The sequence below is a fragment of the Glycine max genome, chromosome 9 (genome assembly GCF_000004515.6).
Source record: "Glycine max cultivar Williams 82 chromosome 9, Glycine_max_v4.0, whole genome shotgun sequence".
Classification (NCBI taxonomy): Eukaryota; Viridiplantae; Streptophyta; class Magnoliopsida; order Fabales; family Fabaceae; genus Glycine; species Glycine max.
In genome coordinates, this window is record NC_038245.2 from 34,885,635 (window position 1) to 34,957,723 (window position 72,089).

Genomic DNA, 72,089 nt, shown 5'->3' on the forward strand with positions numbered 1-72,089 from the left:
AATCTAGTTATATTAAGAAGGATAAATTTTATTTAGTCAAGACACGTTCATAATTAATTCAACCCCCCTTCTTAATTATTCCGAGGTCACTTGATCCAACAAAAATGATTGCCAACGTGGATTGCTAGCATATGGGCATATTTGTCATAATATTTTTTTGACTTTTCGTCTTTTCACTCCGCTAACAAATGCGTCCGCGAAAGATGAAAATGCAAAATTTAGTCCCTGAAAGTATAAAAAGTACGACAAATATATCTGAACGTTAATAATGAATTGTATAGGAGAGAAGTTAGGGAAAAAGGGATTAAAATCAGTAAAATACAGCTTAAGATTTGAACTTTTATACTTTGATTATCTATCTATTTATCCATCTATCAAATTGTTAATTAGTTTTTTAATTAATCAATATAACTACTTGTTTTCCAATATAAAATAAATTTCTTTAGTTTTATGATATAAAAAAATTGAGTTACCATTTGAAAAAATGAAAGCCTTTTATTTCTTGATTTTTTTGTTTCTTTAATTAATTATTAATTTTTATTACGTACTTTGTCTGTCAAATGGAATGCAAGGTCGCTGTAGCTCTTAAATCAGCGAAAGATACAACTCTACGTCCCAAAGGTAAAGAATAAACCTCTGTAATAATATTTTTTTTTGTTTGAAGTTAACTTTTGTATTAGTTTGAACATTATTGTATTTTTTATTTAAATTTATTTGAGTTCTTTATTTGTTAGTAACGATTTTCATTTAATTCATATTATGTATAATAAGTATTGTCTCGAGTGAAAACACCTAAGGTTTATCCAAGTGCTTCTTTCATATTTGAGGTATATATATATATATATATTATTGATTAAGGAAAAAGACTTATAATTCCACTTTAGCTTTATTTAGTTTAAATTTTGTGAGACTTTTTTTTATAAAATAGTTGATTAAATTATTTTTTTAAAATAAATAAATAAATAAATAAATTTGGTCCCACGCCCGATTGTGTTTTTTCTACTCAAGACTCTTGACATATTATTTTCAATTTAAATATAAGGATACTTAAATTGAAATTGAGATATGGAATAATTTTAAAGATTAAAGGTCAAAAATTTAGTAGAAATTTTGATAAAATTATAAGATATAAGATAAAGTTTTTTTTAATACCAAAGATTAAGGTTTGACAAGAAAATCAAAATAATAAAAATATATATTTTAAAAGGAAATTTAAAAAAGATATTGCATAAGTACTAAACAAACAAAGCATTAAATTACAAAACATAATAATAATAATAATAATAATAATAATAATAATAATAATAATAATAATAATAATAATAATAATAATAATAATAATTAGTCACAATCTATTATTAACGTCCGAATATATTTGTCGTACTTTTTATACTTTCAGGGATTAAATTTTGTATTTTTATTTTTCTGAAATTTGTTAACATAGTGGAAAGACAAAAGTAGGCTATTTTATTGTGATAAATATGTCTCTATATAAACAAGTGAAAGTACTACGACAAATATATTTCTATACTGTCAATTTAATTTGACAATCATTTCCGTAACAAATTTGTACTCCGTGCGTAGGTTATCTTATTAGCGACAACAATGAACTTTAATAATTGAATATATATTTGTCATATTACTAACTTTTGTATTTTAATCTTGAATGTATTTTAATCTTGAAGTTGAAGAAGAAAAGTGACTATTTATCTTATATTTCCTGAATAAGATCCTTGAGTTAGTATAAATTCTAGATCCAAAATGTCATTGCCACGTCGGCTCCTCCTCCCGAGATGACCAAAACACCCTCTTTTCACTCACCTCTACGCAGCATAACCAAAACCCGACAGGCAACTGCAACACTCACGTTCCCCTCTCCCATCACATCATCATTGTTTTCATCACTCCCAACCCAAGGGTCTCACACACGCAAAACAATTAAACAAAGAGCTTCCACCGTCGACTTGCATCTCTTCAAAACGCCACCGTACTGCTCACAAGCCAATGCCTTGCTCTTCCATCACTTCCACCGCCGATGACAGCAGCAGCAACAACAACAACAAGAAGAAGGATGGTTCTTCTCTCCATGACTTCAAGCTGAACGAATCGACCTTCTTAGCTTCGCTCATGCCTAAGAAAGAGATTGGCGTCAATCGCTTCTTCGACGCTCATCCCGAATACGACGGTCGCGGCGCTCTCATTGCTATCTTCGGTACTCCTAGCTATACCGTTGACTCTCCTACTTTCCCTTCAATTTCCTCTTTTTTTTTTCTTTATTTTTTAAGATTTTTAGGTTGTGGAAACGTTCTCAAGCGATAAATTGGAAATGATCTCGAGTTGAGGATTGTGTTCGAGTTAATTTGTTGTATGATTAAGCTGTATTATGTAATAGTAAGAATTTAAGAGTGGAAATGATCGAAATTAAGACGCGTTTATCTCTTTGTTTTTCAGGTTAATTGTGTGTTTGCTTTGCATGTGTTAAATCAGTGGACTGTGTGGAGTTTTGTGAGTGGAATTAATCAAAATTAAGATGCGTTTTATTGTCTCTTTGTTTTCGGATTAGTTGTGTGCTTGCTTTGCATGTGTGAATTTAGTGGAGTGAGTGGAGATAAATTGTGAATTTGATGAAAAGAAATTGAAGAAGTGCTGAAATTATTTGAGTTCATAGTTGTTGTAATGGAAAGTGATTTAGTGATGTCCATTTGTGTGGTTTGGATTTTGATGTGAACGAATGAGAGATGGAATTAACAAGAGAGAACCTGTTGTAGTGACATTGTTGGATTGGCAGCGCTAAAGAAGTGTTTTTTATTGCTTTAGGAAACATTTTGTAAGGAGTGTTGGCGATTAAGATTTCGTGTTGTGTCTGTATTCACATGTTACGGATTTATTGTTTTTTGAATTTTTAGATGTTTTTTTCTGTTTCAATTTAGTGATGAAGATACTTGTGTGCTGTGTTCGTTATTAGCTATGTTTGCATTTTTAGGCTTCTGTTTTTAATCCGAATCACTTTTACTAGTACGTTCTCACTAGAACCTAGAGTAATGATTGTAACCTTCACTCTTCTCTTGCATTGGCTATGTGCCAATTTAATTTGCTGCTACTAAAATGTCTTTTAATGATTATGTTGCTTGTATTCTTAAGTATGTTTTTGTTATACTGTCTGATTGTATTTGTTAATAGTTCATATGACAAATTTGTTAAATCGTTAGATCTGCATGTTTACAGATTCTGGTGTAGACCCAGCTGCTGATGGATTACAGATTACCTCAGATGGGAAACCAAAAGTTCTTGATGTCATTGATTGGTAAATAAATTGAAAGTACTTCATTTTGGATATTTAGTTTAGCTGATATTTCTTTTGAGTGTTTATTGGTTTCCCAATTAATATATGGCACTTTTTCTTTCCTCAGCACAGGGAGTGGTGATATTGATACCTCAAAGGTGGTGAAGGCCGATTCTGATGGTCGTATTTGTGGGGCATCAGGTTAGTGCTAGGAATGGTATATAGCCTGTTGATACAAATAATTATGTTTAGACGTTTTTCAGTATATTGTAGTAATTGCTTGTAACTCAGGAGGTATTTGCAAAAGAATACTACATGCAAATTATGGTGAGTTGGTGACCTCGTTTAGGGATGAAACTAGACAATTATTACAGTGAGTAGGGCAGTTTGTAAACAAATTGATACTCCTGATCACATATACATTAAAGACGTGATTTTTAATATACCCTAATTAAGTGAAAATTAAGAATACAAGGGACTGATTTGTTTTGATTTTATTTTGTTGTTGTAAAAATCAAATTTCTGTAAAATATAATTCAAAAACAGTTTTGAAGAACAAAAATAATAAAAATATGCTTAGATAATTTGTTCCCATAGTAGTTCCAAAATCAACTTGTTCTTTAAATTACAACCCTTCTGTTGATGAGGCAGTGTTTCAATTTTTTATTATTTACAGAATAATAAATTTAAAAGTATATTTGAACTGTTTTTGTTTTCTTGGTTTTAAAACTCCTACCTTGTTGTATTGTTTTGAAAAATTAAGATAAGGAAACACTCTTAAACAAGGTTTCATTAATTCTTTATTATTAAAAACCAAAAGCTCTTACTGAAAACAGAAACCAAACAGGCTCTTAAAATATTCTCCTCCAACAAGTCTGACAAAGTATTTATTTTTCTTATTTTTATTTATGTTTTCTGTCTATTAGAGTAATGTATAGGAAATGGAAATTGAATTATTAAGCTCTTGTTGTTGCCTTGGTCTTCCTGAAAAATATTGTACAGGGGCATCATTGGTTATCAATACTTCATGGAAAAATCCTTCTGGTGAATGGCGTGTGGGTTATAAATTAGTTTATGAGCTATTCACGGAAGATGTGATTTCTCGTTTGAAGGTGGTAATACAGTTTTTTGAAATATTTTAGCTTCTCTAGGCTTCATACCTCTGGCTATTAGATGTAATTTTTGTTTTCTCCTCTTGAAATGCTCATTGGCAGAAAGAAAGAAAGAAAAAGTGGGATGAGAAAAACCAGGAGGAAATTGCTAAGGCTGTAAAACAACTTGCTGACTTTGATCAGGTTCATTGGAAATTTTATTGATTCTTGCATATGCTAGAATGGTAGAACTGAAAATTACATATGATATAGTCAACACTTCAACATTTGGTTTAGTAGGAATGGCATATTGCAGGGGCAAACTGTTCACATGTTCTCTTTTTGTTATTACATTTTCCTATCTTGTGTCTGGTTGATACATTGATTGGTACTGTGTTTGAGACAAGATAAGAAATTTATCCTTTCATATCCCATCCTGCTTTTCCTGCTGTATTTTCTTAACATTCTTTCTGTAAGTACTCATCAGTAGTGCATTATGCTATTATGAACAGATGAATTTTTTTTTAAGGATTCAACATAGCCTATGAGTATGTGAGTGTGTTATGTGCTATTTTTTCCTTCTGGATGCTCATTTACCGATATGATTGCCTGTTGATTTTTTTAATTTAATTACCAGAGCAAATTGCAGATAGTACTCTTGATTTGATGAATAGCTATCATGCTTATCCAGATATGATTTGGTTGTTTTTATTTATGTTTTTATATTGTTCTTGTTCCATATAACTCAAACTATGATACATTTTCTAGAAACACATCAAGGTAGAAGACGTAAAACTTAAAATGTCCCGGGAAGATCTCCAGAATAGACTTGATATTCTGAGAAGGCAATCTGAGGTGAGTGCTGAGCATGTCATCTTCCTTTGTTGCTCTTCGGGTATTTGTGTCTTTTCCTGTCCTTGAAATAGGTAATGAACAATTGATTTGAATTTATATCATTATAGGACACTCATAAGTGGTGGAATGAGGATATTGATAGAATGATTGTCTCTGTATGAAATAATGTTGAATTTTTTTTTCCACCTGGCCACACATAAACAATGAATTTCTTGTTTTTTCTCCCTCTGACTCGTCTCAATGACTCAAACTAAAAGAGACATTTATACTTGTGTTTGTGCTCCCACTGAGAATTTTTTCAACTTGAATTCCTTACATTGAAAAGGAAATGCTGTTTTATGTTTTAGAGCTATGATGATAAAGGGCCTGTCATAGATGCTGTTGTCTGGCATGATGGAGAGGTTTGGAGGGTAGCCCTTGACACACAGAGTCTGGAGGATGATCCAAATTGTGGGAAGCTTGCTAGTTTTATGCCTTTAACTAATTATAGGTACATTTAATTCCTGGTGTTAATATTTATTATAACAGTTGATCTTAGTTGATAGCTTTTGTCTGGAGATGCATTGCGAAATTGGCAAATACTCGTGTTTGGGTTTGGGCTACATATTTCCTACTGCAATGAACCTTTTCTTTGATTGTCACTGCTTACAGCTTTGGTTTGAAAACCATGTTCTATTGAGTATTTGACTCCCACCTTGTTTTCTGGAGTTATTTATATTATGACAAAATGCTACTGTAAATGTTGTATATATGAAAATATATGTCATATCTTTTAAATATAAAGTAAAATGTGAAATGATTTGAATCGGATTGAATCTTCAGTGTGTTGTTCTTATGTTTTTGAAAATTTCTTTTGAAACAATTTGACACTTGATTTTTATGTCATCATATTGTTCAGTTTTTTTGGTACAACAAAACTGTTTAGATGACATTCTGCAAACAGTACTTCTGAATGTATTTGGTTTCTCCACTCAGGGTTATGGGTTTCTATCTGGTTTTTGTATTACAGAAAAAAATCAAATTGATAACTTTTTTTCCTAGAAAAGGAGCAACTTAACGATTGAGTTGGGAAGAGCTTGGTTCCCAGCTTTACTATAGTTTGATGTTTCTGAATTAATTTACTTTGCCATCAAAGAAACTAATTTATGTGGTTTAGCTATTGAAGCAATTGTTGTCATTTTTGTTTCTATCAAGTTGCATTAAAATCGTTAAGTGATTTCAATACTAACTGTGACTGCCTATTCTTTCAGGATTGAGAGAAAGTATGGCGTCTTCAGCAAATTAGATGCTTGTACATTTGTTGTTAATGTCTATAGTGATGGGAATGTCTTAAGTATTGTAACAGACTGTTCGGCACATGCCACCCATGTTGCCGGTATAGCTACTGCTTTCCACCCAAAGGTACCAATATATAATTTTATCTATATAGTGCAATATTCTTGCAAGGAATAGTATACCTTTTGATATACAATTTTGTTGTTAGGAGCCCTTGTTGAATGGAGTTGCACCTGGTGCACAAATAATATCTTGTAAAATTGGGGATTCTCGCTTAGGTTCAATGGAAACAGGAACTGGTTTGATTCGGGCACTGATAGCAGCTGTGGAGGTGCTTCAAAATTTTCTTCTTTTTACTCCTCTTTAACTGATTATCCTGGATATTTTGACAAGTGAAATATAATTTGCCTTTGATTTTTGTGTGTCTGATGAACTGAGTTTGTTTTAGGATCTTATAACATCCTGCATAAGACTTTTATTGATGGGCATGCAGTATTTCTTTTTCAGCATAAGTGTGACCTTATCAATATGAGTTATGGTGAAGCAACATTACTGCCAGACTATGGACGCTTTGTTGATCTTGTGAATGAGGTATTTTCTTAGACTTTCATTTTAGCTGAGCACTGATATCATTTATTATCTATTCTCTTAGTTGTTGTTTTGGTTGGTTTACTTATAGGTGGTGAACAAGTATCGTCTGATATTTATTAGCAGTGCTGGTAATAGCGGGCCAGGATTGAGCACTGTTGGTGCACCTGGTGGTACATCTTCAAGTATCATAGGTGTTGGCGCATATGTGTCTCCTGCTATGGCTGCCGGTGCTCATTGTGTTGTTGAACCTCCATCTGATGGGCTTGAATACACTTGGTATATTCACTTCTCTGAAACTTCCTAATTGGATGACTTTTTATATCCTCGTGTCTTAATTTCATTACCTTTTTTTGCATCATTATCATTGCATGATTGATGCAAATAACTTTGCAGGTCTAGCCGAGGACCAACAGCTGATGGAGACCTTGGTGTTTGTGTGAGTGCTCCCGGTGGTGCTGTTGCTCCTGTCCCCACATGGACTCTTCAACGGCGTATGCTCATGAATGGGACATCAATGGCATCACCATCAGCCTGTGGAGGAACTGCGTTGCTCATAAGTGCAATGAAGGTTCTTGCATGTGGTTCTTTTGTAGCTTATCTTATTTAGTGGTCTTTACTTGCACACATATCTCTAGTTTTCTGATGTGTTGCATGTGTATGATCTGCATTCAGGCCGAGGGAATCCCTGTGAGTCCATACAGTGTGAGGAAGGCACTTGAAAATACTGCAATTCCCATAGGTGATTTACCTGAGGATAAATTATCCACTGGACAAGGGCTTATGCAAGTTGACAAGTTAAATAATCTGCCCAGTTTTTACTTCTATGAAAATTTTAGTAAATCCTAGTTTTGTGACGTTTATTGACTTAAATCATATACTCCTTGACAGGGCTTTTGAATATATACAGAAGTGCCAAAATGTTCCATGTGTTTGGTATCAAATAAAAATCCAGCAATGTGGAAAAACAAGTGAGTTTACATTCTACAATGTACTTTTTACCTTCCCCTTATGTGAACAAAGAAGACGGGAAATATATTATCTTTTGGCTTTCCCTTATATTTCTAACAGTAGAAAGTGTAGCATGTTATTGCTATATGTGAGATTAAAATCATTCTCGAGCCTTTACCTAATGGCTTAAGATTTTGGGATAGTTGGCATTTGGCACATTAAATGATATCAAAGCCCAATAATTTAACCTCCATTGTTCTAACAAGAGTGCAGGCAATGCAATAGCCCACCCTACCTGGTGCTACTAAGGGCTTTTGCATGAGGGGTGTGTTAGATATAAAATCTTTCATGTGACTTCACCTAAAAGATAGTTGGTTCATGACAATATATACAATTAAGTTACTCGGGGAAAATAGGTTGGCAGACATTCTTTTGTATATAGTGAACATTTCGTCTAATATTGTGAATTTGTATGAATTTTTTTTTTCTTGCCTAGGATTGTCTCTCAACTTCCTTGCTCCTGTCTAAAGTTGATGATAGAGTTACATTAGCATACAAAACATGACAACCTATATGAGAAAGAAAATTCTAATGTTTGGAAAGAGAATTACAGTTAGAGATTGAGATTTTTGGTAAATTGCTGGAGTGAAAAAGCACTCAGCGGCATCTATATTTATACTCATTTCAGAATAAATTGCATTTAAGAGTAATAAATAAAAATGCAACTCCCTAAGAATAATGATTAGCGCTATACGCAAATGTGACTATTCATCTATCCTAGACAGCAATTCCTAATATATAGAGAGTTTTTCCAACGATTACTATATAAGTTTTAACATGAACATAGAATGTTTCATGGCTGAAAAATAGAGAAGCATTGATTTCTAAGGAGGTCAATATTGTTTTCATCTTTGAAATATTGTTGCATTGCCCATTGATAAATAATCCAATTAATTAGATGACTTGGTGCACAAATGTTGTTATACATTAAAATTGAAATCAGGAAAGTGTATGTGTAACTTGTCTAGGAGGAAAAGCTAGATTGTAGAGTAATATCTGATGCTTTTGTATGATTTCTAATAACAGGTCCTTCATCAAGGGGCATCTACCTTAGGGAGGCTAGTGCTTGCCAACAATCTACGGAGGTGAGATCATTGATAAATTTGTTGTGCATTGTTGATCACAATGATTGAATCAGGTCTTTTGAAACTTGTAGAATGAATTTAAGATGGGAAAAACAATTACTGATGACTTGTAATCTTATACAAATGATGAGAAATTGATGAGTTAACTATGCTACACTAGCTTACATCCTTAAGGAAAGAACATAAAATAGAGTCCGTAATTCTGTTGGTAAAAAATTGGTGAGGAATTGTGGGTCTGTTTGATTCCTGTTTTACTTTTTTGTTTTGAAAACAATTTTCTAAAACAATTCTACAATATGTTGCAATCAATTTCTTATTCAAAATCTATTAGAAGTTTTGAAAGTTGTTTCGAAAAGAAGTGTTTTAAAATAAATAAAAAACAGAAAGAGCAGGGAGATGTCTTGTCATTCTCTTTTTCTATTTTCTTCAAATGCTTTGTTCTAGTGCTCAGGGTAAAATTTTTTAGGAAATGTTCTCAAGGGACAAACACTTCACACGTAGTAAAGGGACTAACAAATTTTAGAAAATATTTTTGAAAACAATAATAATGACTTATTAGTATAATGACTTATTTTTGAAAACATACAGTTGTTAATGACGGAATAATTCTAATTTCTAATTTGTACAACCTACATTAATTAGGAAGTCTAATTATTTATAATGAGTGGCCTGATTCCTAATATATTCAAGTGTTCAACATATTATTAGGAAACAATGAAACAATGATAATTAGCCTTACTCCCATCATGTGCCCTCTTGAAGATATCAGCTACTTGTTGATTTTGTTTTCCAGTTCTAACATGCAGTAGGCATAAGTCTTAGCTAAATCTTTTTCTCAATTTGTATTGCTTTGGTGTATTTGGTTGGTAAAATAAATGCTACAATCTTTACTGGTTGTTGGTTGTCTTGAGGTCATTTAGGATGAAGTATTTTTTTCTATTCATTGTGGTATTCTTCTCACGGTCTTTTTGGGGATTGAGTTCTGGTCTTATGGAGAGATTGACATGCTGTGTTGTATGTTTCTTGTTCTCAGTTTTCCTTCCCCCCCTTTTATTTTGGTTTTGATTTTGTCAGGTCTTAGGGATTTCTTATCCTCTTGTGCTTGTACTTTTCTATCATAATAAATTCTTCATTTTTTTCTAACTCTTCTTGAATAAAGTGGCAATTGACTTTTATGTGTTCTATTCTTTTTTTACAATACACTGGGTTTGAGGCAATGTGAATGTTAACTTGATTATCGCACCAAAGTTTCATACATAGTTGGCCCATGAATCCAATCTCATCAAGTAGTTAGTTATCAATCTGTGATAGTGGTGCATGGTGGTTTACTCCAAAACATTATAGTGGTATAATGCGTAGCTGGATGGAAAATTATACAATAGTGAATTGTTTTATTGAATTTCAAATTAACAGCCATATGTCAATTATAATCAATCACCCAATTAATTTGGTTGACTTATCATGGAATAAGTTTTGACCCATATTCTCTGGTTGCTTGTACTTTTCAAAATTCTAATCTTTTCATTAGCTACTTGTAAATTTTATTGCGGTTGGGTCCATTATGATTTCAGTTAGTAATTCTTTTCAAACTTTTGCTCACACATATTCACAGTGGACAGTGCAACTTAATCCAAAATTTCATGAAGATGCTGACAACTTCAAGGATTTGGTTCCATTTGAGGAGTGCATTGAATTACATTCTACAGAAGAGACAGTTATCAAGGCCCCTGACTATCTATTGCTCACTTATAATGGTCGCACCTTCAAGTTAGTGTGCTTTACTTCACCATTATTTTCATTGTTTGCATATATTGCCATAAGTTTACCTTGAATGTGTTGCCAAAATAGTCTTTGCTGTTATCTATTTTATTTTTTGTGATAACCTGAAATTATTACGCACCTGATTTTTGTTAATTCAATATTAATTTGTTAGACATATAGAGATGTTCCTGTTAATCTAATTATTTTAGTTCTGTGTCTTTAGCCTTATGGGTTTATATTTTAATTTTGTACAGCTGTAAAACTTGTAAAACTAGCTTTCTGAATAAAATTCATAGCAAAGTTTTCTGAACAAGATACTAATTTTGTACACCTTTTTTATTCCTTCTCTCCTTTTGATAATAATTAGATGTATGGCTTCTGTGGGGAATTGAAATGATTGTGTTTGCCTTGCCTGCGTAATGTCAATTCTTCCTGCTTGAGTCAAAACACTTCCATTGCATATTTGCATTTGTAAAGCAATTGGTTTTCTGTTATCACAATTTTGTGTCGTGGTCTGTTGCATAATCAATATCAGATCTAACCTTTTCATGGTACACTGTTACTTATATAATAATTTTGAAGTAGACACATTGCAATCTTGCATGAACCAAATTGCAACTGTCACCTAACTGAGATGACCTCAGGCTCAATGCAAGCCTCAAACTTATCAATAAATAATACCTAGCTATCCTGAGAGCAAAAACAGGGGCTAACTTACAATACAGCCCAATTGAAATTTCCTAGAATTTCAACAAGAAGATTGCTAGTAAACACGCTAACACAGACATTACCATTGGTTAAAATTTATAAGAAATTACAAAACTATGAGTGGGGACTCGTTTAATATTGATGAGATGTACACACTTATGTGATTCTCGATAATAGTGTGTTGCTAGATTTCCCTTTCAACTTAAGCTTCATTGATTTTTCACCTTTTCTAAAATAATGGTTTACTTCTAAAAGTACTAGCTTATCAGACTTCTAAATATTAACAAAACAGAAGTATTGAAATTTCCCATATGAGCATTATATTGGGCTCACCAATAAAACAATATCAGAATTGCTGGAGTAGAATACTAAGACAACTCTTTGCCGTCATTAAGAAACATATATCCACAATTTTGATGAGCTTGTGACTGAGCATTTACGAGTTTCTACCTACTATAATTGACACAGGACAAGTGATGCACAAGCATTATTGGAAAATAATTAATTCTTCAAGTAACAGTCTAAACCTAACCAATAGAAATCCAATTAAACTATAAAATAAACAGTCTAGCAAAAGTAGTTTACAACAACTCCAACAAGACAATGTCATGATTACAACTTCATTGTGATGAGGAAAATAGATCCGAATAAGGAAATCTCAATTCATTAAACAAAACATCCTTAGAAATATAAATTCTACCAGTTGAAGATAGACATTTATAGCCTCTATGTGATGAGGAGTACCCTAAAAATATACACTCTTGAGACCTAAAGTTGAGTTTATGAGTATGATAAGGTTTCAACAAAGGAAAACAAGCACAACCAAATGTTTTAAGAAAATGAAAATCAGCTTCTTTGTTGAAAAGAGTAACAAAGGGAATAACAAATTGAGGGATGCAGTGGGTAGTCTATTAATCAAATAAACTGCAGTGACAAAAGCATAATCCCAAAACTGTAGAGATAAAATTCACTGGTACTGCTATGATTCATATCAATAATATATATTTTTGCCTTCCAAAAAAAAAAAAAAGTTGCATGATGGAGCAATGTGAGTCGTAGGTCTACTATGTGTCTAAGTTTTCTCTCAACTACATCATTTTGATGATGAGTGTGTGGGCAAATTAATCTGTGTGAAATACAATAGGAGGCTAATAGAGCAGAAAAGGGTCTGTATTCATCCACCCAGTCAGATTGAACACTTTTTATTTTAGTCTTAAGTTGAAGTTCAACAGATGACTTGAAATTTTGAAATACAGATGTAGTTTCAGCTTTGGTTTTAATAGGAAATATCCAACTGTATCTTGAAAAAGCATAAACAAATGACACATAATATTTGAATCTAGAGTAGGAGGTTAAATGAGAAGGTCTCCATAAATCTGTAAAGATAAGTTCTAAAGGGGAATAAACTGAAGTAGATGAATGAGAAGACAACCTATGACATTTTCCCATATAACAAGAGGCACAAAAATCTGAAATCATTTTATTAGATAACAAAATATTACACTGATCAAAAACTAGTTTCAGTACATGACTATTGGGGTGTCCTAACCTAGCATGCCAAAGATTAACAGTGCTAGGAGGTGAAACAACAGAATCTTTATTAGCAGTAGAAGATGATGTTGATAACAATTGAGGTTTGTGGTCCTGAAGTCTGATGCTATGAAATGAATAGAGGCCGTCAACACCTACAGCACCCTGAAGGAGCACTTTATTGGTCCCCTGTGATTTCACAAGACATGAACATGAGTGAGGATGAAACTCAAAGAAAACAGCATTATCTTTAGCAAATTGACTGACACTTAACAAATTTTTTGAAATTGAAGGAACATGTAATAGCTTATTAAGTTTGAAAGTAATATGAAAGTCATTAGGAGACACAAAAGATGAAGAACCAGTACTTGAATAACCTTGAGTGTAATTCAGGGATGGAGGTGCAAGCATCTGAGTGTCTCGATTGTACCGAACAAGGCGAGTTTCGTGGCCATAAAGCAGAGTCTCAATCTCTGCAATGGATGGCGTATGTTTCTTGCTTTCAATCACGGAAACTACTGGCGCATAATCCGAAGGTAGACCTTCAAGAATAGCATCGACATGCTCCTCATGGCGAATTGGAACTCCAACACCAGCAAGCTCGTCGACGTAGCTTTTGATTTTGTGAAGGTACTCATCCATCTTTTTCCCTTCGAGTGAGACAGCACGCATCGCAGTCCGTAATTGACGTGCCCAAGACTTGGTGTGAAGGCTGAAATGCTCGTGAATCTTCTCCCACACCTGATAGGAGTGATTCGAGCCTAACACGCATGAAAGAACGGATTTTGAGAGCGTCGGTTGAAGCCAAACAAGGAGTGTTTGGTCCTGTACTTCCCATGCTTCATATTCAGGATTAACGTGATCCATGATTCGATCATCTTCTGTGAGAAATTGAGGCGGAACGATTGGATTAACCACAAACCTCTGCAGCTTATGCGATTTGATGACTGGTTCGACGTGTTGTTGCTAGTGTAGATAGTTGGAATCATCCAATTTCTCAGCTATCGTCATTGGAAATGAATGCGAACTGAAACCTTGAGATGCAGAAGCCATGGATGTGAAGGTGAAGCTCGATAAACTGAAGAGAAGAGCTTTTGCGAAGAAACAAGCTCTGATACCATATCAGAATTAGAGAATTGAGAGAACAGAGAGAATAAGCAAAAACATTGAGAACAGGAGAAGGAAAAACTGATATTATTGATTCTGAAAAGTTGATTTGAGTTAGTTACAACTGAGAAACTAGCCATAACTAACTCTAACTAATCGTAACTAACTTCTAACAAAATGTAACTGCCTGGATGTTGTTAGGGAAAAACTAACAACCCTTACAATTATGAAACAAAACTGTTTTCACAGTTATGTATTTACATACTCTAATACTAAAGGAAAATTCACTAGGTAGAACTAAAATAGACTTAGCATACAGCTTTTTTTTTATTTGTTATTTTGATTGAGTTTCTGTTAAATAATTTTAATTTGTAGTTTTGTTTTATTACTTACTCAACTTGTTTTCTTCCACTTTTAGTGTAGTGGTGGATCCTTCCAATCTTTCTGATGGTCTTCATTATTTTGAGGTCTATGGTGTTGACTGCAAAGCTCCATGGCGTGGTCCTCTCTTCAGAATTCCAATCACCATAACAAAGCCCAAGGCTGTAACTAATCAGCCTCCACAAATTTCATTTTCAAAGATGTTATTCCAGCCAGGTGTGCATTAGTTGATTAAGTTTATCTTCATGCTTCTTTTTACTGGTGTCCTACTAAGGTTTTAAATCTGGCATCTACATGTAACACATAGCAACCAAAACTTAAGCTATTGCCCAGTAGCCTTGTTCTTTTTTGCCTAATACACCAAGTATTGGATTTGTCTTAAATTATTTATCCCATATTCTCATTGCATTCACAGTTCTTTTGTATTTACGTGTATGTAGCTCTAAAAGTATGCTTACAGTGAGACTTATGATGGGGATGCTCCAACTTATTTAGTTAGGATATCTTTATACAGATCTCATTCATGTTTGTGAGTGCTAGTGTAGCACAAGGGTCATACACATTGGCCCAGTCCACATACTAATCCTAGCCCCAAAAGTCAAGTAGATATACTTATTGAGTTTAACACTTTCAGTTATTTTCTTTTTATTTGTTGATTCACTAGGCCATATAGAAAGGAGATACATAGAAGTGCCGCATGGTGCATCTTGGGCCGAAGTAACGATGAAAACATCAGGTTTTGACACAGCACGAAGATTTTATGTGGATGCTGTTCAGGTATGACTTGAGGCTTGAAATTTTTTCAGATTATGGCCAGTCTTGTTGACATTTTTCTATGCCCAGCTGTGCCCACTGCGAAGACCTTTGAAATGGGAGACTTCTGTAAATTTTCCTTCTCCTGCTGCCAAAAGCTTTGCCTTTAGGGTAGTAAGCGGTCAGACATTGGAACTAGTCATTTCTCAGTTTTGGTCAAGTGGCATGGGGAGTCATGAGACCGCGAGTGTGGATTTTGAGGTACTAGAATTCTTATTTAGATGCATTTCCCTCCTCCCAGATATTTGGGAAGATCTTGCCTTTTCTTTTTGACAAACTGAAAAATCTTTTAGTTTTTGAATTGCATGGTGCATAGTGATTATTCCTGTTACTTTTAGCAGTTGATGTTGATGATGTTAAATGCATCTCAATTCCTTTTTATCACCTTGCTTGTATTGTGTGATAATGGTTGACAATTTGCCATTTTTATATCTATATAACAGATCAGGAACTTAAATAACAAATGTTAAAAGACAAAGGCTGTAGATAAATCTTATGAAGAATAAACATATGATTTTTTTCTTCCACTTGATCCAGTAATTTTGTGGTTGTCCTTTCATATATTGCAGCCTCTGAAGCTATAATTGGATCTTTTTCTCTGAATATTTTTTGGCTTCATGTATGATCACTTTTATAATGTGGGATATGATGTGTTATTTCATTCTACATTGAATATACAATCCTGCTGTCTACATAAAATTTCAGGTTGTCTTTCACGGGATAAAGGTCAATCAAGAAGAAGTTATACTTGATGGTAGTGATGCACCAGTCAGGATTGATGCTGAAACACTAGTGGTATCTGAGGAACTTGCACCTGTGGCAATTCTAAACAAGGTTATCTTTTTGAAGCTCCTATTTTCCCCCTTCTATTTATGCTATTCTGTCATGCTGTTAATTTTGAAACCAATGAGATTTACCCGTTCTAATGTAATATTAAACTTGCAGATTAGGGTCCCATATCGGCCAATAGATTCTAAGATTATTGCACTTTCAACAGATCGTGACAAACTTCCTTCTGGAAAGCAGATACTAGCACTGACTCTGACGTGAGTTATAAATTTTATTGTCATTTTTCGTTCGATAATTTGGATGACCTTTTCTCAGTACTCCGATTTTGCAGCTACAACATCAAATTGGAAGATGGAGCTCAAATAAAACCTCACATACCTTTGCTAAATGACAGGATATATGACACTAAATTTGAGTCTCAATTTTATATGATTTCGGACTCAAATAAGGTATATTAATATTTACTTTCCTTCTACTAAAAATGAATTAAATAGTTTACATTAGAGATTATTTTGCTCAATCCTATGAATAATAAGTTGCATGTAAGTTTTGCTCATATATAGAAATGCTGAGTTTTACATTTGTTTTTTTTTTTTTGCAAGTTTTCACCTGACTGATTGTAATGCACTAGTGGTCACTGAGTAGTGGAATTTATAACCTATTGGGTGAGAATGCATGTGTTAATGGGCATTTGCCAGATGATATCTGTTTCTTTGGTGTATTCCAACATCTTTTCTATTTTTGTAGCTCTTTGCACCTGTTTGGAAATGCTTTTTGTCAAGGAAATAATCCCATATTTTTAAAGCTCTTGTGGGAAGTTGTGAAAAAAACAAAACAATTATTTCTCTAAAATAAACATGTACTTCGTTTGCTTCATATATTTTATCTCATGCCTTTTCTGTTCTGATTATAGCGCGTATATTCAAGTGGAGATGTCTATCCAAGCTCTTCTAATCTTCCCAAAGGAGAATATATTTTACAGTTATATTTGAGGTACATGTCTCTTTCTGAGCATAAACCCTGGATGAGAGTGCACATGCTTGTTTGTTCCCATTGGAGCTTAGTGTTGTTAAATAGCGGCCATGTCGCCGCCATGGTGGAATGGCGTGGCAGATTTTTTGTCAACCACCATAGGCAATTTGTGAAGGGAGGCCCACCATGGTGGCACTATAAGGCACAATGGCGTGTTTATATGGTGGAATTTTGGCATTCTGCCATGTCCCACCATCTGCCATTAATAACACTGGAGCTTTCTATAGATCTGATGACATTCTGGCGACTTTGTAAATTTTGAAATATATTTCAATTCATAGGTAGTGGTTGAATGCTTCTTGTGAACTAATATTGTTAAGAGGACTTGGAAGCTTGATTTAGTTATCTATACTTGTAATAAAAAAGCCTGCGTATCACAAGTGGAATATTTCTAGGTTCATAAAATATTTATACATAAAAGTGCATTCATCTTAGTCCTTCACTGATAGAACGCCAATTGAGCAGAATTATTAAATCACACAAAATACATAGAATACAGCAGTATTTGTTGTCCCAGAGTCATAGACTCTTACAGATATCAGTCTCTGTCCAAAGTACAAGGAGACAAGCCATCATATTCCCCTGTTTACACTCATTTAATAATATATGTCATTATGTCTGCCCTAAATTGTCAACATGACAGTTGTTATTGAACATATTCTAATAATACATAACTGCTAATGACATTTATTATTAAAGAATTTCTGATAATAAATTAGCTCCTACTCTACCAAAAACTACCAACACGATAGTTATTATTACAGTTATATCTAATAATACACGACTGCTCAAGACAGTTGTTATTGGTTCCAATAACTTTTTGTTTTTTTTTTTTTGGTTTCAGGCATGACAATGTGCAGATTTTGGAAAAGATGAGGCATTTGGTGTTATTCATTGAGCGAAATTTGGAAGAGAAGGTAGTTTATCATATCGATTTATGTATTCACAATGGTCAATTGGTGCTGAAATCTAGAAGAGCTTTTCCACTATGATTGAAGTTTTTTGAATTAGCATTGATTATGTGACTTACGATAAAGATGGGGTCATGAGTCACCACAAATCTTATCAAGGGGAGAATTTTGAAAATATGATTAAATGGTATTTTTACTAGTGTACTAGTATAATCACATGGCAGCTACAAAGATCAGATAATGCTGTTGGGTTAGACATGCCCAAATTGCAAAACCTTTTGCCTGGAATTTTCAAATGTATTTGTAATTCTCCCGATAATTAATCCTCGTGTTCGAAAATAATTTGTTATTGAGTTATACATGCCTCCATCCGACGGTGCTCCTGCTGTCTAGCTATAATAATTCTATACACACTACTAAAATTTAGATGATAATATTCTATTCATTTTCTTATTTATGTTTTTGTTGGTTTCCAGGATGTCATTCGGTTAAGCTTTTTCTCTCAACCCGATGGCCCACTTATGGGAAATGGTTCCTTCAAATCCTTATCTCTAGTTCCAGGGTATGTGAGTATGTTTGTAGTCCTAAAATGGTTTAAATTTCTTCTTGTGTATTTGTGTTGACTTTTACTTATTGGTAGTATAAAAGAAGGAATATATCTTGGTCCACCACCAAAAGAAAAGCTTCCCAAGGTACATTGCTATCCATTTCAACCTTTCAGATATTGCCACTGACAGTTGTAACGGCAATTGTAAAATTTCTGCAGAATTCTCCACAAGGATCTGTTTTGCTTGGGGCAATTTCATATGGGAAGCTGTCCTTTGCTGGTCAGGGAGAGAATAAAAATCCCGAAAAGCACCCTGCATCATATCATATTTCTTATATAGTTCCCCCAAATAAGGTTACTCTCTGCCTCATAAAGTTACCTGCCTTCATTTCTTCTTGTATGATTTATAAAGTTAATTGCACATCCCATACTCCTAAGTGGCTGCTTTGAGCTAGCACTGGGCTGTGCTGTAGTTGAATCAACTATCATGTAATATATGACTTATGTTAATGTCTAATTATGTATCTTTTGAAAGATTGATGAGGACAAGGGAAAAGGTTCTTCCTTATCTTCCAAGAAGAATGTTTCAGAACGTTTAAAAGAAGAGGTACTATGCTAGTCATAAATCAGTGAAAGAGCTTCCTTTTGGTTTTTATCCTATTTCCTGTTTTACTTATGGTTCAATATATGCTCTTTTTGCATCTTTTTACTTCTTGAGGCAATTGCATTACTATCCATGTTCCCATTGTTATACTCCATAAATTGCATTATTTGAAACATTGGTAAATGACTGTGAACGAGGATGCCTGAAATAAGGTTAATTAGGTAGAGGTGAAGTTTGCTAGTATACCTTATACTGAATTTATTTTATCATTGAAGTTAATTACCTTTCTTGATTCAAATCAATGGCATTTTATGGAACATTTTCTATCTATTGATTCTGTATTTGAAAACATGTCTTCTAGAATATTCCTTTATCTTGAATATTAAATTATAAATTGGTTATTCACCCAATTTATTTTAATAATTATAAAAAAGGACGGGTCTTTGCTGATATGAGTGAATGATGTATGCTTTTTTTCTTTTTCTTTTTTGGTAAAGTGATTCATGTGGGTTTTAATGCCTTTAACATTTTAGCAGAGCATGTGTGTATATTGTAAATATCTGATGTACTGTAATTATGCCTCAAATTTCTTATCATAATGTAGATTCTATTGTTCAAAAACTTCATTATGGTTGACCTCTGGAGTTTTGATGTTTCATTATTCTTTTGGATTCTCATTTTTTTTTTGTCTTATCAATTTTGTTTTTTTTACCCCAACAGAGTGATCACAATTACAGGTTCGTCACTCTATAAAACTAGAAAACAAAAAGATAGAAATATTGCAGATCTTCCAGGGTCTGCTTCCTCCCTTCCCTAATAATACCCCAATTCGTTATTGAATAATTGGTTAAACTTTTTCTCACACTCCCACGGTCCCACCTTTTTATCATTTTCCCTAGCAGATTGCACGCCTCAGTTCCAACCTTACTCCTACGTGCCACATGCGGATTGGTTTCAGATTGAATTTCCATCTCAACTCTTGGTCTCCTCATAATCCCATCCTTGCTTCCTTAGTTATCTTAGTAATTGTTTTGAGTCCTAACAGGTTTATATGAAAAGTTTATCCTATAGAAGTTTGTACTGGTTTCGTGTCGTAAAACTATGAATATCATGATTTCAATTTGCAGGTGGTTGGTGCAGCCAATGAGGTGATTAACAGTATTGACAGAGAAGAGCTAGCAAAATTTTTTGCACTAAAAAATGATCCAGAAGATGAGGAAGCAGAGGTACTCAATCTTGTCTTCAATACTATTATTTATTTCCATCGCCCATTCTGAAATGGTTACTAAAGAAACAGAAGATATATAGAAATCCTGTATGCTACTGTATGCATGTAATCTATTAATACTGTTGGTACAGTAAATTAGGGGAGCAACTACAGATATTAGTGAACTAATTGTAGCCTATCAACTAATCACAGCTTATGTCTTGAGGACAGTTGTCCTACAACTACTTATTTAGCATGTTCTGAAACTAACAGTTAATGCTAAATCTAACAGTTACACTTTGGTTCTATTTGTGAGATCTGCAAAAATACTCATGTATACGTTATCATACACATTACCGTGTTGTCTGTTTAATCAAGTATGGATATATAAACCATAGGGATATTTAAACATTATGAATTATGTGGACCCACTTGGAAGTTCTCAAATAGTATAGGGGCTTTGTTGAAAAGTCTCAAATAGTTACAATGCTATAGATTAATTAACCTTTTAACAGTTATTTAAGTGTAAACATTGTAAAAAGGGTTATGGAGTAAATACTTCTATACACTAACTGTCTCAAATGTTAACTTTGTTCTTGGCTAAATTTATTATAGAAGTTGATTCTATCTATTTGTTGATAAGTTCCGTACTACTTTCACACTGCATTGTGGTACTCAAGAATAAATTTCAAGAGATTTCAGTGAATTGCCCGAGTGCACTCAGCATGCTGATATTTGCATGTGTGCAAAAATAAGACAGCTTATATTTATAAGAATAAAAAGAATTGGACTATTTTTTATTAGTCTTGTGTTCCCAATGCTTCAAAAATTACTATGTTTTCCTAGCTATATATTGTTATCATTTCCATCAGTGGTTATTCGTAATTGGTTGGCATTTAATGATCTGTCATTTCCACTGTAGAATATCAGGAAAAAGATGGAGTTAACCCGAGACCAATTGGCAGATGCTTTGTACCAAAAGGGGCTTGCGCTGGCAGAGATTGAGTCTTTAAAGGTTTGAGCTTTTGTTCTTTTTCTGATCAGGCTCTTTAAAGCAATTATTTTACATTTTCATCAATTATTTAAATAGTTTAATGACTATATGCACTGACAGTGTAAAAACATTGTCATCCATTTACAAATCATGGTTTGTATGACTTTTAAGATAATTATTATAAAAGTCAACAAACTTGCCATACATGGTAGTTTGCGATTGGATGGATGGTTGAGTAAAACTATTTTACATTGTTGGTGCATGACTCTTTTTCTCTTATTTAGGTACATGCTAAACAAAGTGAAAAATAAAATAGATGATATTACCAAAGTCTGTTTCCTTTGTTGTGTTAGGTTAATAGAGAACTTGTTTTATCCTAGTAGCTGTTTGAAGCAGTAGTGTTTGATCTTGTAAAATTATTAAAAATATATCCAAGAATAGGAAATATCCCTGTAAAGTGAGGTGACAATTTAAGTATTTTTCTCGTGCACAAACCACAGGTATCATGCTGTAAATATTCTTGAGTTTAATTTATATGTACTGTTAATGTAAAATATTGAGAGACGTCCAATAGGAATTTCCCTGTGTTGCCACTTCATATTAATGAATAGGGTGGTGTGGTAAAATGACTAAATCTCATTGAATGTCTATGTAAATTTTTTCACTAACAGTGCATATAATAAATTAAATTCGTAATCTTTTGTGAAACTACAATTCTCATCAGCATGATATTTATGGATTTTGTTACCCGCATTTCACTTACAGTCTCCTTTGGTTAGTTGAGTTGAGTCATCGGCATTATTTTTCTGAAGAAAATGCAGAGACCCTCCTTAGATGTGTCACATTTCCATTATGATAGTGGTAACATTTAATTATTTTTTTATCAATAAAAGTTGGCAGACTTGACTTGGTGTATATTGTCAAAGGACGAAGATAAGTCCCCGACTTTGGCTGCTACAAAAGGGACAAAAGAAGACATTGAAAATAAAAAATCTACGGATGGTCGCAGTCAAGGAGATTTGTTTGAAGAGAACTTTAAAGAACTGAAGAAATGGGTCAATGTGAAGTCATCTAAATATGGAATCCTCTTAGTAACACGTGAGAGGCGATCTCAAAGGCTTGGGACAGCGTTGAAGGTATTTTCTTATGAGTCTTGCATTGGTTGCTGCATGTAACTCATCTATTTATCAATTACTAATTTACTAACAAATAATCATATCATATAACATTGGTTTTGTGCATTATATGAATTGGACACTCAGCTGATTGGTTTTGGGTCAAATTGACCAGCCTGGTCAGTTTTTTTCATTGTTGCATATTGTAACATGTGTGATTAATGGATAAAAGTCATAAAACTTGTGAGGTAGATCATTAAAATTTATAATGAGATCAATCTACATGCGTGTCCTCAATGCAAGTGTATATATATTTATATTTTGATGATGATAGGTGATTGGGGAAAGGGACTTTGGGTAGATAAACCACCAAATTACTTACTTCTGAACCTCTACTCCCTTGATTCAGGTACTGTGTGACATAATTCAAGATGATGCTGAGGCTGCCAAGAAGAAGTTCTATGAACTAAAGCTCTCTTTGCTTGATGAGATTGGATGGACACATTTAGCTGCATATGAGAGACAGTGGATGCATGTGCGTTTCCCTCCAAGCTTGCCTCTTTTCTAGGATGCTGGACAGCAATGCTAGGACTTTGGAATCATGTCCTTTTCCTCAATATTTTTCATTTGTGGATGATTTATGTATCATTAGACCTATCATTTCTTTTTATGGACATCTTGGCCTAGGTATTTCAAACATGGCATGTGAACTTTGCCATGCCTTCAGTGTGGCTGCCACATTAATGGCTTTGTCAATCTCATTTACATTAATTTAATAATAATAATGAAGACTTTGCACTTATCACAAATTGGTACTTTGATATTCTGTCATTTGTTCATTTAATGATTTATGTCCTTTGGGGTTACTGAAGTTAAGAAAAAAAAAACTAAATAGGGATGAACTCCTTACACTATCATTGCCCAAATTTGGGCACTGCTACACCAAATAGGGATTAACTTGTGACTTTCACATTATTAGTACAACGCTCTAACCAACTAAGCTAATAGGTCAATTATGTTATAAAATAAATAATGTTACTATATATAACAGTAAAATTTCTAATGTATATTTAATACTAATCGTATGAGTTATATCAAATTAATTCACATACGGATTACACTCATATGGATCAGATGATCTGTATAACTCATACGGATTAGATGATCTATATGAGTATGAAGGACATTTTGGAAAATTTGTTTTTTATGTCGGGTGCACAAGCAATATGCCTGGTGCACCTAGCAACACCCCCCAAATTTTTCCCCTTTTAGGCTATTCGGTCCCTTATAACTACTAGATCATAATTGTTTTATTTGTTCTTCCTCTTAGAATCCTATCCACTAGCTAGTTGCAACATGTGTAGTTTGTTAATGACACTACTCTTTTTTCTTTCCCCTCAAAGATAATAACTTTAAACATAGAGAAAAATATAATTATAATTCAGGTAATAACTTTAAATACAAAGAAAAATATAATTAATTATGATTCACAAAGATTATCTGAATTATATTAAATACTGAAGAAAAGTGTGCATTATTATTGATTAAAAATAGAATAGAGCCTCTAGGATTGTTGAAACCAATGTTTTAAGAATCGAACCGGTCAAGACATTGGATTATTGGGGTCACTTGTTTGATTGGAGGGTCACTGGTTGAATCGATTTAACTCGGTATATATTAAAATATTAAAAAGTATATAATGTAGCTAACATAATTTGATCATTCCATGCTCCAATTAATTTAGCATATTAGATATGTTTTACATATTGTAAAACAAAATTGTACATGCTATATTATATGTATAAATAATATATTTCTTCTGGTCTTAAATATGAAAAAAAAAAACATATTTTTTTTCTTAAATATAAATTTTTTATACTAATTTTACCTTATTTAATGTTAGAAAAATGTTAGACAAACCACTCAATAGTGCCCAACCTCAACTAGACACCTCGACATGGATTAAAAATAAGTATTTTATTATATAATAATTTTTAATAAAAGAAATAGTAAATATCACAAAAAACATTTAAATGAAATAAAAAATAAAGAGGAAAATGAAATCCAATCAAATGTAATCACATAAGTTACTAATGTAACCTAAACTTTGTACATAACTAACTAGTAAATATAGCTTGTGTGATTTCCTTTGTACATGTAAAATTATTCCCTCAGATGACTTGACACAAACTTTGCTTATACAACTTTAGTCTTTCAGACATGAACCAAAGAAAATCTTATTCACATGTGACTTTTGAGTAATAATATTAGAAGGGTTATAGTTAACTACTAGAGTAACCTTTGTTTATTATAGACTTAACCACTTTATTCATAACATCTATACAAATTTTCATCAAATAGAGTGCCTAAATTTAAAACAATAGTAAGAGCTAGCATGTGCATTATATACTTATCAAATCATTTATGATCATTTTTTGTAGTTTATAATGAAAGCTTGACTTTAAAATGAAATCTAATCCAATGTAACTACTTAACTTACTAATGTAATCTTAACTTTGTGCATAACTAATAAGGAAATATAGCTTGTGTGTTTCTCTTGGTAAAGTAGAATTATTTCTTCAAATAACCTGATAACCTCACACAAGTTTTAATTTGCTCATACAAGTTCAATCTTTCAAGTATGAACCAAAAATAATCTTGTTCACATGAGACACTTGAATAATAATATTAGAAAGGTTAGAGTCAACCACAAATGATAAAGGATAACATTTGTTTGTTATACACTCACTTACCAAATAATTTAGGATCGTCTTTTTTTTTTAGTTTCTAATGAAAGTTTGGATGTAAAATGAAATCCAATCAAATGTAATCACTTAAGTTATTAAAGTAATCTTAACTTTGTGCATTACTAACCAATAAATGTAGTTTGCGTGATCCCCATATGATAGAGGACACAACACAAGTTTTTCTCATACAAGTTCAGTCTTTCATGCATAAGATAAACAAATTTATGTTCATATATGGCTTTTGAGTAATAATATTAGAAGAATTAGAGTTAACCATTAATGACAAAATGATAACTTTTATTTATTATAGACTTAACCACCTTATTCATAGTATGAATAAAAATTTTCATTATATGGTGTGTCTAAATTTAAAAAATTTGTAAGAGTTAACATGTGTATTATACACTTACCAAATAATTTAAGATTATCATTTTTTGTAGTTTCTAATGAAAGTTTAGTTATAATCTAAATTCAATTAAATGTAACTATTTAAGTTACTAAAATAATCTTGCGTATAATTAACTAATAAATGTAACTTGGGTGATCCTTGTGTGATAAAAGACATAACACAAGTTTTACTCATAAATATAGTTTATCATTCACAAACAAATTGTTCAGATGTGACTTTTGATTTTCAGTCCCAAAATTTGTCATTAGCTAAATCTATGTCCTTAATATAATCTTAATAAAACATAAACAAGAAAACAATTACTAATAATAAATAACATTTACCATAATTAATTTACCTAGAATTTGTGAATTTTTTTATATCTTTCTCTCCAGTCATGCATAATACGTACCTACCATCTGTCCAATTAATAGTGCTTGGCTTTTGTTTTCACAAATTTAGAATTTTATGTAATACATTCCAAACTATAATAAGCATATGACTACTTATTACTTTTTCTTATTTTCGAAAGTGTGTGTCTGTCTTGAGTATCTATCACCCATGCCATGATGAATCCTTGTCCTGCATGTCCTTGGTCATGCGTAAGAAAAAGCAACTAGCTAGCTAGGCCACACTCACCCCTTCTCTTTGATATTATTTACCGCATTCGGTGCTTTAATCAGCACTAGCTTATTCCCCTCCCACACCCACCTTTAATTACCTTCACCTCCACCTCCAAGCCCTTTCAAGACTTTTTTACAGAACTTGTATAAATAAAAGTTACCCAAGTAATCCACATAAAAAAATAAAATTAAAAATGGGACATGGGCTACTTGGGTAATTTTTGTAACGTTTTAATTCTTGCAGTAGTTAAATGGACGTACAAAGCTTATTATATAGTGAAAATTTACTGGTTGGTTTACAGGGAGGGTCCATTTTAGTGTATATTGGACTTCTTGGTATAGTCAGCGCATGGGGTGGTTTGTTTTGTAAAGAACACTGATTACTTCTTGGTATACTCATTAAATATTAATTTCAGGACTAAAATATTAAGTTGAAAAACTAAAATAATAATACACATATTAATTAAATTTAAAGACTAAATTAAAAAGTTAATTCTTATACGTGATAATCATAAATTATCATGTCATAGACACCACGTTTGTTGCATTTTTACCATATTCAGAATCAAAATAATTAATTTTTAAAGTGGATATATATCCGTTACTTTATTATATATATGATAAAAGAGGTCGTTAAACCCGTCACGATGGTTGCATGCATAGCCAAACTCCAAACTCCAAACAAAAGCCACCGCTTCCACCTTCGACTTGCATCTCATCAAAACGATACCGTATTGCTCACAAGCCGATGCCTTGCTCTTCCTTCACTTCCACTACCACCACCGGCAATAGCAGCAACATGAAGAAGAAAGATGGTTCTTCTCTCCGTGAATTCAAGCTGAACGAATCAACCTTCTTAGCTTCGCTCATGCCTAAGAAAGAGATTGGCGTGGATCGCTTCCTTGATGCTCATCCCAAATACGACGGTCGTGGCGCTCTCATCGCTATCTTCGGTACTCCTACACCGTTCACTCTCTCCCTTCAATTTTCTCTTTTCTCTTTGTTTTATTTTTAATTTTAGGTTGTGGAGTAATAAATTGCAAATAACCTCTAGTTGAGGATTGTGTTCGAGTTAATTTGTTATGTGATTAAGATGTATTTTATTATAAGGTTTTGAGGGTGGAATTAATCGACATTAAGACGCTTTTATCTCTTTGTTTTCAGATTAATTGTTGTTTGTTTTGCTTGTGTTAAACTTAAATCAGTGGAGTATGTGCAGATTTATTGTGAATTTGATGAAAAGAAAGTGAAGAAGTGCTGAAATTATTGGAGTTCGTAGTTGTTGGAATGGAGAGTGATTTGGTTATGTCCATTTGTGTGGTTTGGAGTTATGAAGAGAGAACCTGTTGTAATGAACTTGTTTGATTGGCTGCGCTAATAAAGTGTTTTTTGTATTGCTTTAGAAACCTTTGTTTGTAAGGAGTGTTGGTGATTAAGATTTTGTGTTGGGTCTTTATTCACATGTTAGGTATTTATTGTTTTTTGAATTTTTAGTTTTTTTTTTTTTTTTGGTTTCAATTTAGTGATGAAGATACGTGTGTGCTGTGTTTGTTACTAGTTATGGCCTGCATTTTTACGCATCTGTTTTTAATTTGGATCACTTTTTCTTGTAGAAAAGTTTGCTTGTTTGTTGTTCTCACTAGAACGTAGAGTAATGATTGTAACCTTCACTCTTTTCTTCCATTGGCTACGTGCCAATTTAATTTGCTGCGACTAAAATGTCTTTTAATGATTATGTTGCTTGTATTCTTATGTATGTTTTTGTTATACTGTGATTGCATTTAATAATGGTTCATACGACAAATTTGTTAAATCATTAGATCTGCATGTTTACAGATTCTGGTGTAGACCCAGCAGCTGATGGATTACAGGTTACCTCAGATGGGAAACCAAAAGTTCTCGATGTCATTGATTGGTAAATAAATTGAAAGTACTTCATTTTGGATATTTAGTTTAGCTGATATTTCTTTTGAGCGTGTACTGGTTTCCCAATTAATATATAGTACTTTTTCTTTCCTCAGCACAGGGAGTGGTGATATTGATACCTCAAAGGTGGTGAAGGCCGATTCTGATGGTCGTATTTGTGGGGCATCAGGTTAGTGCTAGACTGCTAGGAATGTTAAATTTGAACTGTGATACGTGTTGTAAGAAGGGTGCCTGCAGAAAAAGGGAAATAACAGTAAAAGGAAGAAGAGAAAAGGTTTCCAGAGAGCTATAGCCCTCCCTAGTGAGAGAAATTTCTCTGCACTCCCATATTCATTAGTGATCTCCACAATGTGGTTACAATCCCCACCCTTATAACAAAATTCTCCCTCTCCACTATTCTCTAACTAACTCAGCAATGTCCATTCTACCCCCTTCTAGAATAACTAAGTAAATGATAATAACAAAGCATCAGCTCATTAACTTGGTCTTGGGCCTATGACTATACACCTTAAAGGGCTTCTCCCATTTTGAGGTGCATTTCCTGACAATACCCCCATCTGTCAAATCAGCCTTGTTCTCAAGGCTAAATGTTGGAAATTTGGCATGGATGGAGTCTGCTGCTTCCCAGGTAGCTTCTTCCACAGGTTGGGATCGCCACAGAACCAACCATTCTGTTTGTCCAGCAGTCTTACCCTCACGAGAAGCTAGAACAGCTTCTGGAACAGGTGCATCAGGATCATCAGAGAGCAGCCCCGGAGGCAGAGCTGAGGCACTGGAAGCTGGGGCCAAGGACTTCTTAAGCTGTGACACATGGAAGACAGAATGAACCTTAGCAGAATCAGGAAGTTGCAGCTTGTAGGCAACCTCGCCAACGTGGGACAGGATATGAAAAGGACCAAAATAGCGTGGAGAGAGTTTTGGATTGATGCGACACATGATGTAGCGTAGTTTTACTTACGCCAATCACCAACATCAAACTGCAGAGCCCGACAATGTTTGTCGGCCACCTTCTTCATGGATTGCTGAGTGCGGGTCAAATGAAACTTAAGCTGGTGAAAAGGTTCATCGCGGTCAAATAGAACAGAAGTGACAGAGTCCACTTGCATCTCGCTGGGAAGGAAACGCAAGATGGATGGTGGGGGTCACCCATAAAAAACCTCAAAGGGTGTTTTAGTTGTGGCCGAATGAGATGAAGGGTGCATGATAGCCATAAGTGCCACTTGGAAGGCTGCTCGGATGTGAAGCATCGCAGATATGTCTCCAAACAACGATTGACGACCTCGGTTTGGCTGTCGGTTTGGGGATGATATGTGGTGCTCATTCGCAGCTTGGTACCTTGGAGACGGAACAACTCGCCCCAAAACTTGCTAAGTAACAAAGGATCATGATCGTTGATGATGGAACAAATGAAGCTTGGCCTCCTCTTGTAATATCCCTCATATGTGCGAAAAACATCTTTTGGGATGTCGGACTCTACTATTCTGATTTGATGAAATCGGGATTTCAAATCGAGCTTGAAAAAGTAGTGTGAGCCATGAAACTCGTCATTAAGCTCGCCGATGGTAGGGATTGGATACTTATCCAAAATGGTAATCTTGCTGAGGACTCTGAAGTCAACACACATGCGCCAAGAGTAATCTTTTTTCTTGACCAATATAACGGGACCGGAGAAGGGACTAATTGAGTGATGAATCACACCGTTGTCAAGAAGCTCTCGAACTTGTTTCTCAATCTCGTCCTTATGATGGTAAGCATAGAAGTATGGCCTTACGTTGATAGGGATGGTTCCTGGTTGTAGGTTGATAGAGTGATTGCAGGCACAAGTGGGGGAAGCCCCTTGTGTGACACTCTTTACCCCGACATACATATACTTAAGAAAAACATATAAAAATTTGGAATTTAATTAAATAAATTTTATTCAAATCACTGAAACAAATTCACATGGGTAAAAGAGTCGCAATTACTTCAATGTTACCAAATAAAACTTATTAAAAACATCTTCGACTCAAAATAAGACCTGTCAAAACTCCAAAGAATGAAATAAAAACTCAGCATGTGAAACAAAATGATAAAAACTACATGTCCAGAACTTCATGCAATTAATATGGAATCCCATGTCTGAATGTCACATCCTTTCAGAGCATTGTGTTCCAGCGTTCTCTAGTATCAGGTTCTCCATAACCATCCACCTAACCATCTATCCCATGAACACAAAGTTTGAGATCATCAAACAACACACAAGAAGTGAGTTATCACATTCCTAACTAACAGAGAGGGGGCAACATAGATATACATATCATATAAATGAAATACAATTTACTTTAACACAACTTATGTCATTTCATCACTTATCGCATAACATCACATCTCAACACTACACGTCTCACAAATTTTCACATCATTCACGTATTCAAGGATCAAAATACAATATCACTCAACCAATCAATATCGATCAATATACAAACGTCATGCAACAAATATACCAAGACTCAATCCTATATGCAATGTGATACCATGTCAGTGAAAAATCTCATCAGACACAGGAGTACATGACAAGGCAGACTACACACTGGTAAATAGGTCACTCTCACTAGGTAAAATCATAAGGAGACTAGTCAGGGTTATGTTGTTTTGCGAGAATGCTCCAACCATGTGGGGTCAACACATGCTTAAAGGAGTTCTCAAACCGGGTGTATTTACCCTTAAGGTCTAGACTCCGAAGAGTTTGTCATGGCCTCTCAATCCTGATTTAGGTCCAACCAAGAAAATATTTTAGCACACAGACTGTATCTATGAACTGTACAAAGCACACAAATCCTTAATTGTTCTTAAAATAATTTTAACTCGTCGCGCATTGAAGTGATTAAACTCGTCGGGTTCCCATAGTGGATCCCATCATAATACTTATCATGCATTAACTCGTCATCCTTAAAGGATCTTACAGTTGTGTGATTGTACGGTTTATAACTCACAACTCAATGCACACAAAATTTTAATACACATGTATCTTACAATTCAACACACTCAATTTATCACTTAAACACAATTTCAATCACAACTTCACAATCCCAATATAACAATTTATCATGCTAATCTAGTAAATCTTTTCTAACACAAAAAAATTATACAAAAATACTTCTCATAACATGGGGAGTAAAATCCCCCAAACAATTTCACATAATCATATCAAAATTATAGGTCAAAAACACCAAGAACACTCAATTTTATCTACTAATTCACATTAGGGCATCAATTGACCTATCAAACACAACAATCTCGTAATTTTAATCATTAAGGAATAATCACAATACATTAAACATCCCAAAATAAATCTCAATTTGATTCTTGATCTCTATACATGTTCATTCTAACCCCAATTGTGATAAACTCATCTCTTACCTCTAAGTGGGCTCACGTGTATAGTTTGGTAGTGATAGCAGCGTCTCTAAGATTTCTCAAGCTTTTCACTAGTTGTTCTGTTAGAATTTTCAAGCATTAGAGCAAAGGAGAAGGGATTGGAGCCTCTATCCCATTGTCTCCGTGTGGGACATTTCTATCACCACATATATTATTTTGCAAATTCCAATGGTGAGGATGTGCGAAGATGAGTTCCAAACCTAATGTTTAAATTTCACAACGATCCGAGGTTAACGAGTCCAAGATCGTAGTTTTACGGAGACAGGTATGAAAAAAGAGAGTTACGTGCGAGGGATATTTCTTTCACCACAGCGATTATTTCGCAAATCCAAACGGTGGGGATGTGCAACAATGAGTTCGGAACTAGTATTTAAATTTCACGACAATCCAATAGTTAACGTGTCCAGGATCATAGTTTTAACGGGACAGATGTGAGTGTATGCGGGAAAAAGAAAGGATGTCGGGAGAGCCGAAAGAGAAAATAAATTTGAGAGGAAGAGAGAGCGTAGAGATCTATCGTAAATGTAAAATTATCTCTATTTATAGTTAGGGTACTCTTAGCCTATTATTTACTTTATTTTTTATTTTATTATTTTATAAAAAGAAACTTTATTTTACTCCCTATTAAATATAAATAAATTTTATCTCCTTTTTATTTTCCATAAACATATATTTATTTTATTCACCTTAAAATTATTATTTTAATTAATAAAATTATTTTTTATTATTTATTTAATTACAAAAACTTTATTATTTTTTTAAAATTTTATTTATTTTAAATAAAATTATTTTAAATTTATTTTATGAAAAATGAGATGATACACTTTGTGAGGATGAAAAACTGGACTATGGAGCTCTAAAACCTGTTGCAATTCAGAAGGCAGCAAGGGTTCAATGGTGGTAATTCGCGCGTCTCTTGCGGCCAAGTTATGAAGCACACCTTATAATGCGATTGTTCTGTAACGGTCGTGAAGGTGATGCCCTTACAGATTGATCATAGTGCCCTACACACTTTGAAACTCATTGACTTCTTGTGCCAATCAATTATAGTGCTTCCTAATGACTCTAACCACAACATACCTGGAATTAAATCAACACAACCCAGGTCCAACACGAATGCATCTACAATCAGAGTATAACCCCCAACCTTTACCTGCGCTGCTTGCACCCCGAAATGGGAAGAACACTTCGACCTATTGCCCAATCCAACATTAAACATTTGTGCAGGGAAATTTTCAGATTGCAAAGTTACCAACTTGCGGGCAATGAAGTTATGGGTAGTTCCATTGTCCATGAGGAGAAGGATGTGGGGAGCCTCTCAATTCGCCTTCCAACTTGATGGTTTGAGACTGAGCAAGCTCGCCTAGGTCCAATGCACCATAGTCTAGTGTTTGACACAACATTTCTTCATCATTGCTGGTGGGAACATTGTCAGTTACTGGTGAGTCCGTAGCTTCGGTGATGATGGATCCTTTCCTTCCCAAATAAGGAGATGCAAATGGCGGCCCAGATAGACATGGGTTGGAACCCAGTTGCCACCACATTTGAAACATAAATCTGCTTCGTCGGTCCATCAGTTTCGAGTAAGAGAGATTTCGGTACCTGTCCGAGAATTGGGAGGATGGGTCTTGGAATGGGTCTCGACCCATTAGTTGACCCGACAGAAGCAGTTGGGCTCATCGGCTCACTTTGCAATGGGCGCTCCATTCCCATCATCGAGCCTTAAGGTAGAGTTGCTTGAGCAAAGGTGGTGGTCGACCATTATAGCTACTGTGGAGTGATAGTGCGCCAGCTTGTGTTCCAGCAAGCGCATAATGGAGATCATGCGATGGTGGTTTGGGGGTTCAAACACAAGAGCCTCAGTACGAATGTCGTCTCGGAGCCCCCCAAGGAAGAAACCCCACGTACTGATCCTCTGATAATGGCGACACTTGAGCCATGAGGACTTTGAATGCTTCTACATACTCATCCACGAATCTAGATTGCTGCAAAAACTTCAATTGGGCAAATGAATTACCAAACTGATGGTCTCCATAATGATCTAGGAGCACACGCTTGAACGTTTCCCATTGAAGGTGAAGTTCAGTGTTGGTGAGGACCTTGAACCAGTGCCAAGTCATCCCCTCCATGCATATTTGGGCAAGGGAAATCCGTAAATCTAGCGGTGTATTTTGCATAGTGAAGTACGATTCTGCCTTCACGAGCCACCCTACCAGATCATCGTCGGTGAAAGGAGGAAGGTCAATGATAGGGAAAACACAGATCACAGAGCAGGGGTACAAAGAGAACATTCAGCAGAGGTGCAGAATATGGAAAAGCCCAAAAGGAGAGTAATGAGGCCAGCTTACCTTCAAGATTATGCGTAAGGGTAGAAAAGGGATTAGTGGGATAGTGCCGTTAGAGCAGGGGACAAGCTTAACGGTATTGATTCTGTGATATTCCTCTTGCACCAAAAAGATAAGAATTCTGTTAGCAGAGGATAGTATAAATAAGTATGTAAATAAAATCAGAATCATAAATGAGAATATATTTCCTTGCCTTATTCCTTCTCCCCTTCCTTCTATGGAGGCCCTGGTCCTCGAAACCAGCTAATTAGATCTCCCCCCTAACATTGGTGCTCTCGTTCCTTCACCATGACCGAACCACCTCCTTCTTCCGCCGACAAATTGGAAGAGCTTCTCGTCCGCCTCACCCACCAACAATTATCCCTCACCAGCAAAATTGACGATCTCATACATCACGTTTCCCCTTTGATACCACCCGCCCCGTCCTTCTCCTCACCTTTACCTCGTCAATTCCCCGTTCCTGTAACCCACCATAGAATGAAATTAGACGTACCACGGTTCGATGGTACAGATCCTTTGGGCTGGATTTTTAAAATAAACCAATTCTTCGAGTACCACGGCACCCCCGAGTACGAGCGTTTAACGATTGCATCGTTCTATATGGAGGGCCGCGCACTCTCTTGGTTTCAGTGGATGACCAGCAATGGTCACCTCACATCTTGGCCTGTGTTTCTCCAGGCTTTGCAATCCCGGTTTGCCCCTTCGCAGTACGAAGACCCCACAAGGGCGCTGTGCAAACTCATGCAGAAAGGGACAGTAGCTGCTTACCAGGCGGAGTTCGAGGATCTTTCGAATCGTGTTTCCGGCATTCCTCCAGCGGTACTCCTCAGCTGCTTCATCTCCGGCCTCCTCCCGGATATCCGCCGCGAGGTGCAAGCGCACCAGCCCCTGACCCTCTCTCAGGCCGCCGGCCTCGCCCGCCTGCAGGAGGAAAAACTCATCGACCACAGACCCCCACCGCCACCCCCTCCCCACCGCCCTCGCCCTCCGCCACCTTCTCCCTCGAACCCCATTTCACTTCGCCCTAACCCTCTTCCCCCTCTTCTCACGCCTTCCCCTCGACCCCCACCCCCACCGCCACCCTTCAAGCGCCTCACCTTCGACGAGATAGCCTCTCGCCGTGAGCGAGGGCTCTGCTTCAGCTGCGACGAGAAGTACCACCGGGGGCACCGCTGCGCCTCTCAGGTATTCCTGTTGCTAGCTGAAGAGGAGGATAACCCTAACCCACCTCTTATAGAGCCATTGGACCACATACCCGAACCCGCTCCTGACCCGCCCGATACCCATGACCCGTACCCGGCCCAACTCAGTTTAAACTCCTTAGCGGGCCACTTAGCCCCTGAAACGCTCCGTTTCGTAGCCACCATTTCCGACCGTGACGTCGTGCTCCTGGTGGACGGAGGAAGCACGCATAACTTCATCCAACTGCAATTGGTCTCCCAATTGGGCCTGCGTCCCATGTCTACGTCACCCCTCCGTGTCATGGTTGGCAATGGCCAACAATTAGAATGCAATTTGTTGTGCTCTGCTGTCCCTATTACTATTCAGACCACCACATTTCACGTTGACCTTTATGTACTACCAATCTCGGGTGCAAATGTTGTCCTTGGAGTGCACTGGCTCAAATCTTTGGGCCCAGTGCTCACCGATTACAATCACCTGACAATGCAATTCTTCTATGAAGGCAACTTGATTCACTTACAGGGGGACATGGATGCTGCCCTGAGTTCACTTTCTTCGTTACAATTTCGCAGACTGAGTCGTAAGAACAGGGATGGGCTCTATTACCATATCACCCTCTTACCCAATGTTGACACCTCCACGCAGGACTTGCCTCCAAGTATCCTTACTTTATTGACCAAATACGATACCCTGTTCCACCCTCCGAACACACTACCCCCAACCCGTGACACCGACCACCACATCCATCTCCTTCCCCAAGCACCTCCGGTCAATGTCCGCCCATACCGTTATCCCCATTACCAAAAACAGGAGATTGAGTCTCAGGTGGATTCAATGTTGCAAAAGGGCCTTATTCAGCCCAGCTCTAGCCCTTTTTCCTCTCCTGTTTTGTTGGTTAAGAAGCAGGATGGTTCATGGAGGTTCTGCGTCGATTACAGGGCACTGAATGCGTTGACCGTGAGAGACCGGTTCCCAATTCCGACGATCGATGAGTTACTCGATGAATTGGGTGGCGCAAGGTATTTCTCTAAGCTTGATTTGCTCCAGGGCTACCATCAGATATGCATGCACCCTCCCGATATCCCTAAGACTGCTTTCCGCACCCATCATGGCCATTACGAATTCAAGGTAATGCCATTCGGGTTGTGCAACGCCCCCTCATCATTTCAGGCCACCATGAATGCTATTTTCCGACCATACCTCCGCCAATTCCTCATTGTCTTCTTCGATGACATTTTGATATACAGTAACTCCTTGGATGTCCATGTGCACCACCTCGAGCTCACCTTTCAGGTACTCCTTCATCATCAATTCACACTAAAACTTTCGAAGTGCTCTTTTGCCCAGGAACAGGTCGAATACCTAGGTCACCTGGTTTCCCACCGGGGAGTTGAACCATTGCCGTCAAAGGTCGATGCTATCCAGCAGTGGCCGACTCCAAGAACGGTAAAGACCTTGAAGAGTTTCTTAGGCCTTGCCGGCTTCTACCGCCGGTTCATCAAAGGCTACGCAACCATTGCGGCCCCTTTGGTTAAGGCAACCACTAGTGATGCACTCCGATGGACGGCGGATACTCAGACTGCTTTTGATCGTCTCAAACACGCGTTATCATCGGCTCCGGTCTTGGCCCTGCCGGACTTTACCCTGCCCTTCACGGTGGAGACAGACGCCTCCGGGGTTGGCATGGGCGCCGTCCTTTCGCAGCAGGGACACCCCATTGCCTACTTCAGTAAACCATTTAGCGCCAAGCTCCTCCGGTCATCAACATATGTCCGTGAATTGTTTGCTATCACGGCAGCCATTAAGAAATGGCGTCAATATCTCCTCGGACATCACTTCATCATCGTCACTGACCACAGAAGTCTGAAGGAATTGCTCACACAGGTAATCCAGTCCCCGGAGCAGCATACCTACTTGGCTCAGTTGCTTGGGTATGATTATGAAATCCAATACTGGACCGGTGCTCATAATCAGGCCGCCGATGCTCTCTCCCGATTGCCGGAAACCACTGCTTCTCTTTGGGTGTTATCCGTTCCTTGTCTGACATTCTTCGAGGAACTTCAGCAGCAATTACAGACCCAGCCTGATTATGTCCGAAAGCGCCAAGATATCATGGAGCAACCCTCCAATCACCCTGCATTCTCTATCTCGAGTAATTTGATTCTCCATAAGGGGCGTATCTGGCTCCCAGAGGGATTTCACTTGATCCCCACTTTAATTGCCGAATACCATTCCACACCCACAGGGGGTCACGCCAGAATCGCGAGAACAGTTGCTCGGGTCTTGGAGAATTTTTCTTGGCCTAAGCTCCAGGAGGATGTCGCACACTTCGTGACCAATTGTGCAGAATGTCAGTGCACCAAATACGAGACTAAGCGCTTGGCCGGATTGTTGTGTCCTCTTCCGGTTCCTTTCCGGCCATGGGAGGACCTTTCTCTCGATTTCATTACGGGTTTGCCGGCATACCATGGACACACCGTCATTCTTGTCGTCGTGGATAGGTTCTCGAAGGGAGTTCATCTGGGTACGCTTCCCACAGCTCACACAGCATTGACGGTGGCCTCGTTATTTGTCGACATCGTGGTCAAGCTTCACGGTGTTCCTCGAAGCCTTGTATCGGATCGAGACCCTCTCTTTATCAGTAGATTCTGGAAGGAGCTCTTCCGGCGCAGTGGTACCCAACTCCGCATGAGCACCGCCTATCACCCCCAAAGTGATGGCCAAACCGAGGTACTCAATAGGATTATTGAACAATATTTGCGAAGCTTTGTTCACCGGCGACCCCACACTTGGGGTAAATACCTTCCTTGGGCGGAATGGTCACATAATACGTCTTGGAACTCAGCCACCGGGACAACTCCTTATGAGCTCACCTTCGGAAGGAAACCATTCAATTTCCCTGAGTACATTGCTGGGACCTCTGCTGTGGATGCTGTGGATTCCTTGTTACAAGATCGTGATGAAACTTTCCAATTGGTCCGCCGGAAGCTTTTGAAAGCCCAAAGTCGCATGAAGGAACAGGCTGACCGTCATCGGCGCGAAGTATGCTACAATTTGGGTGACTGGGTTTGGCTTAAATTGCGACCCCACAGACAAACATCAGCTAAAGGTCCTCAGAGCTCTGCAGGGAAACTAGCAAGAAGGTACTATGGCCCATTCAAGATTACTGAAGCCATCGGCAAAGTGGCTTATCGACTGCAGCTTCCCCCGGATACGAAGATTCATGATGTCTTCCATTGCTCTCTACTCAAACCGTTTCATGGTCATTTGGACATCACTTCCTTCGCGCCTCTACCTGCTCAATTTCATAATGATCAACCCCTTCTCACTCCGGCAGCAATTGTGGATTATCGCAGAACCCCTTCAGAAGCTTGGGAAGTCTTGGTTCAATGGCATGGCTTATCCCCAGATGATACGTCTTGGGAGGATTGGTCTGCTTTGCTTAATGACTATCACCTTGAGGACAAGGTGATTTCCCAAGGGCCGCGGGATGATAGGGAAAACACAGATCACAGAGTAGGGGTACAAAGAGAACATTCAGCAGAGGTGCAGAATATGGAAAAGCCCAAAAGGAGAGTAATGAGGCCAGCTTACCTTCAAGATTATGCGTAAGGGTAGAAAAGGGATTAGTGGGATAGTGCCGTTAGAGCAGGGGACAAGCTTAACGGTATTGATTCTGTGATATTCCTCTTGCACCAAAAAGATAAGAATTCTGTTAGCAGAGGATAGTATAAATAAGTATGTAAATAAAATCAGAATCATAAATGAGAATATATTTCCTTGCCTTATTCCTTCTCCCCTTCCTTCTATGGAGGCCCTGGTCCTCGAAACCAGCTAATTAGATCTCCCCCCCTAACAGTCAATGTGTTTGATTGCGAGAAGGACATCAACGTGCCAGTTACCGTTGTTTTCGTGGTTGAAAATCGAGCCCGAGGAGCCAGAGTGGATCGTTTCCTTCATCTTGTCACAGAGTGTGACGACAGATTTAGACAAATCCGTGATGGTGGCTGCGATCAAATCCAACTTTGAGGAGTGGGTGTCCAGTTTCGTGGTCTGTGCTGCCATGGTGGTCGCGTGAGACTGAAGCGTGGACTTAATGGCCTCAAGCTCTACTTCCAAAGCGTCAAGTCTCTGAGAAGCCATCCTTGTACACGTACACGATTGAGGTGAAACTCTCAACGAAAGCACCAATGATACATATTGTATCAAGGGTATCTGCAGAAAAAGGGAAATAACAGTAAAAGGAAGAAGAGAAAAAGGTTTCCAGACAGCTATAACCCTCCCTAGTGAGAGAAATTTCTCTGCACTCCCATATTCATTAGTGATCTCCACGATGCCCCCAATGATAACAATCCCCACCCTAACAGAATTCTCCCTCACCACTATTCTCTAACTAACTCAGCAATGCCCATTCTACCCCCTTCTAGAATAACTAAGTAAATGATAATAACAAAGCATAAGCTCATTAACTTGGTCTTGGGCCTACGACTATACACCTTAAAGGGCTTTCCCCATTTTGAGGCGCATTTCCTAACAAACTATTTTTGTTTTCTTGGTTTTAAAACTCCTACCTTGTATTGTTTTGAAAAATTTTAAATAAGGAAACACTATCACATAAGGTTTCATTAACTCTTTATTATTAAAAACCAAAAGCTTTTATTAAAAACAGAAACCAAACAGGCCCTTAAAATTTCCTCCTCCAACAAATCTAACAAAGTATTTTTTTTCTATCTAGCTGTTGTTTTTGTTTTAATGCACGTATCTCTTAACTCTGGTGTTTGTTTCTTCCCTTTTTAATTTATTCATTCTTGTTAGTCAAGGGAAATGAAAATTGAATTATTAAGCTCGTCCATGCTTTGGTCTTCCTGAAAAATTTGTACAGGGACATTATTGGTTATCAATACTTCATGGAAAAATCCTTCTGGTGAATGGCATGTGGGTTATAAATTAGTTTATGAGCTATTCACAGAAGATGTGATTTCTCGTTTGAAGGTGGTATTACAGTTTTATGAAATATTTTAGTTTCTCTTTAGCCTTCATATTCTGGCTATTAGATCTAATATCTTTTTTCTCCTTTTGAAATGTTCATTGGCAGAAAGAAAGAAAGAAAAAGTGGGATGAGAAAAACCAGGAGGAAATTGTTAGGGCTGTAAAACAACTTGCTGACTTTGATCAGGTTCACGAAAATTTTATTGATTCTTACATATACTAGAATGGTAGAAACTTAAATTACATATGATATATTCAACCCTTCAACATTTTGTTTAGTATAACCCATATACCATGTTAGATTTCAACTTAAAATCAATTGACACTAAGTGAAGTTGTCTAATAAATATATAAGCTGTACCTCAAGAATTGAGGCAAACGATGTGAGACTTTCTAACACAGTTGATACATTAATTAGTACTGTATTTGAGACAAGATAAATAAATTTATCTTTTCATATTCCAGCCTCCTTTCTTGCTGTATTTTCTTAACGTTTTATCTGGAAGTACTCATCAGTACTGCATTATGCTATTATGTTCCTGATTCTCAACATTATGAACAAATGAATATTTTTTCTTTAAAAGATTCAACGTAGTCAATGAATATTAAACGGTAACAAAAGTACCAAAGGTCATAGCACAACCATTTGATAAAGCATCAACAGACACAACCCACCAATCACAAGGTTACACCTTATTAATGATAAGTCAATCCATAATATGGGGTAACCAAGTGCATATAGCCAGTCACTAAAGCTTTTCAATACAATACACCAATCATTAACACCCTCCCCAAACAAAACCTCTAGACAAACCTTGCAGAGCATTGAATAGCAGAAAACAACAATCAATCCTACAAATACAAATTCAATGAGACCCAACAAGCTCATCACCACCCAATACCCAGCACATTTAATTTTCACTAACACCATGAACAACACCGCACTTAGTACTTCAAAATGCTCGACACCTTCCAACAACTTAACTTGACACCAATACCAAGCAGAATAATATAACCAAAGGGATCAAACTTCATACCCCAAAGATGCTCCAGGACTGACGCATCATTGGTTGAAGGATTAGCTAAAGTCTTTGGATCTGCCATGACCACGCTGTGAAGCTGATATTTTGCGGCAAGAACAGAACTGTAATTAAGCCAACCAAAGCAATATTTCCATATGAAATCTACTTCTCTGCATGTCAAAAATAAATGGCTACATGATTCCTCATGCTCTTTGCAAAATGTACACAAATAGTCAGCAACTGAACATTTTTACTTCTCAAATTATCTATAGTAGGTAACTTATTCAAAATTACCCTCCATAGCATATGTGAGACTTTTTGTGGAATATTAAAGTTCCACATCAAAGAGACCAATTCATTGGTCTGATGACCAATTCTTATATCATGAAGGGAGTTGTAAGCCACTTTTATTGAGAAAGCACCTGACCCATATGGATTCTAAAATGAACTATCTGTTAGGAAGAAGGAATTGCAGAAGGAAGAAACAGGCCTGCTAAGGCCCAAAAGGAAAATAGATTCGTGGCTGAGCTGGCAGAGGGTAGGATAATGATCTTGCTGTGTAGTGCTGTTAGAGGATAGACATAATTGCATTCCATTAATTGTAATATTCCCTAGCACGTTTTGTGCAATTCTGTTAGCAAGAATTGCTATATGTATAGCTATGTAATAACCAACAAGGGATATGAATGAAAAAACTTAGACTTATCTTCCTTCTTTCTCTAGAGGTATTGGACCCTTGAAACCAGCTTATCATACTCTACTCCTAACATTTGGTGCTCTCATTGAGAGCTCCAATGGCTGCCATTCCAGCCCAAACCATTGCAACCCGCACCACCCGCCAAACCACCTCTCCTCATTGCATCCTCTCCATACTGCCTTCCATGACTGCCATGCCAGTGTCAACCATCTATTCCCACGCCATCCTCTCCACACTACCCTCCATCAGCAACCACCTCTGTTCCTTCCATTTCAGCATACACCTCGAATGGCGGATGCCGAATCTTTTCCCATTGGCGTGGACCGCCTCGAGACCTCTTTGGCCAAACTTACCCTCAGTCAACTCAACCTCGTCGCTGCCGTTGACACCTTGGCCACCACCATCGACGACCTTCTTCAGCGACTGAGCCTTCGCAATCCCACTCCACATTTTTCATCTTTCGTCCCTGCACAGGCACCGATACTAGCCGCCATCATATTGACTCCGCTTATGTCGACTCCGTTGCCCATGCCACCTCCGCCGTCTATGCCACCTCCGCTTTCCATGTCGGCTGCGCCTTCATTGTCAGGTCTGCTTCCTATGCTTGCTCTTCATCTGCCCAATCTCGGCCTTGTTCGCACCACCATTTCTTTCAACAAGCTCATCAACACCATTTTTCTTTATGACCATGCAGTTGTTCCTCATGAAAAACCTTGGAAAAATAAAGACATGGCGCTGTTTGAGATGGGACATGTGTCCTGTGGGACTGCCATGGCCGCATACAAGCTCCAACCAGTTGCCTTTGCACTATGCACAATTGCTAAACCAGGTGCAATTCGTCGAAATAGACCTTGGGATCCGATATTACTTTTGGAAGCCATGCGTTGAAGCCCCAACACCTTGAGGACTAGGTGTTTTTGATGGGGCTGGAAGCGATAGGAAGAAGGAATTGCAGAAGGAAGAAACAGGCCTGCTAAGGCCCAAAAGGAAAACAAATTCGTGGCTAATTTGGCAGAGGGAGGATAATGATCTTGCTGTGTAGTGTTATTAGGGGATAGGGATAACCACATTCCTTTAATTGTAATATTTCCTAGCACGTTTTGTGCAATTCTGTTAGCAAGAATTGTTATATATATAACTATGTAATAACTAGCAAGGGATATGAATGAAAAAGCTTAGACTTGTCTTCCTTCTTTCTCTAGAGGTACTGGACCCTCGAAACCAGCTTCTTATACTCTGCTCCTAAGAACTATCTACCTCTTCATTTTTTATTTCCACCCTTGATAAGAATGACTCCAGTTGCTGCATTTGAATTGCTTCTCTTAGATTTTTTAGAATGTGAGTTTAGGCCTAACTCAACCTCAAAAGCTAGCTTAAGGGGTGAGGGTTGTCCCTCACTTATATACTCAACTTTATTTTTTGCTGATGTGAGACTGAGTTTAGGCCTAACTTAACCCCAAAAGCTAGTTCAAGGGGTGAGGGTTGTTCCTCACTTATATACTTTAACTTGGCTTTATTTTTAGCTGATGTGGGACTTGGGGTTTTTCCAATAGCTTCCCAATGAAAACACCTTCGCTATTTAAGCGTCCAAACCCAAATATCCCCCTCCCAACATCCTTAGTGCATCATGAATATGGATTAAATTAGCATTGTGTGATGTGCTATTTTTTTCCCTTATGGATGGTCATTTATAGATATGAAATTTGTGTTAATTAGAAAGAGATAATAAAAAATAGAAAGAGTGAGAGAAAATTTGTGAGACTTATGGATTCTAATATTATTCCCAATTTTTTTCAGTTACACTGTGGTTTATATAGACCTGTGAGACTTGCCGAGCAAGCTACACAAACTTGCAGAAGGAAGCTTACTCTCTCTAACTTTTGTGAACCGAGTACAATACTCACACAGTGTTTGATAGCATGTTGATTTTTTTAATTTATTTACCAGATCAAATTTCAGATAATACTCTTAAGTCTTAATTTTCTTAGAATGTGGATTCTAGCTTTGCCTTATCTTTAGCCAATGTAGGACTTGGGTTTTTCACCATACACTCCCTCACGTCCGACACTTTTGGACTTGGTGCGTGGATAATAAGGTGGGTGATCCATTTTAATGGATCTAGGATACAGTCTGATATCATCATAGAATGTGGATTTAAGCTTAACTCAATCTCAAAAGCTAGCTTATAGGGTGAGGGTTTTCCCTCACTTATATATTTTTTCTTTTCCTTATCTCTAGCCAATGTGGGATTTGAGTTTTCCCAAATAAATTTTATGAATAACTATCATGCATATCTAGATATGATGTGGATGTTTATTTATTTATTTTTTACATCATTCTTGTTGCATATAACTCGAACCATGATACATTTTCTAGAAACACATCAAGGTAGAGGATGTAAAACTTAAAATGGCTCGAGAAGATCTCCAGAATAGACATGATATTCTAAGAAGGCAATCTGAGGTGAGTGCCGAGAATGCCATCCTACTTTATTCCTCATAGGGTATTTGTTCCTTTTCCTGCCCTTGAAATAGGGAATGAATAATTGATTTGAATTTATAACGTTATAGGACACCTATAAGTGGTGGAATGAGGATACTGATAGAATGATTGTCTCTGCATGAAATAATGTTGATTTCTTTTTCACCTGGCCACACAGAAATAATGAAATTCTTGTTTTTTTTTGCCTCTGACTTGTCTCAAAGACTTAAACTGAAAGAGACATTTATACTTGTGTATGTGCTCCCATTGAAAATATTTTCAACAGAAATTCATTACGTCGAAAAGGAAATGCTGTTTTATGTTTCAGAGCTATGATGATAAAGGACCTGCCATAGATGCTGTTGTCTAGCATGATGGAGAGGTTTGGAGGGTTGCCCTTGACACACAGAGTCTAGAGGATGATCCAAATTGCAGGAAGCTTGCTAATTTTATGCCTTTAACTAATTATAGGTACATTTAGTTCATGGTATTAATATTTATTATAATTGTTAATCTTAGTTGATAGCTTTTGTCTGGACACATATCGTGAAATTGGCAGGTACTTGCGTGTTCTGGCAACAGATTTGCTATCGCAAGGAACCTTTTCTTTGACTGTCACTGCTTAATAGCCCTTGGTTTGAAAACCTTGTTCTATTGATTCCCTCCTTGTTTTCCTGAGTTATTTCTACTACAACAAAATGCTACTGTAAATGTTGTTTATATGAAAATATGTCATATATTTTAAATATAAAGTAAAATGTTAAATGAGCTGAATGGGATTTGATAGAGTTTGAGAGAGAGAAAAAGAACAAAGGCTGAAGATATTATTATTGATTCAGAATGAATAGAAAATTAAAGTTGATTATGTTTCTCTATTTATAGAAAAAAATAAATGTTGTTACACTTAACCTAACTAAGGCCGTTAGCTAACCATAGTTAGTAACTGATCTAACAGAAATAACAACTCTAACAGAATGACAAAATAACAGAATCACTGCTGTTCTAATTGAACCATAGCTCTAACAGAATAATAGCTGCTCTAACTGAATCATAAAGTAAAACTTACTTAATACACTAATACCCCTGTCAAACTCAATTTGGTGAGAATCAAATATGGACTCAACTATGTTGAGTTTGGACCTAAGAAAGAGATACCAGATTGGTGATAGAGGCTTAGTGAGGGCATCAACCCACTGATCTATAGCATGAATATTGTTGGTTCTAGTTATAAATTCTGCTACTCTTAATCTGCACAAGATCAAAAACAAGAAAAACACAGTAGAGCAAGAACCCAAAGATTTACGTGGTTCGGCAATGTGCCTACATCCACGGGAAAACGCAGCTCATCATCATCACATTGATCATGAAATTACAAGTTCAATACAAGCAGCAGCTAGCTTTGATCTCTCTTGGTTTCTCTTTCAACAAAACCTCTCTCAATCACCTAGCTCACTACCTCCCTTTTGAACTCTCTGATTTCTGCAGTTTTTTTCCAGCTTCTCTGTTTTTTAGCCACTCTCATAAAAAACCACCCACTGCATTACATGATCAAGAATATATATGTACACTCTAGCTATGCTTTGGTGCCAAAACCAATTCAGTTATAATAACTGAAAACAATTATGACAACACCAATTTAAAGTCTTCTCACTTGTGCTATTTGTGATTTTAAGTCACACCCCACAAATCTCTACCTTGACTCTAAATCAGTAAGTGTCTACCTTGTGATTCAGGGATGCACTTCTACCAATATGCTTTAGGCATCTTCAAAATTTATCAAATCCAAGCAGTGCTTGAACTTGACACTAGAAAGGGACTTTGTGAACATATCAGCCAGGTTTTCTTTTGTTGAAACCTTCTCCACCTTCACCTTCTCAGATTCAATCACATCTCTGATGAAGTGTAGTTTCACATCTATGTGCTTTGCCCTCTTATGGTACATTTGGTGATTTGCTAAGTGAATGGCACTTTGACTGTCATAATGAATTGTGACACAAGTTTGTGCTATTCCAAGTTCATTAATCATACCTTTAAGCCAGATTGCTTCCTTCACTCCTTTAGCTAGAGCCATGTATTCTACTTCAGTTGTTGAAAGAGCAACAACTGATTGCTGATTTGCTTTCCAACTGATTGTTGTCCCAAACAAAGTAAACACATATCTTGTTAAGGACTTCCTTGTGTCTACATTTCTTGCAAAATCTGCATCTACATAGCCTGTGACTGCTGCCTCGTGTGCTGTCTTCTTGTACCTTAAACCAGCTTTCAAAGATCCATTTAGATACCTTAGTGTCCACTTCATAGCTTCCCAATGTGCACTGCCAGGATCTCCCATGAATCTGCTTATAATACTTACAGCATGAGCTAAGTCAGGTCTGCTACAAACCATTCCATACATTATGCTTCCAACACCACTGGCATACGGTGTTTGATCCATTTTAGACCTTTCTTCAGCTGTTTCTGGTGCTTGAATAATAGATAGCTTTGTATGATGACCAAGTGGTGTGCTAATAGGTTTGCTTTGATGCATCCTAAACCTTTCCACCACTTTCTTGAGGTAGTTTCTTTGGGACAAGAATAGTTCACCCTTTGCCCTGTCCCTATGAATATCAATTCCAAGTATCCTTCTAGCTGACCCTAGATCTTTCATCTCAAATTCTGTGTTCAAGCTTTCTTTGAGTATCCTAATCTCTTCCTTATCCGCACTTGCAATGAGGATGTCATCCACATACAAGAGAAGATAAAGAACACACACTTTCCCCTTTTTCAGGATATATACATAGCTGTCATATCTGTTTCTAATGAAGCCATATCTGATCAAGAACTCATCAAATTTGAGATACCACATTCGAGGGCTTTGCTTCAGTCCATACAAAGATTTTTTCAGCAAGCACACCTTGTTATCCCTTTCTTCAAAACCTTCCGGATGGTTCATGTAAATGGTTTCCTTCAGATTTCCATGGAGAAAAGCTGTTTTAACATCCAGTTGTTCAAGTTCCAAATCATACTGATTTACCAGACCAAGTATGATTCTAATTGAGCAATGCTTCACAACTGGTGAAAAAATCTCATTGTAATCAATTCCTTCAATCTGTCTAAAGCCTTTTGCTACCAATCTTGCCTTGAATCTAGGCCTTTCTACTCCTGGAATGCCTTCTTTCTTCTTGAAAATCCACCTACATCCAACAACCTTCTGCTTCTTGGGTTGATCCACAAGTATCCATGTATTGTTCTTTCTCAAAGATTCCATTTCTTCACTCATTGCCTGAAGCCACAGCTGGCTGTCTTCACTTTCAATTGCTTCCCTCCAGGTCTTAGGTTCTGAATTTTGAATCTCCTCAGCAACACTCAAGGCATAGCAAATAATATCAGCATGACCATACCTCCTTGGAGGCTTTATCACCCTTTTTTTCTCTATCTCTAGTCAATTGATAATTGGACAAGTCATGCTGAGTAATCAGCTCTTCATTATCTCCAGCTTCTCCTTGATCACTGTGATCAATAATATTTCCACTGTCATGATCTGAAATCTCAGAATGCTCCACCTCAAAATTGGTATTCTTACTACTTGAGATGTTATCCTTCTTCTCCTTACTCAGCATTGCCATTCTGCTCTCATCAAAGGTTACATCCCTGCTGATGATGCATCTTATCTCACCCGGTTTCAATTTCCACAGCTTGTACCCTTTAACTCCTTCAGGATAGCTAATGAACACACACTTTACAACCCTTGCATCCAGCTTTCCTTGTTTAACATAAGCAAAGGCCAGCGATCCAAACACCTTTAATTTTGAATAATTAGGTGGTTCACCACTCCAAGCTTCCATTGGTGTCTTGAAACCTAAGGCTGATGAAGGACATCTATTAATCAAATATGCTGCTGTGTTTGCAGCTTCTCCCCAAAAGGCCTTTGGCAGTCCTACACTTATAAGCATGCACCTCACTCTTTCCAAAATGGTCCTATTCATTCTTTCTGCCAAACCATTTTGCTGTGGAGTGTGAGGGACTATTTTGTGCCTTTTGATGCCTATTTTTCTGCAAAACTCATTGAACTGCTCTGAAACAAACTCCAGGCCATTGTCAGTTCTTAAAACTTTTAATTTTGTACCAAGTTGATTTCCAACAAGAGTATGCCATTCTCTGAATTTTTGAAAAGCTTCCGACTTATTTTTCAAAACATACAGCCATACTCTTCTTGAGAAATCATTTATGATGGTGAGAAAGTATGAGCTTCCACCATGAGTTTTCACTCTAGATGGTCCCCATAAATCTGAATGCACATACTCAAAAGGCCTAGATGAAACATGAATACCCGTGCCAAATCTTATTCTATGGGATTTACCAAGCACACAATGATAACAAAAATCAAGTTTATCACCACTTAATGGATTTTGTTTCTCAAGTTCATGTAATCCTCTTTCACTAACATGATCTAATCTCAAATGCGAAAGTTTTGTTTTTATCAATCAATGTATTACTAGCTACCGATGCATGTCCTACAATAGTGGAACCTTCAAGAATAAACAAGCCATTACTTTTATTCTTGTTACCCTTAGCTATGATTAAAGATCCATTTGAAATCTTAAGAACACCATTTAAAATTCTAGTTGAATATCCTAGATCATCAAACATGTTTATGGAAATAAGATTTCTTTTGAGTTCTGGAATGTACCTTACATTTTTCAGTAGATACTCTTTATTATCAAACATCTTTAATCTCACAGTTCCAATGCCTTGTACCTTGCAAGGGTAGTTGTCTCCTAGCAATACAGCTCCTACTGGTTTCAGTTCCAAGGTTTCAAAATAGTCCTTTCTCGGGCTGCTGTGATATGAGCATCCATAATCCATAATCCATTCTGTTTGTGTTTTGGTATTAGAAGCTACTAAAACACTTGCACTCTCATAACCTTCAGAGGCTTCAACAATGTCAGCAGAGTCCAAAGATTCTTTCTTGATCTTGTCTGGGCAGTCTTTCTTGAAATGACCAGTTTTGTGACAATTAAAGCATTTGAACTTTATTTTCTGGCCTTTCTTTGAATCCCTTGACCTTGATCTGGACTTCTTTCCTCTTGTTCCCTTCTTTTCACTCCTTCCCCTTGAAATATTCAAGCTTTCACCATTATCCTCAGATTTGGAGTCTTGCTGTTTTTGCATCTCCTTGGTCCTTATTGAGGTCTGGACTTCTTCTAGGGCAATGTCTTGATCTTTGCCATAAAGAATTGCATCCTTGAAATGTTCAAAGGATTTTGGTAAGGAATTCAGAAGCAAGAGAGCTTTATCCTCCTCTTCAAGCTTTACTTCAATATTTTCCAAATCATCAAGAATCTTGTTGAAATCAGCCAATTGTTCGGTGCTGTTCTTGACTCTGTCATCTTGAAGGTGTATAGTTGTTGCTTCAAGCATAGCCGATTTGCAAGGGACTTTGTCATATATAATGACTCCAGTTTCAGCCACATTGAGGTTGCTGTCTTTTCTCTTGCAACTTCTCTTAAAGCTTTATCTCCAAGGCATAAAATGATTGCACTTCTGGATTTAGCAATCATCACTGATTTCTCCTTTGAGCTTAAAGATTCAAACATCTTTTCTTCTCCTTTAAGAGCTTCTGCACAGCCATGTTGAATCAAGATTGCTTCCATCTTGATTCTGCATAACCCGAAGTCATTTCCCCCTGAAAACTTCTCTATATCGTACTTTGTTGTTCCCATCTTTCTTGATCTTGATCCTTTTTCCCCACAGACGGCGCCACTTTTTGGTTCTAGTTATAAATTCTGCTACTCTTAATCTGCACAAGATCAAAAATAAGAAAAACATAAAAAACATAGCAAAGCAATACAGAGTAGAGCAAGAACCCAAAGATTTACGTGGTTCGGCAATGTGCCTACATCCACGGGAAAACGCAGCTCATCATCATCACATTGATCATGAAATTACAAGTTCAATACAAGCAGCAACTAGCTTTGATCTCTCTTGGTTTCTCTTTCAACAAAACCTCTCTCAATCACCTAGCTCACTACCTCCTTTTTGAACTCTCTGATTTCTGCAATTTTTTTTCCAGCTTCTCTGTTTTTCAGCCACTCTCATCAAAAACCACCCACTGCATTACATGATCAAGAATATGTATGTACACTCTAGCTATGCTTTGGTGCCAAAACCAATTCAGTTATAATAACTGAAAACAGTTATGATAGCACCAATTTAAAGTCTTCTCACTTGTGCCATTTGTGATTTTGAGTTACACACCACAAATATGATACACTTTGAGCTCTTGAGCTAAGACTTTCTCCTTGACAAAAAAGATGCCAATTTCCATGTGCTTAGTCTGGGAATGAAGAACTAGATTATGAGTGGTAGCTACTGCACTTTGGTTGTCACAGTAAATCTCTAGGGCCTGGAAAGGAATAGATAATTATAAGAGTTTGAATCCATGTAACTTCAGTCGTGGCTTGAGCCAAGCTCCTATATGTAGCTTCAGTGGAAGAGCTAGCCACAATTTGTTGCTTCTTGGACCACCAAGAGACCAAATTAGGACTAAAATAAAGCACTGCACCAGAGGTAGACCTTCTAACACTTGGATCCGATGCCCAATCAGGGTCACTGGCTTTGATACCATGATAGAGTTTGAGAGAAAGAAAAAAAAGAAGAAAGAATGAAGATATTATTATTGATTCAGAATGAATAAACAGTTACAACTGATTCTGTTTCTCTATTTATAGAGGAAATGGATGTGGTCACACTTAACCTGATTAAGGCATTTAACTAACATAGTTAGTAACTGCTCTAACAGAATAACAAAATCACAACTATTCTATGAATCATAATTGCTCTAACAGAATAATAGTTGCTCTAACTGAATCATAAAGTGAAACTTACTTAATACACTAATAGGATTGAAGCTTCAGTGTGTTGTTCTTCTGTTTTTGAAAATTTCTTTTGAAACAATTTGACACTTGATTTTTATGTCATCATATTGATCATTTTTTTGTTATACAACAAAACAGTTCAAATGACATTCTGCAAACAGTACTTCTCAATGTATTTGGTTTCTTCACTCAGGGTTTATGGGTTTGTTTCTGGTTTTTGTATTACAGAAAAAATCAAATAGATAACTTTTTTTCCTAAAAAAGGAGAAACTTAACGATTGAGTTGGGAAGAGCTTGGTTCCCACCTTTACTATAGTTGATGTTTCTGAATTAATTAACTTTGCCATCAAAGAAAAGAATTTATGTGGTGTAGCTATTGAAGCAATTGTTGTCATTTTTGTTTCTATTAAGTTGTATTAAAATTGTAAGTGATTTCAATGCTAACTGTGACTGCCTACTCTTTCACGATTGAGAGGAAGTATGGCGTCTTCAGCAAATTAGATGCTTGTACATTTGTTGTTAATGTCTATAATGATGGGAATGTCTTAAGTATTGTAACAGACTGTTCTGGACATGGCACCCACGTTGCTGGTATAGCTACTGCTTTCCATCCAAAGGTACCAATATATAATTTTATCCATATAGTGTAGTGTTCTTATGTGGAATAGAATACCTTTTGATATAAAATATTGTTGTTAGGAGCCCTTATTGAATGGAATTGCACCTGGTGCACAAATAATATCTTGTAAAATTGGGGATTCTCGCCTAGGTTCAATGGAAACAGGAACTGGTTTGATTCGGGCACTGATAGCAGCTGTGGAGTTCCTTCAAACTTTTCTTCTTTTTCCTCCTCTTTAGCTGATTATCCTGGATATTCTGACAAGTGAAATATGATTTGTCTTCTATTTGTGTGTTTGATTAACGAAGTTTTTTTTAGGATTTTAATGATGGGCATGCAACAATATAGAACGTAATACGGGTGTCATGTCGGTGTCGGACACTGACACGGACGCGTATCGGACACCAGACACGACAAGAGACTGGAGTGTCCGTGCTTCATAGTGCAACATTTCTTTTTCAGCATAAGAGTGACCTTATCAACATGAGTTATGGTGAAGCAACATTACTGCCAGACTATGGAAGCTTTGTTGATCTTGTGAATGGGGTATTTTCTTATACTTTCATTTTAACTGGGCTCTCATCATTTATAAGTCATTTTCTTTTCTCAAAGTCTTTGTTTTGGTTGATTTACTTCTAGGTGGTGAACAAGCATCGTCTGATATTTGTGAGCAGTGCTGGTAATAGTGGGCCAGGACTGAGCACTGTTGGTGCACCTGGTGGTACATCTTCAAGTATCATAGGTATTGGTGCATATGTGTCTCCTGCTATGGCTGCTGGTGCACTTGTGTTGTTGAACCTCCATCCGAGGGGCTTGAATACACTTGGTATATTCACTTCTCTGAAACTTCCTAATTGGATGAGTTTTTATATACTTCTGTCTTTAGTTTTGTTATTTATGTTTCATTTTTTTTATTTTTTTAATTTTTTTGCATCCTTATCATTGCATGATTGATGCAAAAAACTTTGCAGGTCTAGCCGAGGACCAACAGCTGATGGAGACCTTGGTGTGTGTGTGAGCGCTCCTGGTGGTGCTGTTGCTCCTGTCCCCACATGGACTCTTCAACGGCGTATGCTCGGGATTGGGACATCAATGGCATCACCATCAGCCTCTGGTGGAACTACATTGCTCATAAGTGCAATGAAGGTCCTTGCATGTGGTTCTTTTGTAGCTTATTTAGTGGTCTTTACTTGCACACATATCTCTAGTTTTGTGTGTATGATCTGCATTCAGGCTGAGGGAATCCCTGTGAGTCCATACTGTGTGAGGAAGGCACTTGAAAATATTGCGATTCCCATAGGTGATTTACCTGAGGATAAATTATCCACCGGACAAGGGCTTATGCAAGTTGACAAGTAAAATAATCTGCCGAGTTTTTACTTCCATGAAAATATTAGTAAATCATAGTTTTGTGATATTTATTGACTTAAATCATATACTCCTTGACAGGGCTTTTGAATATATGCAGAAGTGTCAAAATGTTCCATGTGTTTGGTATCAAATAAAAATCCAGCAATGTGGAAAAACAAGTGAGTTCACATTCAACCATGTACGTTTTACCTTCCCCTTATGTGACCAAAGACAGGAAAGATATTATCTTTTGGCTTTATCTTATATTTGTAAGAGTAGAAAGTGTAGTATGTTACTATAATCATTCTTGTGCCTTTACCTAATGGCTTAGGATTTTGGTATAGTTGGCTGTTGGTACATTAAATGATATCAAAGTCCCCAATTTAACCTCCATTCTTCTAATAAGAGTGTATGCAATGCAATAGCCCACTCTATCCTAGACAGCAATTCCCAATGTATAGAAATTGTTTCCAGCAATTACTATATAAGTTTTAACATGTACGTGAAATGTTTCATGGATGAAAAGTAGAGTAGCATTGATTTCTGACGTCAATATTGTTTTTATCTTTTAAAAATTGTTGCATTGCCCTTGGACTAATAATCTAATTAATTAGACGGCTTGGTGCACAAATAATGTTATACACACTAAAATTGAAATTAGGAAAGTATATGTGTAACTTGTCTAGGAGGAAAAGCTAGATTATAGAGTAATATCTGATAAAGCTGTTTATGTGCTAATATTTTAATTTTGTAAAGCTGTTTTCTTAATAAAATTCGGAGCGAAGTTTTCGGAACAAGATGAAAACACCTTTTTTCTTCCGAGTTTATCTCTTTATGTTAATAATTAGATTTATGACTTCTGTGGGAAATTGAAATGATTGTGTTTGCCTTGCCTGTGTAATGTCAACCCTTCCTGCTTGAGTCAAAACACTTCCATTGCATTTGTAAAGCAATTGGTTTTTTGTTATCATAATTTTGTGTCATGGTCTGTTGCACAATCAATATCAGATCTAACCTTTTCATGAAACACTTATATATAACAATTTTGAACTAAACACATTGCAATTTTGCGTGACCCAAATTGTGATTGTCACCTAACTGAGATGACCACAGGCTCATCCAAGTCATGCCAGCCTCAAACTTATCAATAACTAACGCCAACTATCCAGATAGCGAAAACAGGGGCTAACCTACTAAACAGTCCAATTGAAATTTCCTAGAATTGGAACAAGAAGATTGCTAGCAACATACTCTCCAACACACTACCATTGGTTAAAATTTATTAGAAACTACAAAATTATGAGTGGGGACTCACTAAATATGGAGTGAGATGTTCACAATTTTGTGATTCTCAATAATAGTGTGTAGTAAAGTGTGTTGCTAACATTTTCCTTTCAACAAAGCTTAATTGATTTTCCACCTTTTCCAAAATAATGGTATACTTCTTAAATGTAGATTTCCAATGAGGTGAGAGAGAAAAGTAGACTATTATGAAACTGTTGTTGTATTTATGAATGAGTTAGTTGCAACAGACTAACAAAGTAGGGTATTTATTGAGAGTTCTAACTATAGAAGTAGTTAGCTTAACTAACTAACTCTTGTGTTGAGTCAGCAATGACTCATCTGTATCTACTATACACTATTATTCCTCACTCAAACATAGAGTGCTCTGAAACTCAGTGAAAGAAAGCACTGAATTTGGATCACAAATTCAGAAAAGACTGCTTGGCAAGAGGTTTTGTCAACACATCAGCAAGTTGAGCATAGGCAGGAACAAGACACACCAGCAGAGATTTATCCAAAACTTTTTCTCTCACAAAAAAGATGTCTAATTCCATGTGTTTGGTCCTTGAGTGAAGAACAGGATTGTGACTCAAAGCAACAGTGCTGAGATTATCACAATAGACAGCTGGAGTAGTAATTTTAATACATAGTTCTCTTAGTAAGGATTGAATCCATAGAAGTTCTGATGCAGAAACATCCAAGCTTCGATATTGAGCTTCTGTAGTTGATCGAGCAATAGAGGACTGCTTCTTTGACCACCAAGAAACAAAATTAGGACCAAAGAAAATACATTCCCTTGAAATTGATCCTCTGTCAACTATATCCATTCCCCAATCAGCATCACAGAAAGCTTCTAGAGTATAGAGTTCTCCATGAGGAGCAGATTTTAAAGACAACCCATAGTCTATAGTACCCTTTAGATATCTTAAGATACGCTTGACAGCCTTCCAATGTTCCTCCATAGGTTCTGACATAAACTGACAGACATTGTTTACATTGTAGCTCACTTCTGGCCTAGTTACATTAATGTATGAAGTGCCCCAACAACCGACCGATAGAGGGTAGCATCATCAACAACAGGTACTGAAACAAGCTTAGTTGTACCATGTTTAGTTAACTTGAGATCAGAGGGCAGAGGAGTGAATATTGGTTTGGCATCAACCATCTTAGCCTTTTCAAGCAAATCATAAATATATTTAGCTTGAGATAACAATAGAGAACCATTACTCAAATGTTTTACTTCAATACCCAGAAAATAATCCAAGTTTCCTAGCTGTTTAAGAGCAAAAACAACATGTAGTTTGGTAATTAAGTTTCAAATAAGAACTGGAGATGACCCTGTGATGATAATATCATCAATACATATCAACAGATAAAGACACTTAGAATCAGTGTTGAACACTAGAAGGGATGGATCACACTTTCTTTGAACAAAGCCAAAAGTCAGTAGTGTTTTGGTTAATCTTTCATACTAGGCCCTAGGTGCTTGTTTTAACCCATAGATAGCTTTCTTGAGTTTGCAGACCATACTTTTATCAGAATCAACGAATCCAGGTGACTGTGTTATGTAGACTTCTTCTTCCAAATAGCCATAAAAGAAAGCATTGTTCACATCGATTTTCTGAATAGACCAGTGATGAGTAAGAGCAATTGTCAACATTATTCTTATTGTGAGGTTTCACAATAGGTGAAAAAGTTTCTGAATAATCCTGACCAGGGATTTGATTAAATCACTTGGCCACCAACCGAGCTTTATACTTCAAGATAGAGGCATCAAGATTTTATTTTACCCTGAAAATCCACTTGCAGCCAATGGATTTTCTGCTTGAGGGTAACGGGACCAGAGACCAAGTGTTACTGGGCATGCGAGCATTGTACTCTTGCTACATAGCTTCCTTCCACTCAGGAGATGAGAGAGCATGTTTAACAAAAGTAGGTTCAGTAGCAGTTAGAAGTAAAGTTGGATGTAACGAGGTTGTACAATACTTGACTTTGATCTAGTTTGCATGGAATGTGTATTTTGAGGTTGAGGAGGAGTAGCAAACGGGCTCATTGATTGTGACCAAATTTGGAAAGGAAAGGTTTACATGAGGAGAAACAAGGAAGTTGAAGATGCACAAACTCTCCAGCATAACCATGAGTCTGAACCGAGGGAGAATTTAGTTAGTGGTATAGGTAAACCTTCTTCTTCTAACTCCAATGATCAAGATAACCCTTCTGAAATGAATATACCCATAGCTCTTCGAAAAGGAGTTAGATCTTGTACTAAGCATCCTCTATCCAAATTTGTGTCATATTCAAATTTATCTTCATCTTTTGCTGCGTTTACCTCCCGGTTGTCTTGTGTAGAAGTTCCAAAAAATATTTAGGAAGCTCTAAAGGTTCCAAAGTGGAAGGAAGCTTTCCTTGAGGAGATGAGAACTCTTGAGAAGAACCATACTTGGAGTGTTATGCCTTTGCCAAATGGAAAGAATACCGTGGGTTGCAAGTGGGTGTTCATTGTCAAGTATAACTTTGATGGTTCAGTGGACAGATACAAGGCACGATTGGTGGCTAAGGGATTCACTTAGACCTATGGTATAGACTACTCAGAGACCTTTGCTCCGGTCACAAAGTTAAACACGGTTAGAATTCTCCTATCACTTGTTGCAAACTTGGATTGGCCTTTGCACCAATTAGATGTTAAAAATGCATTCCTCAATGACGACTTGGAGGAAGAGGTATACATGGATAGTCCTCTTGGCTTCGAACACAGATTTGGGACAAAGGTTTGTAAACTAGAAAAGTCTCTTTATGGACTCAAGTAGTCTCTAAGGGCATGGTTCGAAAAATTTACCCAATCAGTTAAAAAACAAGGATATTCTCAAGGCCAAGCAGATCATACCTTATTTACAAAATTTTCTTCTAAAGGGAAAATTGCTGCACTAATAGTCTATGTTGACGACATCATCCTCACTAGAGATGATGAAGTGCAATTGGCTAGGCTAAAAAAGAACTTAACAGCAGAATTTGAGATCAAGGACTTGGGATCCTTGAGGTACTTTCTTGGCATGGAGGTTTCTCACTCAAAAAGGGGAATTGTTGTTTCCCAACAGAAGCATATTCTAGACCTCTTGGAAGAAACAAGAATGAGTGGTTGTAGACCAGCAGATACCCCCATGGATCCCAAAGGGAAACTTTGGGAAATAGGAAGTGTTCCTGTTGATGTTGGAAGATACCAAAGGTTAGTTGGCAAATTGATTTACTTGTCTCATACCCGACCTGACATTGCTTTTTCAGTGAGTGTTGTAAGTCAATTTATGCACTCTCCTTATGAAGAACACCTTGAGGCAGTCTACCGAATTTTGAGGTACTTAAAGAGCAATCCGGGAAAAGCTCTGTTTTTTAAGAAAAATAATGAAAGGAATGTTGTTGTTTTCACTGATGTAGACTGGGCAGGGTCTGTTACAGACAGAAAATGTGACACCCTCTCTCTCTCTCTCTCTCTATATATATATATATATATATAAAAGAAATAAGAGATCAAATTTAATAAAAAAAAATTTAAAATACATTTAAATACAAGCCTTTCAAAAGGATAAAAGACTCATATTCACTTTTCTAATACCATAATAAAACTTGTTCAAATAATTAATAAATTATTTCGGTTCAAAACAAGGTTGTTCAAGACCTCATACAATTAATATAGCAACTTATACCCTAATGTCACATCCTATCAGAGCATTGTGTCCCGACGCCCTTCAGCATAAGGTTCCTTAAAGTAATTCACCTAGTCATCTACTCCCCCGAACACAAAGTTTAAGATCATCACAGAATCCAAACACAAACAACAGAGGGAGTGAGTTATCACATTCCTAACTAATAGATAAAAATAAGACAACATATAGGTATAAATATTATATAACTAAATACAATTTACTTGAGCATAACTCACGTTATTTCACCACACGTCTCATTCGTTTTCATAACATTTGCATACTCAATAGTCAAAACACAATATCATCAAATCAATCAATATAGAACAATACACAAGCGTTATGCAGCAGATACACTAAGACTCAATCCTATATGCAATGTGGTATCCTGTCAATGAAAAACCTCGTCGGGCGCTTAGGAGTACATGACAAGACAAACCACACACTAGCAAGTCAAGTCACTCTCACTAGGTAACATCATAGGGAGACCAGTCAGGGTCACAGTGTTTAGCGAGAATGCTCCAACCATGTGGGATCGACACATGCTTAAAGGAGCACTCAAACCGGGTGACCCTCAAGGCCTACATTCCGAAGAGTCCGTTAGGGCCTCTCCCTCCTGATTCAGGTCCAACCCAGAAAACATTTTAGTACACAGACTCTATCTATGAACTGTACAAAACACACGACTCCTCAATTGTTCTCAAATATTTTTAACTCATCGCCCTTAACGGGACTTAGCATTAACTCGTCACCCTTAAAAGGACTTAGTATTAACTCGTCGCCCTTAAAGGGTTTTATAGTCATGTGATTGTACAATCCATAGTTTACAACTCAATGCATACAACATCTCAATCACGTGCATACTCAATTTATCACATACAGTCAATTTCAATCACAATGTTATAATCTCAAAATAACATATTATCACACCTCATGAATCATACACACTTTACCTATGAACTATGCAATACACACAACTACTCAATTATTTTCAAAATCATTTTAACTCGGCGCGCTTGTGATTAAACTCGTCGGATTCCCATCATGGATCTCATCACAATACTCGTCGTCTTTAAAGGGTCTTACAGTTGTGTGATTGTACAATTCATAGCTCACAACACAATACACATCTCAATATACATGTATTCCATCATTCATCACATGTTCAATTCACCACATACTCACAATTTGAATCATTATTTCATATCCTTAATATAACAATTTATACAAAAGACTATCACAACCTGGGGACTACAACCCCTCAAATAATATTACACAATTATATCAAAATCATAGGTCAAAATATACAAATATCAAGAGCACAATTTATCAAGCAATTCTCATCAGAACATCAATATTTTATTTATAATCATGAAGGAAAAATTGTAATTTAATAAACATCACAAAATAAAATCTCAATTTAATCCTCTAAGGATCCCTGCACATGTTCTCACTAACCCCCAATTGTGAATAACTCATCCCTTACCTCTAAACAGGCTCACGTGTCTTCCAACAACGATAAAGACATTTCCAACAAGTTCCTGAGATTTTTTTGGTTGCTCTGATAGAGTTCCCAAACATTAGAGAGAATGAGAAGGGATTGAAACCTCCATTTGTACTATCTTCATGCGATTCCTTTTTCTCCTCCCACAACTATTATCTTGTAAATCCCAACGGTGAAAGTGTGAGGAATTGAATTTAGAACAACATATCCAAATTTGACTACAGTCCAACGGTTAAGTAATCCGGGATCGTAGTTTTACCGAGACAGTTTTGAGTTTCTACGGGAAAATAAAAGGCTACAATGCGAAGGATATTCCTCTAAGCTCAGACATGATTTTCAAATTCCTAACGGTGAGAATGTTCGGAATTAAGTGGCGAATCTGATGCTTAAATTTCACGACGATCCAACGGTGAATGAGTTCGAGAACATCATTTTTCAAAGATATGTTTGCTGGTCTGCGGGAAAAGAGAGGTTGAGAAGGAAAAAAGAAATTGAGAGGCGGTTGAGGAGTCTGAAAACTAACCTAACATTTTTTTATTTATAGCTAGGGGTATTCACGACCTATTATTTACTCTTTTTATTATTTTATAAAAAAAACTCTATTTTATTCTCCATCAAATGAATAATAAAATATTCTTTTTATTTTCTCTCAAACCATTATTTTAATTTATAAAGTTATTTCTCCTTATTTATTTAATTATAAAACCTCATCATTTTTTTTAAAACTCTATTTATTTACAAATAACAATCCATTTTAAATTAGTTTACGAAAATTGAGATGTTACAAAAAAATCTACTTCAAGATATTGCACCTATGTGTGGGGAAATCTAGTGACTTGGAGAAGCAAAAAAGAAGGTGTTGTTGCGAGAAGCAGTGCAGAAGCTGAATTTAGAGCAATGGCCCAAGGGATATGTGAAGGATTGTGGATTTTATAGATTCTTAGAAGAACTCAAGATGGCAATAGAACTCCCATTGGAGTTGTATTGTGACAGCAAGGCTACAATAAGCATAGCTCACAATCCTTTTCAACATGATAGAACGAAGCACATTGAGATTGATCACCACTTTATAAACGAGAAATTGGATGCTGGAATAATTTGCTTGCCATTTGTGCCTTCCAATAAGCAAACAACTGACATCTTGACCAAGAGCCTAATAAGACCCATTTTTTAGCGTTTAACAAGCAAGTTGGGCATGATAGATATCTATGCACCAACTTGAGAGGGGGGGGGGGGTGTAAGAATTAATAGAAGATATTGCAGTTTCCTATATTAGATAAATCAGAGATTTAATTTACTTTGTTTTAAAATAAGATCTTTATCATTATTAGCTATTATTTGTTTCCTTTATTATTCCTTGAATCAAGGAACATACTTTATTGTAATATTTTTATATAAGCAGTACTTTTACTGCTTGAATAAATAAAAAAGTCTTCCCTGTTACTTTCTACATACATAATTTGGATTAAACCTGTGATAGCAATCAGCTGCACTATGTCCAAATTTGTAGCAGACTTGGCACTGTATTTTATACCTTAAGTATTTCCATAATTTCCAGCTTTTCCATAATTCCTGTGATTACCATTTCAAAAATTCCTGTTATCATTATTTCCATAGTTTCTGTTATCATTGTTACCATAATTTCTGCCTCCTCTATATTCATAACCAGATCTGCCACCTCTTCCTTTGAAATTAGAAGATGTTCCCCCATCATTGTGTTGAGTAAACTACACTTGAGGTGCTGATTCTGAATCAGTATCCTTTGGCTTTGCTGTTTGATCTCGAGTTAAATTAAGTGTAGGAGCAACAACACTTTCTCTTAACTTTTCAAGCCTTTGTTCTTGGGCCAAAAGAAAAGATTTGATCTCCTCAAATTTGAACTGATCAATCTTGCCGCTGATTGCAGTAACTAGTGACTCATATTCACTTGGTAAACTTTCAAGAATAACATCTACACTTGATGTGCATGAACATAGCCAACGAATTTCGACAGAATTTGTTGGTTAATTTGAAAATCGAGATAATACTGGATAAATCTGAAGTCGTGTATAACACTTTCAAATTGAATCAAATTTCGGGGTTCAACCAAAATTGTTCAATCGGATAAAATCAGAAGATTATAATTCAAGAGTTTTGTTTTGGTCTTGTATGTTTTGTCACCCGTCATGCTTTCTGAACCAGAATGATTATTTATGATCAAAGAACAGGTGGTTTTTGGCGGTTGATGAACAGGTGGTTTTTGGCAGTTGATGGAAGTTTTATCTTTTTTAAAAACTGCCTTTTCCTGAAAGTCACTTCCATGTAATTTCCAAAATTTGCCTAAACTGAACATCTCGTTATTACATTAAAACAAGCGTGCACTCTTATTTTAACATAATAAAGAGATCAATTACACTAAAATGTCCAACAAACCTCCCCCATTTTAGTGTAATTATCGTGACAATTGAATTTCATCTTAGCAAATTACACGTTTCAAATATTCGAATATCAGGGTGTCACTAAGGATTGAACCCTTTCTATTCATAATGAATACATGAAGATAATCTGCACAATAGTTTATAACATTACTCTTGCTCGACACTAGTTTACTAGCCTGTGTCCCTATCCTTCATAAGCATATCAAAGCCAAGTCCCAACTTCTTGAAGCGGCTAAACTTCATGCTTATATAGGTAGTCCTTTTATTTCTTGCACCTACAAATGCAATTTTTCAAAAGAACCATTGAAGAGTTATACTTCAACCTCCTTAACTTACAGAACCGAACACATACCTTTTGGGATACTTTCGATGATGTGTTCCAATCTCTACATGTTAAGCTTTCCACATTGAATTCAGCACCTAATGTCATATTAGATGGGAATTGGGTATCTTAACATAAGAGATTTCAGATGGACTTTAATCCTAATCCCACAGCCGACCTTTTTACGAGATCTCTACTTAACCCTTTGGTTAAATGATCGGCCAAATTATGTTGAGTTCTCACAAACTCCACTGATATCACACCATGCATGATTAACTCCCGAACCATGTTGTGTCTAACACCCAAGTGTCTAGACTTCCCATTATATACTTGACTATATGCCTTAGCCAAAGTATCCTGACTATCGCACCTGATAGACATGGGAGGTATAGGTTTGGGCCACAATGGAATCTCATAGATCAGATTTCTTAGCCACTCAGCTTCTTTACTAGCTGCTGCTAAAGCTACAAATTCAAATTCCATTGTTGAATTTGTAATGCAGGTCTGCTTCTTGGATGCCCAAGAGATAGCACCTCCTCCAAGGAGGAATGCCCAACCACTTGTGGATGAATAATCTTCCATATTGGTTATCCAACTTGCATAAGAGTAACCTTCAATAACTGAAGGAAATCCAGTATATGTCAAACCATAGTCAATGGTTCCCTTTAAGTACTTGAATACTCTATTCATAGCTTGCCAATGATGAGAACTGGGATTACTTGTAAACCTACTAAGTTTAGCAATAGCATAAGCTATATCAGGCCTAGTACTAATCATTGCATACATGAGTGATCATATCGCCCTTGAGTATTCAAGTTGAGACACTGCTACACCTTTATTAGGTAATAACTTCAGGTTAGGATCAATGGGAGTACTTACCGGAGAACAATCTTTAAAATTAAATTTCTCCAATATCTTCTCAATATAATGTGATTGAGAGATGGAAATGCCATTGTTTCCACGTTTGATCTTTATTCCTAAGATCACATCCGCCTCCCCCATATCTTTCATATCAAACTTATAAGACAAAAATGCCTTAGTTTCATCAACTTGATCTTGGTCGGTACCAAAGATCAACATGTCGTCTACATACAGACAAATGATAACTCCTTTGCCATGAGTATCAAACTTGCTGTATAGACATTTATCTGCTTGGTTTAGAACAAAACCACTAGACAACACAACCTCATCAAAATTTTGATGCCATTGTTTAGGTGCTTGCTTCAAGCCATAAAGAGATTTCATCAGTTTACACACCTTATTTTCATTTCCTGGCATAATAAACCCTTCAGGTTGTTTCATGTATATCTCTTCATCCAATTCACCATTTAAGAATGTAGTTTTCACATCCATTTGGTGAATCACCAGATTGTGGATAGCAGCAAGTGCTAACAACAGTCTAATAGTGGATATCCTAGCAACAGGAGCATATCACTACTAGAAAAGGCAGTTTCAACATCGGTGGAAAAGCACATTTTACATCGGTGGTCAACCGATGTTGAATAAGATGTTGTTGAAAGTTAAAAATTTCAACATCGATTCTCCTACCACTGTTGTAGAAAGACAACATTTTTCCACATCGGTGCTTACTTAAGAAACGATGTAGAAGTTAGACCTTCTACATCGGTGTTATCATTGAAAACGATGTAAAATAGTGTTTTTCCACATCGGTGCTGAGTTAAGAAACGATGTAGAAGTTAGACCTTCTACATCGGTGGTCAGTTAAGAAATGATGTAGAAGTTAGACCTTCTACATCAGTGTTATCATAAGAAACGATGTAAAATAGCGATTTTCACATCGGTGCTCAGTTAAGAAACGATGTTAATTTACAATAGGCCTATGGAGTGCATAGTGACCTACACCACCTAATGTAGCATTGATCAAAATGTTTTTCTTAGCAACAGCAAACTCGACCAATCCTCCACCACTCTACCATATTAAAATTTCACACGTCATTAAGTAGTTTTATTTCAAAAGAGAAGAGAAAAACATGTATTTTTTATATAAAAAAGTAGGTGAAGATTTTAAGAAAATTATCTCTCTTCTTTGTCTACTCACTCTCTTTTTTCTCTTTTGGGTCATATCTTTTGAGATTAAAAATATTTAAAAAGAGTATAAGGAATATAATCTTTCTAACACATTTTTCTATTCGATAAAATTTATTAAAAATAAAAAATAATTAGAGCTTATAAAAGCAAAATGATACTATTGCCGCTCCAACTATACTCCAATGAACCTTTTATGTACAAAATTGAATATATTGCATATGTCTGAATGTTTCGAGCTTATAAAAGCTTAGAAAGGTATCTTACAGTGCAAACAATAGAGATTAATGAAATATTTGGTCCTACTTTCCAAGCATGTGCCAGCAATGACCCAATCTGCATCCCCAGAGAAATAATAGTTTTTTTTTTTAAATAAGCAATAATATCTCCAAAAACAATCCCAATGAAACATGCATAACATGAGAGAACAAATCATACCTTCTCTGCAATGCTTCTAGGGTGAGTGGCACAGCCCCGCTTGGCACGAATTTTGCTAGGAACAAAATCCGAGAGTTGAAGAAACTTCTCAATGGCTGTCATTTCTGCAGAAGTGTTTGGCAAACTCAATTGATGAGCCAAAGCAGAAGAAGAAGGTTGTTGGCCTCTAATTTCATTCTGAACAATGCAACAAAAGCATGTCACTGACATTGCAGTTCAAAATTACACACCAAATATATTACCTTGGTCCAGTGGTACTCTACCTGACTTTCAGGTGCATTTAAACCAGAAAATGGTTTCACATCTTCATCTCTAAATCTCTTCAGACCTGTCATATATTGTCAGATATGATTGCAGAATCATCCCACGGACCAACGGGGAAACCTGTAGGGATAACTTCATTGCCCTGGCTTTCAGCAAACCCTTCATTTTCTGCATTGTTCTGTGTTTTGCTCTTGTTTCCAATTTCAGGCCTTGATGACATTAGTCCTGAAGAAAAGTTTGGTTAAAACTACATGAAATTTAGTTAAAACTACATGATCCTGAGAGAATGTGTCTTGGGCTACCTATGAGAAAATTGTCATCACAATGGCATTTAGGAAATATAAAATGAGTTAAAGTATAAGGCATCTTATTTAAATTAATTTAAATTAAAAAAAGAGATGAAGAAATCAAGAAAGATCTAAATAAATTTAAAATTATAAGGAATGAGTATAGTTGGATGTAACAAAAATAATATTTGTGGTATATAATGATCATTTTTCTCTTTAAATTTAATCCTGAATGCAGAATAATTTATCAACAACAATATTTGTCTTTCTAAGTTATAGATATAAGTTAATTTTTTTAAAAACTAATTCCATTAATAGTAATACAAATCATATATTTTAAAATTAAAATTAAATTAATTAAGATACAATTTACCTTTTAATGGTAATATCATATAATTACATTTTTAAATTAAATTTACCGTATGAATTATCTTTATTAATAATAATCAAATTAATTTGGTTACAATTAAAAAGAATAACTTGTGTTGTCATTAATTTAAATTCAAAAGATAATTCTATCACAATTAATTCTATTACTATTAAAAAGGTAATGTGTGTGTCATTAAGATGATGATTTTTATAATAATTAATTTAAGAATAATTTAAAAGGTAACTTTTTAAAATTAATAACAATTTTTTTCAAAAAATTTAATAAAATGAAAACGTATATATTTTCATTGAATACAAGAGGAAGTGAAAAAGAAATAAAAATAATAGTAGTTTCCCACTCCCTTCAATTTTCTCCAACTCTGCATCATATATGCGTGTCACCACACCACACAAAACAAGTTGTTGACTGCAATAAAACCAGTAGTCTGATTTTGAACCCGTGGCTTCCCTAAAATCAACATAAATTTTCACTGCCAAGCCTCAAGAAAGATCTAAATAAATTTAAAATTATAAGGAATGAGTATAGTTGGATGTAACAAAAATAATATTTGTGGTATATAATGATCATTTTTCTCTTTAAATTTAATCCTGAATGCAGAATAATTTATCAACAACAATATTTGCCTTTCTAAGTTATATATTTATAGTATATTATCAAAAGATAAGGGCGCATTTTCTCACAAACTAAGCATTCCAGAACAATAAATAAAAATCAATGCTACAAGAAAAATGAAAATGGAACTACTACTATAATAAAAAAGAGAATGCTTTCTGAAATGTATGTGAATAAAAGATCACCAGATTCTTGTTTTATGCAAGCATCATAAGACTAAGTTCACAACAAACCTGAACCAGATATTTTCTCCTAAACCCAAGCTCTTTGATATCCTTGGTTACACAACTTGCTGCAGTGAGCCAAACCTGCAAAAGCTGTGTAATCAGATAATTTCTCCTAAACCCCAAGTTCCTAATTTCTCAAAAATAAAAACAGTACAACAGCAACCAAATATATAGTAGTGAAGTAGTGTTGGCTGATCAATGTTTAGTCCAGAAAGCAAAGAATTCCAGAGAGGTTAACTTGTAAGATTCAATACCTTCATAGTGCTATAGATTCAATACCTTCATAGTGCAGCAAACGCAGAGTTGCTATGGGCTCTCCAAGCATTTCTGGCTGATAAAAAAAATAGCATCCAAATCAAGTGCAAGGTGGATGTAGTTGAGGGCAGAGAATTGTGTGCTCTGTTTTCCCATGTTTTCAAGAGCACCGAAGGAGAGCCTCAGGTAAGGTTCGTGAACCACTTTAATTTGCAAAATGAATATCTTATTGAAAGAAAATGAATGAATATTTTACCCAATGCTGAGTACAAAAACTTCTAAAAGTTATAATTAATATACAAAAGGTATGTTGCGGAATGAATAATATCCATATGAATGTCGCAATTGAGTAGAGAGAAAGAACTACTTACATGGCCTCCATAGTAAGTAGTGACCCAATGACGGCGAGGTGAGACAAATCGAAAAGAGATTAAAATGCAAGATCGAACCATTGGCTTACTGTGATGTTGACAAATCGAAGAAGAGGAGACAAACCAAATAGGAACGCTCACAGGATACTACGATTAGGGTTCACCATCACTAAATTCACAAAATATGGAATAAATCAACAATTTCAATTAAAACATGAGACTACAAACGAAAGAAAGAAAAAAAAAACATAAAATAAGAATGGAACTTGATTGAGGACGAGGAACAAACCTTGATCGAAGACGAGGAGTGAAGACGGTAGTCAACCACGCGCGAGAACCACAGAGGTGCTGGAAAGCCTTCACGATGATCGATTATGACGAAGAGGGAGAAAAGGTAGTACAAAGAGGTGCTGGAAAGCCTATGGAGACAATCGACTAAGACGAAGAGGGACAAAGGAAGCAACTCAGACGAGGGCTAGGGTATACGACTTCATGAGGGAAAAAGAAATTAATTAAATTGCTTCAATTTCAAAGACGGTGTTTATAACCACTGTCTTTGAATAATAGAATACAACGACGTGCCTATTGACCCGTTTTTGTAAAGCGAATTCAACATCGTTTTTAACCAAAACGTTGTTGAAATAAAAGTTATATTTACTAAAATGCCATTGCCTTGTAAACTAAGACGTTTTCTGCACCACCGATGTTAAAAACGTGTTGTAGAATATCAATTTTGTAGCAGTGTATGTATCGAAAAAATCAATATTCTCCTTTTGCCTAAAGCCTTGGATAACCAATCTGGCTTTGTACTTGTCAACAGTACCATCCACTTTCATCTTTCTCCTAAAGATCATCTTACATCCTAATGGCTTACATCCAGGAGGTAAGTCAACCAATTTCCAGGTATTATTTTGCATGATGGAATCCATCTCACTTTGGATTGCTTCTTTCCAGAATACAACATCCCTTGAAGCCATTGCTTCACTAAAAGTCTTTGGGTCTTCCTCAACATTAAGGCAATATTGATATTGAAATTCAATATCATTCCTTGACCCTTCAACCAAATAGTGTTGAAAGTCATCACCAAATGACTTAGCCTTTCTTACTCTCGTACTCTTTCTAGTTTCAGTACTAGTTGAAGGTATATCCTCAATATTAACTGAGACTTTCGACATGGAATTCATGTCCTTTGGCCTAGGTATAGATGTAAACCTTTGTTCATCAAAGATAGCATCCCGTGACTTTATAACCGAGTTCACAGCAACAGAATCATTAGATTCTAGCACATAGAATCTATATGCTTTAGAATGTTCAGCATATCCAATAAATATGCAATCTATACCTCTTTCACCTATGATTTTCCTTTTAGGTTCTGTAAGCCTGACTATAGCCCTACATCCCCAAATTTTGAGATAACTCAAATTTGGTGTCTTTTTGTGTCAAAGTTCATATGGGGTAACCTTATTCCTTTTGTTAGGAATTCGGTTCAACAAGTAACAGGCTGTCAACATAGCCTCACCCCAAAATCCTTCACTTAAACCCGAATAGGATAACATGGAATTCACCATTTTTTTCAAGGTTCTATTCTTCCTTTCGGCTACACCATTCTGTTGTGGTGTATAGGGAGCTGTAGTTTGATGTATTATTCCAGTAGATTGAAAATAAACCGGATCATAATACTCACCTCCCCTATCCGTACGAAGAGTTTTGATTAGCCCATTTTGATGAAGTTCTACCTCTTTCTTATAAATTTTAAATTTATCAAGAGCTTCATCTTTTGTATTTAATAAATATACATAACAATACCTTGATTCATCATCAATAAAAGTAACAAGATATTTTTTATGACCTAATGATGGAGTAGCATGCAAATCACACAAATCACTATGAATAAGGTCTAAGACTTTAGTCTCACTTTTAACATCCTTAAAAGGTTTCCTAGTGATCTTGGTCAACATGCAAGTTTTGCATTTTTCAATGTTCATATCAAAAGGAGGAATCATATTTGTTTTTGACATATCTTTTAATCTTTTGTAATGAACATGTCCTAATCTAGCATGCCAAATTTCTGATTTTGTCATATTAGTTATAGAACTACACGAGGCCATACAAACAGATTCATGAACAAAAGGAACATCAATGTTTAATTTAAACATTCCATTACAACGATAACCAAATCTAACAAACGAACCATGTCTTGACAAGATGTACTTGTCACTTTCAAGTACTTGCTTGAAACCACAATTATTTAAAACCATACCAGACAATAAGTTCTTACGAATACCAGGTACAAATAAGACATTATCCAAATACAAAATTTTTCCGGAAGTAAAAACTAAATTCACACAACCTAATCCTAGGATTGGTTCAGTTGCAACATTGCCCATCTTCATAATAGAGCCATCATCGATTGGTCTAAATTCCTTGAACCAACGACGATCTTTGCACACATGGCTTGTTGCTCCCGAATCAAACCACCAAGCAACATCATCTTCCTGCACATAGAATGCATAAGATATTAGTGATACATAATTTGAATTCGTATTCAAATTAAAATTATTCACTACAATCTGACCTTGTTGCTTTTCAGGATCATTAGACCCACTTGGACCAGCCTTGTTCTTTCCTTTGAACACCCGACAATCCCTCTTTAAATGACCAGGTTTCCCGCACTTCCAACATGACAATTTTGTCTGTTTGTTTGGACCTTTGTTCTTATTTCCTTGAAATTTTTGTTTGTTACCTTTAGCATTGTAATTTTGCTTAACTGTTCCACTTTCCTCTACCATATTAATGGAAGAGGAACCTGCTACGTTTTTATCATTGGCTTTGTCAATTTCCTGAGCCCTCAGCGACTCCTCAATCATGAAATGACTACCGAGTTGAACCAGAGTCAACTCTTCCTTCTTATGTTTCAAGGTATGCTTGAAGTCTTTCCAAGAAGAAGGCAGTTTATCAATTATAGATGAAACTGCAATGGATTCATTCATTTTCAAATCATGTTGAGTAAACTGACCCAAAATCCGCAGCAGTTCATTATATTGTTCCATAACAGGCCTCGAATCAATCATTTTGTAATTAAAGAAATTACTAACTAAGAATTTGTTACTTGAGGCATCTTCTGCCATATACTTGGATTCAAGAGAGTCCCATAATTCCTTAGCAGACTCAACATTTTGATAAATATCAAAGAGAGAGTCAGACATACCGTTCAAAATGTGTCCACGACAAATGTAATCGTCGTTCTCCCATTTCGAACGCTTCCTTATTTGATCCAGAGTTTCGTCTTCCATAAACACCGGCATTGGTGTACTCAGGCTGCATATGCTGGATTTTCATTATCCATGTCTGCATCTTCCTGTGTAAGATACTTTAGGGGAATTAGTGGACTTACAACAAACCGTTGAAGTTGATGAACCTTGAGAACTGGTTCAATTTGCTGCTTCCAAAGAAGAAAATTATCATCCGTAAATTTTGCCGTAACATGATAGGCAAAATTATTTGCAGTGCTGGAGGAGGAGTTCGCTGGACCTCTGGTCATCGAAACGACATTAATCAGTGACAAGGACATAGCAAACACAAGGAAACACAAACGTGAAACCTGATACGGAGATTGCAAGCAAAAAAAATCATGAGTCTGAGATGTGAGCTGAGAAACCGCAATGAAGGAAACGAAAAATAAGGATAAAATGCCATTGAAGGCATTAGGAAGCTCTGAATACCATGTAGATTTTCATTGAGGTGAGAGAGAAAAAGAGAAAACTAAACTATTATGAAACTATTATTGTATTTATGAATGAGTTAGTTACAACAGAATTACAAAGTAGAGTATATATAGAGTGTTCTAACTACCAAAGTAGTTAGCTTAACTAACTAACTCTTGTGCTGAGTTAGCAATGACTCAGCTATATCTACTATAATCTATTATTTGAGTACTAGCTTATCAGACTTCTATATGTTAACAAAACAGAAGTATTGAAATTTCCCATATGAGCATTGTATCCAACAAAGTCTTCTTCATATGCACAGCTAGGGAATCGAACCCTTGTCAGCAATTTTAAGGAACCCAACCATCTATCAACTGTGCTGGACCTTGTTGGTAATAAGACAACTCTTCGCCATTATTAAAAAACATATATCCATAATTTGGGTGAGCTTGTGCTGAGCAGTTACGAGTTTCTACCTTATAATTGACACAGGACAAGTGACGCATAAGCATTATTGGCTAATAATTAATTAAGTAAAACGGTCTAAACCAAACCAATATTAATCCAATTAAACTATAAAATAAACAGTCTAGCAAAAAGAGTTTACAACAACTCCAACAAGACTATCATGATTCATGATTACAACTTCATCCTGATGGAATATTCACTAGGTAGAACTAAAATAGACTTAGCATACAGCTCTTTTTTTATTGATTATTTTGATTGAGTTTCTATTAAATAATGTTAATTTGTAGTTTTTTTTTTTTGTTTACTGCACAACTTGTTTCTTCCACTCTCAATGTAGTGGTGGATCCTTCCAATCTTTCCGATGGTCTTCATTATTTTGAGGTCTATGGTATTGACTGCAAAGCTCCATGGCGTGGTCCTCTCTTCAGAATTCCAATTACCATAACAAAGCCCAAGGCCATAACTAACTAG

The 72,089-nt window shown here is 36.3% G+C and overlaps 3 protein-coding genes across 8 annotated transcripts; all 3 read left to right on the forward strand.

The window, feature by feature from the left end:
- Positions 1 to 1,817: 1,817 nt before the first annotated feature.
- On the forward strand, positions 1,818 to 19,452 carry LOC100777892 (tripeptidyl-peptidase 2). Its single transcript, XM_014762141.3, has 28 exons — positions 1,818 to 2,212; positions 3,226 to 3,304; positions 3,411 to 3,484; positions 4,286 to 4,395; positions 4,498 to 4,578; positions 5,143 to 5,229; positions 5,577 to 5,719; positions 6,480 to 6,630; positions 6,713 to 6,835; positions 7,012 to 7,095; positions 7,184 to 7,371; positions 7,489 to 7,663; positions 7,768 to 7,889; positions 7,984 to 8,063; positions 9,130 to 9,188; positions 10,801 to 10,955; positions 14,713 to 14,891; positions 15,340 to 15,452; positions 15,519 to 15,689; positions 16,194 to 16,322; positions 16,434 to 16,534; positions 16,609 to 16,726; positions 17,191 to 17,270; positions 18,154 to 18,226; positions 18,697 to 18,782; positions 18,861 to 18,912; positions 18,987 to 19,121; positions 19,303 to 19,452. The coding sequence occupies exons 1-28, from the start codon at positions 2,005 to 2,007 to the stop codon at positions 19,384 to 19,386; spliced, it is 3,240 nt and encodes a 1,079-aa protein (XP_014617627.1). The 5' UTR covers positions 1,818 to 2,004; the 3' UTR covers positions 19,387 to 19,452.
- A 608-nt stretch (positions 19,453 to 20,060) lies between these two features.
- LOC121172600 (tripeptidyl-peptidase 2) lies at positions 20,061 to 23,489 on the forward strand. Of its 2 annotated transcripts, none has more exons than XM_041005454.1 (4): positions 20,061 to 20,597; positions 21,501 to 21,593; positions 22,499 to 22,708; positions 23,097 to 23,489. In XM_041005454.1, exons 2-4 carry the CDS (start codon positions 21,516 to 21,518, stop codon positions 23,253 to 23,255), a joined length of 447 nt encoding a protein of 148 aa, XP_040861388.1. In that variant the 5' UTR covers positions 20,061 to 20,597; positions 21,501 to 21,515; the 3' UTR covers positions 23,256 to 23,489. The 2 variants fall into 2 exon arrangements, with proteins under 2 accessions (XP_040861388.1, XP_040861387.1); XM_041005453.1 differs by having other exon boundaries at positions 20,071 to 20,597; positions 22,466 to 22,708.
- Positions 23,490 to 27,099: 3,610 nt separating this feature from the next.
- On the forward strand, positions 27,100 to 53,721 carry LOC121172825 (tripeptidyl-peptidase 2). Of its 5 annotated transcripts, none has more exons than XM_041005448.1 (13): positions 27,100 to 27,398; positions 28,282 to 28,360; positions 28,467 to 28,540; positions 40,198 to 40,307; positions 40,411 to 40,491; positions 44,400 to 44,486; positions 44,833 to 44,975; positions 51,923 to 51,978; positions 52,061 to 52,526; positions 52,620 to 52,806; positions 52,952 to 53,126; positions 53,214 to 53,335; positions 53,430 to 53,721. In XM_041005448.1, the coding sequence occupies exons 1-7, from the start codon at positions 27,101 to 27,103 to the stop codon at positions 44,872 to 44,874; spliced, it is 771 nt and encodes a 256-aa protein (XP_040861382.1). In that variant the 5' UTR covers position 27,100; the 3' UTR covers positions 44,875 to 44,975; positions 51,923 to 51,978; positions 52,061 to 52,526; positions 52,620 to 52,806; positions 52,952 to 53,126; positions 53,214 to 53,335; positions 53,430 to 53,721. The 5 variants fall into 5 exon arrangements, with proteins under 5 accessions (XP_040861382.1, XP_040861383.1, XP_040861384.1 ...); XM_041005449.1 differs by having other exon boundaries at positions 52,061 to 52,177; positions 52,299 to 52,526; positions 52,952 to 53,335; XM_041005450.1 differs by having other exon boundaries at positions 52,299 to 52,526; positions 52,952 to 53,335.
- The last annotated feature ends 18,368 nt before the right edge of the window (positions 53,722 to 72,089 follow it).

Excerpts from the sequence above, each read along its gene's own strand:
- LOC100777892 (XM_014762141.3), top strand. The coding sequence starts at position 2,005 with ATGCCTTGCTCTTCCATCACTTCCACCGCCGATGACAGCAGCAGCAAC. Across the intron at positions 6,631-6,712 it reads CTACTGCTTTCCACCCAAAG|GAGCCCTTGTTGAATGGAGT; the intron begins GTACCAATATAT and ends TTTTGTTGTTAG. Across the intron at positions 14,892-15,339 it reads AAAGATGTTATTCCAGCCAG|GCCATATAGAAAGGAGATAC; the intron begins GTGTGCATTAGT and ends TTGATTCACTAG.
- LOC121172600 (XM_041005453.1), top strand. The coding sequence starts at position 21,516 with ATGGAGTTAACCCGAGACCAATTGGCAGATGCTTTGTACCAAAAGGGG. Across the intron at positions 21,594-22,465 it reads CAGAGATTGAGTCTTTAAAG|TTGGCAGACTTGACTTGGTG; the intron begins GTTTGAGCTTTT and ends TATCAATAAAAG. Across the intron at positions 22,709-23,096 it reads GGCTTGGGACAGCGTTGAAG|GTACTGTGTGACATAATTCA; the intron begins GTATTTTCTTAT and ends CCCTTGATTCAG.
- LOC121172825 (XM_041005448.1), top strand. The coding sequence starts at position 27,101 with ATGCATAGCCAAACTCCAAACTCCAAACAAAAGCCACCGCTTCCACCT. Across the intron at positions 27,399-28,281 it reads CGCTCTCATCGCTATCTTCG|ATTCTGGTGTAGACCCAGCA; the intron begins GTACTCCTACAC and ends GCATGTTTACAG. Across the intron at positions 44,487-44,832 it reads TTCTAAGAAGGCAATCTGAG|AGCTATGATGATAAAGGACC; the intron begins GTGAGTGCCGAG and ends TTTATGTTTCAG.